Source organism: Eschscholzia californica, unplaced genomic scaffold (genome assembly GCF_041429995.1).
Source record: "Eschscholzia californica isolate CP2 unplaced genomic scaffold, dmEscCali1.0.p SCAF_1, whole genome shotgun sequence".
In the NCBI taxonomy this organism is placed as follows: domain Eukaryota; kingdom Viridiplantae; phylum Streptophyta; class Magnoliopsida; order Ranunculales; family Papaveraceae; genus Eschscholzia; species Eschscholzia californica.
In genome coordinates this window covers 22,297,745-22,368,639 of record NW_028238198.1, presented here as the reverse complement: position 1 = coordinate 22,368,639, position 70,895 = coordinate 22,297,745, and the positions used below count along the sequence as shown (strand labels likewise).

Below are 70,895 nucleotides of genomic sequence, written 5' to 3'. Positions count from 1 at the left end.
TTGGGGCGAAACGGGATACACAGGATTCATGGATAAGTAAGTAATCTCTCTCACTCTTTTTCTCACACCCACACATTGTAGTTCACCCTTGGCTTTTACATTTTGAATAATCTAGTGGCGAATCTTTTAAAGTTTGTGGACATCCAGCTTGGAGAGGACCTATATATATTATTGGTTACTAGAATACCCTTTTCCTATGTGGGACTATTCTACCCCCGACGTGGCATCCTTTGTGTCTAGCACGTGTAGCCTGTAGGTGATGTTGAGCATGTGTGGCAGCTGGGCGTATCACGTGTAGGCCTAGCTCTGGTACCATGTTAACTTTTTAGTCATCAAACTTAAAACCATAGTCGAGCATGTGTGGTCGTTGGGTCTATCACGCATGTGGCAGTAGAACTATTCTAACAAATTTGTGATTGTTCAAAAATTGTAGGTTGGGAGGAACAAATTTCAAGGTTATAGTGCAAAATGACAGTCAAGTAGAAATTTCTTTTACAAGGAACTGGGATTTCTCTCATATAGGGAAATACATGCCTGTGAATATAGACAAAAGGTTTATTCTTATATCATCTCTCCATTGTTAACTCACAAAGGTCCCAAGAATTACAGATTATTATAACTTATATGGATTAAATTACAGGTACATTATGTTGAGTGGTTCTTCTGGTTTCTATACTTACGCGATATTCGATCACTCAAAAGACTGGCCTGATTTTAGTATTGGTGAAGGAAGGATTGCTTTCAAGCTTAGTGGTGAGAAGTAAGTCAAACCTTCTTTTAACCGAACCGGCAATATTGAACTATTACTTCTATGTATAATAGTTAAAAAGTTGGACTCTGATATGAGATTGTAGTTCCTTTTCTGCTCCAACTATTAATCCTCTGCAATTTAAAATGGATAGGTTTCACCACATGTCCGTATGGGATAACAGACAAAGAATTATGCCAACTGCCGAAGATCGTGGAAGTGGTGAAACCTTGGCCTACAAAGAAGCAGTTCTATTAACCAATCCATCCAATCCAATTCTAAAAGGAGAGGTAAAACGATTCATAAAGTTGTTAGCTTTACAACTTCTTTCATCGTCTTATTTAGAAGATAAGAGCTCTCGTATTACTTCCATTCCACAGAGGCATTAACATTCCCTCTAAAAGATTACTTGCACAAATCAATCAAACAATACCACTTGCTTTTAAATAAGAAACTCACAGTTCCGTAAGAAAGTAACTTCTTCGTATTGATCATCTCCACATGCGATTCTTCAAACATTTCCATGTTCACCGCCAGATTCGTGTTAATGGAGCCTAAGAAGTAATGGTTGTTAAGCACTACAAGTAAAATATCGAGTGTTTGAAACAGTGGGATACAGTTTTTGAAGGTGAAAGACATTTAAGAATTTGTTAGCGGCTATCCTTAGTGTCCCGAGACACAAAAGCCGTTCCATGCTTTAGGCGAACCAAGGGTAATTTAAGAAATTAAAACGAAGAATTCTGATCTGGTAAGTCATTCTAATTTTGCTGCATAATGCAGGTGGACGACAAATACCAATATTCAATTGAGAATAAAGATAACGGGATACATGGGTGGATAAGCTTGAAACCGCGAGTCGGATTTTGGATGATTACACCAAGTGACGAGTTTCGTACTGGTGGGCCTCACAAACAGGACCTCACCTCCCATACGGGGCCTACAACCCTCGCCGTAAGTATTTTACTATTCAGAAAAAGTATTTGAGTCACCTGTAGGACCATAGAACAAACACTAAAAGGACTATATATGTTAATTAGAGAAAAACTAATAGCTACTACGAATACGAGTAATTCAGAAAAAATATTCATTTGTTAGAGCTTACTATATTATAGTGGAGATAGATAGATATGTAATTATCTTGTCAGGCTGAATTTTTCTTATTGCATTTGTTATGTATTCCTTTTCAGATGTTTATTAGTAGTCATTACAGTGGACGGGACCTGACACCAAAGTTCCAAAAGGAAGAGCCATGGAAAAAGGTCTTTGGTCCGTTTTTTGTCTATCTTAACTCGGTTTCAGACGAAGACCAGGATCCATATGACACACTCTGGAAGGATGCCAAATCTCAGGTAATACTAATTCCATTTCTTACACGAAGTATTTGATATCTCGCTACAACTTGAAGCAGAAACTTGTAGGAATGTACTCAATTATCAAGATAATAGAATGATATGTAGTCTGATATCTAATACCAACTAATTAGTTTTACACTCTGTCTTCCGATTGTTTAAAAGGTTTCCTTGTATGATTTTTCTTTGGGTTTCAATCCCCGGCACACGAGTGTTTGATGGATATACTTCCAAAGGACAGTCCACTTACTTGTAAGGCTGGAATTGAATCTGGTAGCCTCGTAATTTCATTTCGGTAAGAGCATTGTTTGCTCTAGTCAAGTATGTGGAGTTGTTAGTTTTCCTCCTAAAAGAACATAGTTGTTATGTGATATAAATATAGTTTGAAGTTAGGGTTCCAGTTCAGAAAAACTATTATAGTGTATGAAATCGTGTCTACAAAATAAGACTTTGATTCGTCATTTTTTCGGACGATTTGAAGCAAGGTCAATTAGGAAAAAAGCACATCTAGAAATCATTCTGTAGGTTTACTAAGATGGGTTCTCAGCGTATCTTAATACGTGTTAAGCAGTTTTAATGCTTGTTACATTGTTACAATCGATTCAGAATATTCCCATATCGGTAAGTTCTAGTTTGACTTATTTTTCTTGTCTAACCTCAATCATATATGCAGTTCACTAAGGAAGTCAAAAGTTGGCCATATAGTTTCCCAGCTTCAGATGACTTCCCTTCCTCAGATAAACGTGGAACAGTTACAGGCACATTATTAGTACGAGACAGGTATCTTCTTCGATTTTTTTTCTTCAAGAATTACTTGACTAAGTTCCATTAATTCACGAGAAATATTTTGTTAGGTACGTGAACCAAAAAGATATAGCAGCAAAATTTGCTTATGTTGGTTTGGCTCCCATAGGAGATGCCGGATCTTGGCAAACAGAATGCAAGGTTATATTCTTATTAGCTTCAACTTGTATAGCTATATTGCTATAATCATGGAATGTATAAGCAAAACTTTCATGTTATTTTCTTTCAGGGCTACCAGTTTTGGACCAAGGCCGACGAGAACGGATCATTTCTAATTTCTAATATCCGAGCTGGAGATTATAATCTTTTCGCATGGGTTCCTGGTTTTATTGGAGATTATAAATATGAAACTAATATTAAGATCACCCAAGGTTTAGTTTAACCGATGCGTTTTGTACTTGCCTTTGGATCGCCCCTTTCTTAGACCATATTAATTTTGGGGTGATATGTTCCATGCTGCAGGGTTCAATAGCAATCTGGGTGTACTTGTATATGAGCCTCCAAGAAGTGGACCTACCTTGTGGGAGATAGGGTTTGCGGATCGATCAGCTGCCGAATTTAATGTACCTCGACCCACTCAAAAATATATCAACAAACTCTATGTCGATCGAGAAGACTGGTAAGTCTTTGTTTAGTCCTATTAGTTTGTTAAAACATTTGTGGATCTTTTATTGAGATTTGAATTGAAACAGGATAAAGGAGAAAAGGAAAGAAATAGAGAATTGGGTTACGAAAAACAATTCTGAACTCTGAAATATAAAACCAAACAAGTTTTTTAGTTGCTTAGGGTCATCGGGTATATGCAAAATCACATAAATTTGTTATAAAGTTCTATCGGCATTCTACAGGTACCGACAATATGGATTATGGGAGAGGTACAGTGAAATGTACCCAACAGGAGATCTGAACTACACAATTGGAGTCAGCAACCACTCAACAGATTGGTTCTTTGCTCATGTAACAAGGTATATTCTTCGACGTCATCCTCGATTTTTTTTTTCTTGAAAGAAGTTCAGGGTTTAGGGTTTAGTGTGTCTCTCTCGACGTCATCCATTTGAGTACAAACAACATTCTTCACAAAGCAATAGTGCTAAAATACCTCATTCTTTACCAAAACCAATACTAAACAAAGTTATCGATCCACGGTTTGTCGGTTCATCTATATGATCGATTACCCAAATCAGAGCAATGAAGAACTAGAACCTTTATTAGAAGCTTTTAGTCTCTTAAAACTCGTGAAGTTTGAGTCGATATAAGAAAGTAATTCGTTGATGTTGGTTTTAATCATTACAGGAAGCTAGACAACAATGCATATGTACCAGCAACATGGAGAATTTTGTTCAATCTCAAATCTGTACAAACCGGAGTTTATAAGCTACGAATCGCTCTTGCATCCGCAACTTATGCCAAACTGCAGGTATATATATGACAAAACAAATACCTCAATAAAACCGAAGACGACTCCTCTAACGGATAAGATTTAATTATATTACTTTTGACAGGTTCGATTCAATGATGTAAAAGTGGCGGAACCCCATTTCACAACTACAAGAATAGGGAAGGATAATGCCATAGCAAGACATGGAATTCATGGATTGTACTGGTTATTTAGTATCGACGTACCAGGGAGTCTGCTTCATGAAGGTGAAAATAGCATCTTTCTCACTCAAACAGGAACCTCTAGCACATTCTATGGAGTAATGTACGATTACATTCGCTTAGAAGGCGTACCTTCTCCAGCTGTTTGATATTATTGAAATAAAGTGCTCAAGTGTTAAGGTTAAAATTTTGCAGTTATCAGTTCATTATCTTAATTTCATATTAGAAATCTCACAGATCTTAAAGGGTAAACAGTTCTTTGTTCTTCCACTTGATTCCTAGTTCCTTAAAAGGATGGAATTATTGGAAAGGACCTCTTGTATTTACTATAGAACTTTTGAGGAGGAGTAGAGTGCAATTTTATGGGTGAAAAGTCCTTGTCAATTTAATGCAAATAAGGTAGAGTTCATGTGAATGAGCTAGCACAGACCTATCAGCATTTAACATCATTAAACTCACCCCCATAACTCATATAATCTGCTCTTATCCAAAGAGATGTCATGTTTAAAAGAAGGTAATTAGGTATAGATGTCACTCATGTACCAAGTATTTACTCAACCCTGCACTTCCATCCTTTCAAAATCAAACTTATATTAAGATTTACACAATCAGAAGCTTTGTGGGTAAAATTACTAAAAGCTAAATATCTCAAAACCGATAATTTTTGGGATTATAAAGCAAAACCAGGTGCTACAGCTACGTGGAAAGGGATATTGGAGATGAGGAAATTTGTGAAGGAAGGGGCGTGTTTTTCGGTTGGGAATGGAAATTGTATTCGAATATGGGATGATCCATGGATACCAAATTTAAGGAGGTTCAAGCCGGGCAAGAAAGAAGAAGGTATTGACATTACCAATTTATTTCTTGTGAAGGACCTTATTGATGAGAATGGGGATTGGAAGAAGAGGGTTATAGAAGACAAATTTGATGAATTGTCGGCCAAGGCAATCTGTGAGATCCCACTTTCGAAAATAAATAAGGATGAGTTGATTTGGATACATACATTGAAAGGTGACTTTACTACAAAATCTTTATATACTTCCTTAGTAAAAGAGAAGCCTACATCGTCTAGAAGAGTTGAATTAGAAAATGGGTTATCATGGAGAAAATTATGGAAGAAGTTCAATGTGGCGCCGAGAGTTAAAATGTTTGTATGGAGATTACTTCAAAATACATTACCAACAAAGGTACGAATACTAAAATACAATAATGAAGTTTCTACCATATGTGCTATTTGTGAGGAGGAAGAAGAAGATGATGATCACCTATTCCGATTATGTAAGAAGGCAAGGGAAATGTGGATGAGCTATCCCTTAAATTTACGAGTTGAAGGGGAAGAAAATTTTAAACAATTAATCTGTCGTTGGATGGGAAACAATGAAGAAGAGGAAATAGCTATTGAGTATCGATTATATGTTATTTGGTGCTTATGGAAAGCAAGAAATGCTTGTGTCTTTAATGGAGTACAACCAGATGTGTACAAAATAATAAAGGAGGCTTCTACTATGCAAGCAGACTTCTCGGTTGGGAGAATAAATAGTGAAGAGCAGGTGAATATACAAGTGGAAAAAGAACTACAATACTGGAAACCACCGTCACCGGGTTGTCTAAAAATCAACTTCGACGGAGCGTTTTCAAATGATAAGGGAGGTGCAGCTGCTGTGTGCAGAAATGAGGAAGGTAAGTTCGTTATGGCTTTGATGAGGAAATTCAAATCTTCATCGGCAATGGAGACCGAAGCTATTGCAGCTCAGTTAGCAGTACAACTTGCCCTATCTATGCCAGAATATGAGTATATACTAGAAGGAGATGCATTGACAATCATAAAGGCTTGCTCGAAGGATAGAGAGATTATCCCATGGAAGATTAAACCAATTGTTATGGAAATTGTCGAGGGTCTTGCAAGGTTACAAAATACTTCGTTTAATTTTTGCTATCGTGAGGCAAATAAGGTAGCTCATATCTTAGCGAAATCTGCATATACGAATGTTTCAAATCAAAGTACGGAAATCTATGAGATTCCAAATTCTATTATAAGTCAGTTGGAGACAGATTGTTCCAACATGAATTCAAATTCAAGTACTTAATAAATTGAGGTATTAACCTCCTTTCATCAAAAAAAAAAAAAAGAGCATATCTCTCTCATCAAAAAAAAAAAAACTTAGAGCATATCTAAGGTGGAGCTCTTGACATCTTTTCTTATTGAGGATTATACTTTAGAGCTTCACTCAAAAGGTGAAGACATCATCTAACCTTCCAAACTCTTTTAATAAATTATTTTAGTCTTTTATTTAAGCCAAAAATTTAGGATTTTTGAGTGAAAGGTCTAATTTTTGGGGGGTAAAACCAAAAAAAATCCAACCTTCCCAAAAAATGAGTTTCCAGTCCAAATGTCAGGACAACTCATTGTTTCCTGATTTTTTTTATCCCCCTCTTGCCCTTGGACGGGACATTCTGACGTTTCCTGACAAAAAAAAACTGGATGGTAAATAAAATAATTTCCCGTACACAAAAAAAAATTCAAAAAATTCAAATTTTTTTGAAAATTCAAACGAAATTTCAAATTCCCGCCTAGCAAACCATCTCTTCTTGGTAAATAAAATAATTTTCCGTACACAAGAATATTCAAATTCCCGCCCAGCAAACCATCTCTTCCCGGTAAATAAAATAATTTCCCGTACACAAGAAAATTCAAATTTTCAAATTTTTTTGACGAAATTTCAAATTCCCGGTACAAAAGTGTCTAGTACAGAAGAAAATTTTCGGTAAATAAAATAATCTCGCGGTCACAAGAAAATTCCCAGTACAAAAGTGTCTAGTACAAAAGAAAATTTCCAGTAAATAAAATAATTTCCCGGTGCGTCAGACAATTTTTCAAAAAAAATTCGTTTCCCGGGAATTTTTCGGTGGCAATTCCGTAAATTTCTGAACAGTACAGATTCTGATGGACGGGTTGTCAGATTCTTTTTCAGAAAAAAAATCGTTTCCCGAGAAAATTTCGATGTCAATTTTGTAATTTTCGATGGCATGAACCGTAAATACTTTGTTTTCCAAGGGTCATTTCGTCATTTTTTTTCCAACCTGACTCTTTGGACCTGCCTTTCATTTTTTGGCTACCTAGGATGGGAAACCTATTTCTTCCCTCATTTTGGATGGTTAACCAATCCCTCAAAAATTTATTGTTACACATATACTATTATATTAACAAAACTTTTGTAACTATATTAGAAAACACAAATATATTGTATTAAATATATTATACTAAAAAGATTGCATAAAAATAGATTTGGACTTGGAATTTATTAAAAAAAATGAAGCAAGGTCGACCTGATTTGTCGCTGAGATGATCTCTTAATTTTCAAACGAAACATATACCGTTTCTCTCTCTAAAGAAACCCTGGGATTCAATTTCTTTAACATGAGAAAATCGTAAAGGATCTTCAAGCTTCAACAATGACCGCAACACATCTTTAATCTTCAAACGACAACAACATAAGGAATCAAACACTAATTTTTTTTCTCTTAAATTTGATACAACAGTTATTTCTTTCTAGACAGTTTGTCATGGGTTTGCAAAATGTGTCCTATGGTCTGCATAGTATTTGCAATAGTTCGTAATTCTTCGCAAACTATTTGCAGTGGTTTGCATTGTATTTGCAATTATTTTGCACAAGATTTGTAGGTGTTTGTAAAGAATTTGATGGTATTTGCAAAAAGTTTGTAGGTATTTGCAAAGAGTTTGCAGCAGCATGAGTGTCAAAGACGTCTCTTTTCCTCACAACTTTCCTTTTAGAATTGTTTTGCTAGCACCTTTAAAATTTACCTTTAAATTAGGTTTCTATTTCCTCAGTATGATTGTGTATATCTTAAGCCATCAATTTTTTCACTTTTTTTTAGTAAACTAAAGTGTAACTTTCTTTCCAGATTGTCCAAAATCCAAGAAATCTGACTAAAAAGAAAATATCTTAACTTATGTGTTTAGGCCACATATTAGGAAAAACCATATTGGTATTGCCACTAGTATGAGTCTTCGGCGTTAATGATATGTTACAAATTATTTCTATTTTTAACAAGCAAAATTTCAACCTTTAACACAAAATTCAATGTTTTAATATTTAAGAATCTACAAAATTTACTAATTTATCATGTGTTCTTGGTATACATGGTAAGAAAATCCATTATTATTCTATCACTATAATTTTTCACAACTACAACTTTTATTAGGTTTCCCGATCTCGGGAGCTCATTTGGTAACTCTAATCACATTTTTTCCAAACTCATCATAACCGAATCATATAGAAAGATACACTCTTAACCCTTTTCTGGAACTGACTAATACACGTAACTACATATAAACAAACGTAAAATGAAAGCGCCTAACTCATTTTCATGATCAAGGAAACGAGGCCAACCGTGGTAGTTTGATGGAATTACTAAAACATAGCGGACCGGCGTTTTGTGCTCTCATGTAAAAGATCTATCTCTATATAGAAACACATAATCTTTTCTTTTTTGACATTTATTTTGGTTAAGACAAAAATAGTTGACAGCAATCCATTTGAAATCTCCAATTAATGTGGGAAAATAATTAGATAACCATCACTAGGTGTCTCACTCAGCAATCTCCTCCACACTCTATATATATATATAGACATATAACACACACTTATACAAAAAAAAAACCTAAAAAGTTCTAAGGTTGAGACATAAACTTAAGAGAGTGAGAGAATGTCAAAATCTCCAGAGGAAGAGTTCCCACAGAAAGCTTTTGGATGGGCAGCAAATGATACTTCTGGTCATCTCTCCCCATTCAACTTCTCTAGAAGGTATCACTTTCAATTCCTTCATTTTGATGCATGGGTAGTAAAGAAGAAAACCCTAATTCCTGTATTACTACTTGTTCATAATAATATATCTTTTCTTATTATTGTTATTATTATTATTAATTTGTATGTTTTACCAGAATTTTTGTTTTTTCTCTTCATTTGTGTTTTAGATTTTGAATCTGAAAATGAAATCATTCTAAAACTTTTAGGTTTTACTATTATTATTATTTTTTATCTAGAGATTCAATATTTTAATTCCACCGAGTCCTAAATATAGATGATCTATATGGTGAGAAAATTATTTTATTACTTATTTGTGGGTTTTTTGTGAGCTAATTTGCTCATTTTTATATTGGGTAAATTTTGTAGATCTAGGACATTCTCATTTCCATCATAAAAGATTTTTGCACAAATTTCATGGACATGATTGAAAGAGAGATTTTTCTTACACACATCCATCTTGACAAGAATATATTTTCTATATATATATATCTTGGAAAATTTTCCCCATTAAAACTAGATGGATTTACACAATACGCATTTCTATTGTGATTATAGACTTTTCTTTACAGGTTAAAAGTTAGATCATGATAATTTTCATATGAAAATGATCTACAAAAAGAATATACCACTTTTATATCTTCTTAACGTTTTTGTGTAAGATCCACAATAATCGTGTGAAAGCTCCTGAGGACTCTCGCTCAGGATCGGCTTGGAATGGGTCAAGACCCAAACCTAGCCAATTGTAGTTATTAGGCCGAGTTACAATTTGCGCAGAAAACAAAAAAAAAATGAAGTTAAAGAATAAAAGAAATAAAAAAAGAAAAAGAGAATTATTTTACATTGTTCTAATTTCATTGTACTACATCAACAATGCTAAGTCTCGTTCATTATCCTTCAACAAAAAAAAAAGTCTCGTTCATTATATTATATCAACAATGCCAAGTCTCATTCATTATATTATAACATCAGCAATAAGTATAAGTCTTATTTCATGACCGAGTCTAGTTGAGTAACTCGCTCAACCCCTGGTGTGGGGTTTGACTAACGGTGTCTCAGGCTCTTCCCAAGTCGATATCCGTGTCATTAAGCCGAGTTGGACGGCTTAGAAAAGCATACTGAGGCCAATCAAATAATCGTGTTTTATTATGTTGATTTTTTTTTCATTATGTTGATTTTTTTTTTTTTTGTGAATAGGGCAACAGGAGAAGAAGATGTGACATTTAAGGTGCTTTATTGTGGGATCTGTCACTCAGACCTCCATAGCATTAAGAACGATTGGGGCTTCACCAGCTACCCATTGGTCCCCGGGTAATTATTGCTTATCATATCTTCTATTGATTTCTTTTTTTTCTGGTTGAAAAATCTTCTACTGATTTATGATTTGCTTATTAAGTTGACAAAATATTTGAAGTACCTAGACAATGTATATGATATATTGGATTATGACAACGTGATGATTACATGATTTAATCATTTGGTATATAATAAATCTAGAATTAAACTTAAGACATTCGGTTTGTATACGAGTGAGTAGGCACTCTCTTATAGGCGTCCGCTCTTCTCTTGGCATTCCTTGTGAGTTTTGACTGAGCAATCCGAGGGCCCTCGGACTAGCATGAGTTTGTGTTGTTCAAACTCAATAGAGATTAGGCCCAGTTCGAGTATCCGCGGGTTGTCCAGTCGTTGGGTGCGCTAAGAGAGAAGATGGGTCAAGAACAATTTGTCGGATCGCCTATAAATTAACCCTTCTTTCTTTTTCAAATTGGAAGGGTTGAAAGTATTAAATTTGGAATATCCACTCAAAACTAATTACCAGTAGGTTGAAACTAATTGCCCTAGAGATTATATTCATTTTTTTCCGTACGACTTCCATTTGTCCGTGGGACGCCTATTTCACCAAAAAGTTCCAAGCTTTAGAAATTTTCCGTTATCACTTCCTTTTCAATAGAGTAATATTACTATATTCAACAGATACTTACAGGTGGCAGAACTTATAATTTAAACATGATTTAACTCTAAACACTACTTACTATTGTGAGCTACTTTTATTTGCAGACATGAGATAGTAGGCGTAGTAACTGAGGTTGGCCCAAAGGTATCAAAATTCAAGGTGGGAGACAAAGTGGGTGTTGGTTGCCTAGTTGGGGCATGCCATTCTTGTGATAGTTGCACCCAAGACCTTGAAAATTACTGCCAAAAGTATATCTTCACCTATAATGGCACTTACCATGATGGATCAAAAACCTATGGAGGTTACTCAGATATCATGGTGGCTGATGAAAGGTACGTCATCCGAATGCCCGAGAACCTCCCACTTGATGCGAGCGCACCTCTACTTTGTGCGGGTATTACAGTGTATAGTCCGATGAAATATTACGGACTAAGCGAGCCTGGTTTACATTTGGGTGTGGTTGGACTTGGTGGGCTTGGTCATGTTGCTGTGAAGTTCGCTAAGGCATTCGGACTGAAGGTCACTGTGATCAGTACTTCACCTACTAAGGAGAAGGAAGCGACCGGACATCTTGGTGCTGATTCATTTCTAGTCAGCCGTGACCAAAAACAGATGCAGGTAATTTTAATAACTTTTCTAATTGGGTCATGATTAAGCTTACTATGTCGTTTATTTCTTGATGGTTCTTTGCAATGGTATTTTTGTAGGCTGCCATGGGGACACTGGACGGTATCATCGATACAGTCTCTGCCCAACACCCTCTCCTACCATTGCTAGGTCTGCTGAAACCTCATGGAAAGCTTGTTATGGTGGGTGCACCGGAAAAGCCGCTTGAGCTACCCGTATTTCCCTTGCTTGCTGGTATGTTATTGCAACCCAATAATTGTGACTGAAATCTAGCAAGTCGAGACACATACATTGATTCATTTAGTCATGTTCTTTTCATCTAAGTAGTTGAGCTTGGGGCTCAGGCCTGGCTTTTAATAATGTTTCCTTAGGCTCGTGCCACGGGGTCTAGCCTGAGACGACCAAGTTATGCCTAAGTCACTTGAACCCAAAAATTGTAATATATGATTTGCTTACAAAAGAAATTTTGATGGCACCACAGGGAGGAAGATAATAGCAGGGAGTTTGATTGGAGGACTAAAAGAGACACAAGAGATGATTGATTTTGCTGCCAAACACAATATAACTGCAGATATTGAGGTTATTTCCATGGATTATGTCAACACAGCAATGGAACGTCTTGCCAAAGCCGATGTTCGTTATCGTTTCGTCATCGATGTAGCAAACACCTTGAAGAAGACATCTGCATAATTAGTCCTTACATCATCTCTCTCTCTGATAAGAAGATTTACTATTATTGTTCTTTGAGGAATTATTTTGTTGGAAAATGCTAGGGTTTTCAATATGTATGAGACACATCAACTAGTTTGAAACTTTAAATTTTGCTTTGGTCAAAATTAAATATTATAATCTTAAACACAGTCAATTAAAAGTCAAGTGCTATTAGAAGAAGGTAGAGAAAAATACACAAAATAATAGGTCTAGAATTTTGGATAGGAAATGTAAGAGATAAAAGAATTATGTTCCTCTCTCCATTTGGCCCCTCTCCCAACCCACCAGCTGATGTGGCAAAGTCTAACTTTTTTTTTTTTTTTTTTTGTTGAGGTACAAACAGCAAACTAAAAGAACTGAGACAATTCCTGCGGAAGGTCTAATACAGAAAGCCAAACCCACGTTCCTTTGTTTCTTCTACTCCATTTAGCTAATAGATCTGCTTTTTGATTACCTTCTCTGGGGATATGAGTATATATAACCTGAGTGAAATTGGCCTCGAGCTGTTGAACGTTCTCTATTATATTCTGCGATTGCCAAGATATGTCATTCAATTCGTTGTTGAGAGTCTGAATTATATTAAGGTTGTCACTCTCAATATGCAGGTATTCAATCTTCTTTTTAAGTGCCCATTGTGTTGCTTTTAGAATAGCTTTACTTTCGCACTCTTCTGCATTCTGCCCTCGACAAGTGAAAGCTGCTGCTGCAAGGAACTGTGCCTTGTCATTATTCATGATACACCCTATTCCTGCCTCCTCCTGTACTGCTATAAAGGACGCATCTACATTAATTTTCACAAACGGAGAGATAGGTGGAACCCAATCATTTACTATGTCAATATGTTGATAAGTACTCTGAGAATGTTGCACTAGTGTACTACTAGTGATGTCATCAATAATCTTCAACGGGATCGGATCTTTAGATTCAAAACATTTTTCACATCGCGCTTTCCAAATATGCCATAAAATGATCGCGAACCGACTGCTAGTTTCATCGTCTAAATCTTTCCAAGAGATAATCCAATCTACTAGATTATTGATATTATTCGCAATAATGTTGAAATGCACCCAAATCACTTTAGCTAAATCACAGTGCAACAAGACATGATTAATAGTTTCTGAATTCTGACAGAAAGCACATTGATAGATGTGCCCGATATAGTTTCCAATTTTATCTCTCACCGGTAGACTGTTAGTACAACATTTCCAGAGGAATAGTTTGATTCTTGGTATAATTGGCAAGTACCAAATAAAAGCCCATTCTTTTGCTTCGTAATTATAGTGCTCAGTTCGTAAATAATTGTACATTGATTTGATAGTGAACTTACCCGATTTTGTGAGTGACCATCTTGCTATATCATCCTGCTGATCCTGTAAATTAATACTTAAAATAGCATTGCATATATCACGGTTAAAGCATTGTTGTAAAATATTAGTATCCCATTGATTATTATTAATAAGTTGATGAACTGTAGTTAGGTCACTATTGGTGCTATTGGTCAGAGGGGGAGGGTAATTGGGAATCCAGTAGTCCTGCCAAATATTAATATTCGTACCTCTATTAATATCCCAAAAGGTCAAAGTAGAAACTTTGTTCACATGTTTGGATATGGATTTCCAAAGCCAAGAATGATGGTTTTTGGCCTGCTTAGGTTTGAAGTCTCTATTAAAGTATTTGGCTTTAAGAATAGAGACCCAAGGAGAGTTAGGATTTTGAGTGAGACGCCACACGAGTTTACACAGAAACGCTTGGTTATCAAGGATCGGATAACGAAAACCAAGACCTCCCAATTTTTTCGGAAGGCAAATGGCAGACCAGTTAATGGTGTGAATAGATTTAAGTTTTCCCCACCAGAAAGCTCTTTGAATAGCTTCAATGCGATTGCTTATACCTTTAGGGATGGCAAAGCATTGCATTTGGTATCGGGGAACAGCCGCAGCGATTGTATTGATGACAATGGAGCGGCCAGCTTGGGAGAGGAGAGAGGTTTGCCATTTTGACAGCTTATTCTGAATTTGATGGACCAGAGAAGAAAAGGCTTTCTGTTTGTTGGCTCCTATAAAAAGATGAGTACCCAGATATTTGTCAAGATTAGAGGATTGGTGAACTTTCAAATTACGAGTAATGAGCCGTTTAAACTTTGGATGAGTGTTTTTCGAAAAGAAGATAGTGGATTTCTCAAAATTAATCATTTGGCCAGAAGAGGAGCAGAAAATATCAAGGATGTTCTGAAGAGCAGAGATATTATCCAGGGAATTGTGCCCAAAGATAATACAATCATCGGCAAAAAGAAGATGTTTGAGATTGATACTGGTTCGCGGGATAGGAAAACCACTAAAAGGAACAGCCAAGTCTTTAGTTTCAAGAAGTCGACTAAGGCCTTCCATGACCAGAGTGAACAAGAAGGGAGAGAGGGGATCTCCTTGTCGGATTCCCTTGCTGACATTAAACGTTGGACCAGGACGTCCGTTGATAAGGACCGCCATGGAGGAGGTAGAGATACAGGTATTAATGAGCTGGATCCAATGTGGAGAAAAACCTAACCGACTCATTATAGCCTCAATGAAATGCCACTCAATTCGATCGAAAACTTTGGACATATCAAGCTTTAGGGCGAAGAAACTTTTCGAGCCCTTAGTACGCTTAAAAGAATGAGTGATTTCTTGACTTATAATCACATTATCGGTAATTTGCCTACCTGGGACATAGGCCGCCTGAAATGGAGAGATGATATTCGGAAGGATAATTTTGAGACGATCAGCCAGAATTTTAGTAATGATTTTATAGGTAGTGTTCATGAGGCTAATAGGTCTATAGTCCGAAGTCGTCTGAGGAGCTTTGGTTTTGGGGATCAGACAAATATGGGTGTGGTTAACCTGCTCGGGAAGGGTAGCATGGATAAAAAAGTCAGACACTAAGACAATAAGATCCTCTTTAACCGTATCCCAATTTGTCTTATAGAAGTGAGGAGGGAAACCATCCGGCCCAGGAGCCGAATCCGCTTTAAGGGACTTGGCAGAGTTGTGAATTTCCACAGCTGTTGGTTTGCTAGTAAGAATGTTATTTTGATCATTGGTAATTTGACTAACAAAAAGGTCAAGAAGATCCTCAGAGATTCTAGCCCCACTGGAAGAGGATATAGATTGAAGATTTATAGTGAAGAGGTTAGCTATATCAGAGGCTTCTTGCAACCACGAACCATTATTGTCTTTAATGGTGGAAATTCTATTTTTCCTATTACGATGGATAGCTTTCTCATGAAAGAATTTCGTGTTTCGATCACCTAATTGAATGTTATCATTACGGGATTTTTCTTTCCAGAGGCTCTCCTGCTGATTATACGCTTCCTCAAGTTGATTATTAAGATCATGATAATAATCTGAATTATCAGTATTTTGGATAGCCTCAGTGAGAAATCGAATCCTGGTGTCGAGATGACCGAAAACCGTTTTATTCCATTTAGCCAGATTAACCGCAAGCTGGTTAAGCTTTGGTTGGATCGGAGTTGAGGTGTTGGGCCAGTGATCACGGATAAAGTTGCCACAGTCTGGGTGGGACATCCAAGTCCGAATAAATTTAAAAGGTCTCTTGCCCAAATTAGAAGTGGTATCCGTGGTCAGAAGGATGGGAGTGTGGTCTGACCCAACTCCCGGCAGATGAGTCACAAGGGTGGACGGGAAATCCATGAGCCAGTTATGATTAGTAAGGGCCCTATCTAGTCTCTCCTTAATGAGGCCGCCCCTAAAATGTTTGTTGGTCCAAGTAAAAGTGTTACCACGATATCCCGCGTCTCTGAGACCTAAGTGATTGATGGCTAGCTTGATTTTATTGACATAATGTGGCATCTCCTCTTTTCCCCCTTCCTTCTCCGAAGGGTGAAGGATGGTGTTCAAATCACCTATGAGCACCCAGGGGTTCGTACCCTCCGTGTTTTGATGGCTAAGGGTTTCCCAAGGTTCCATTCTGTTTTTGCTATAAGGGCTACCGTAGAAGCCCGTAAGGATAAAAGTGCTACTAGTACTATTATGGATACATTTAGCATGAATAATATGATCATCCTTATACATAATAGTAACAGTGTACGCATTGGTCCAATACAAGACAAGCCCACCCGCTTTGTTTTTGGGCTCAACAAGGCAATGGGTATAATTCGCATGCATAGGAAGAATTTTGTTAAGTTGAGTTTTATTACTCTTAGTTTCAGAGAGGAATATAAAGTCTGGTTTATGCAAGGTAGTAAGTCTGTAAAGGTGTTTACGATTCAAGAATTGCCCACAACCTCTAATATTCCAAGCTAAGATGGACAGATCTGGCCTCGGGGTGTCCATACTGAATCTAGAGGCACCACCTAATCAAAGGCTAAAGGTCACCACCGAAGTAAACAGACAGATTCTAAAGGCACCACAGAAACTAAGACTAATATCACTACAAATGGAAAGAAAGAACTATCACCAATTCAACAGCAAGACGGCAGTCGAACAGATAAGATAGAACAAACCACAATAAGAACCAGAAAATAAGAACAAGAAAATAATAAAACTAAACAGTAGATTAACAGAAGATAACGTACACCACAAGAGGTATAACCCTCAACTAAGCCCCTGTCTGGTACTAGTTGCCAACAAGCCAAAAGGGATCACCACTTCACAGCACAAGGCCGATGAAAAGGAGATCAAACACGCCTGAGGCAGAACTCCTTGGCGACTGGTACCAGAGAAGAAAAAAAGCACAATACAACTAGAACAAAAAGAGACTAAAACAGAAACAAAAGAAAAGCAAAGACAGACACAGAACAAGAAAAGGACTCGAACCAGGACCTAAGAAGTCTGGTCTGGTGGGTGAACCCCTTCCCCTTCATCCCCCTGCACCAAAATGTCCAAACTACGAGATAATAACATTGACTCCTCTAGGAGTAACTGGGTCTCCCGGTTATCTGCAAACATATCCTGAACTTGATTGTCTTCCTCTGAAAACTCAGTAGAGCTGATCGAATGGTGACTAGACTGCTCCCTAATCCTCTTACCAGAAGGATTGAATAACAAATGAGGAGGAATAGGTTGAGTTGAGGTAGGATGATGAACTGGAGAGGAAGGTGGGGCTAACAACAAAGGTTCCACTGGATCTGGAGAGATAATGATAGTGTCATCCAAGGTGTCATCCATTGGATCAGAGTCAGTTTGTTCATCTTCACCTGAGTAGTAATACTGGAGAGGAGAAGGACATCGATTTAAAGGGTGCTCAATGATGCGACAATGTTGACATATTGCACCAGGAAATTTAGTATAACTTATCTTGATTTCAGTCACAGTGTCTTGGAAGATAGGATTAATCACAGCTAATAAGGGAGATCGAACGTCATATAAAAAGTGAACTCTGATCACCGGATTGTTGATGCAGCCGAGATTTCTTGGTCTGATTTGTATTATCTTACCCATACTTTCGAAAATAGCATCAAGATCAACCTTGTTTTGTATTGCCTGTGGGATCTTGTAGAGAGTACACCACATTGGCTCATAATACAAGTCGTCTGTACTTTCATTCAAAGGGAAATCCACTTGCTTCAGGACCAACAACATACCTCTTAGAATCCAAGGTCTACCGAAGTTAAGAGCATTAAGAACAAAAAGACTCTTGGGTTTGATTAAAAAGGTATTGATAGGGCCTTGAGTGAACGCGTAGTCGCAGTCACGAAAAAAGCGAGAACGAGGATAAAGCAAGCTCTTGATGTAGTTAAGAGAAGCTTCGTAAGGATTACACCATCTCGCTACAAAACCCTGATTAATGGGTTGAAGTTCTGGACGAGTGGACGGTTTAGAAAACCTAATAGAAAGTCTACCACGAGAGGATAAGGTTGATTGTAGAGCCATGGGAGAACAGGGAAAGATTTGGAACTGATAGTGAAAATGGATGTGGGAGTAACACGAACCAAAGAAGGAGTATAAAAGGGGAAGATGGAACGAGGAAGACAAAACAAGAAGGACAAGAACCAGGAAACGCCAATAACTCATGATAAATTTGCATGCAAGGGGATTGGGGGAAGGTCACCACCAGCTCAGACTACTCTCGAGCTCCGGTGACGTCTGTTCCCATTCTAGAGAGAGAAGAAAGAAACCAAGAGAGAGAAGAGAAAAACAGAGACAGGGAGAAGAAGAGAAAGAAAAACCTAAATTAATGCTTGAGAGAGAAAGAAGGAGTTACCTTGTTGCGTGGTTTCGATGATGTGACTGTTGAGTGTTCAAAAAGAATTTTCTGCCTCTTCTTCTCGAGTACTACAACGTCTTAACTGTGATTTGAAAAACCCCCAATCCTCAAACGATATAGTCTCGGGAAAGATCAAAGTTGGCTTGTCTTTAAGATCCGTAATAATCTTCCCTTTTCGCCTGCCGAGATGAGTTCGAAGTCTGTGGTGGAAGGAATTAATTGAGGACAAAAAGAAGAATGTAATGATAGTCTTTTGTCTTCGTGCAAGTAATAGCTGCTTCCCGAGAGGAGATGCTCTCAGTACGCCGCCGATTTGTTAGGTTAAAGAGGATGAAAAGGAGGGAGATGAAAAAACCCTAAGTGACGTCACTCGGGAGACTCTCTCTCCTCAAAAAACCCTCCTCTTCCAGTTAGTTGGTTGGCAAAGTCTAACTTAAGCATATTTTGTCTCAATTGACTCCACGTTTTTTTGGTGTTGTCACATCTGTTGGAGGGTTGGGGAGAAAACAAATGGAGGAACAAAAATTCTCAAATGTAGAAAGAAATTTTAGAAAGGAGATAAAATATCGAAGAGACTTTGTAAAGGAAATTTGACTAGAAATCTAGAATAGAAAATAATAAGAAAAAAAGCAGTTGTTGCGGGGAAATAAAAAATAAAAGATTTTGTTCTCGAAAAAGACCTCAAAGCTCACATAGAGGCCTTTGAACTTGCTAAGCTCTAGCTGACAACTATAGTCAGACTCACAGCCGTCACAGCTATATGATTTGGTTGCCAATGCATTGGTGATACTAATATGGTTTTTATCTAATTCATACGTTTAACTTATGACGCCCCAAGTCCTAACAATTATCGATATTGTCCCCACTTTAACCACCTCACATAAGTACGAGTTTTGTTCTTGGCGAAAGCACTACGAGCCCCTCCAAAAGGCCTCGAAACTTGTCAAGCTTGAGCGTACACCTATAACCCAGGCTCTGGACACTCTCGTGAGCGATGTGGGACTATCACAATCCCCCCACCCTCAACGAAGAGCCGTCCTCGGCTTTCATGCCACTTGAAGCTCCTAGCCCTCTCCGCTTTGACCACCTCACACAGGTACGAGGTTTTGTTCTTGACGAAGGCTCCACGAGCCCTCCCAAAGGCTTCAACACTTCCCAAGCTTGAGCGTACACCTATAGCCTAGGCTCTAGACACTCTCGTGAACGATGTGAGACTATTACATAACTCGTCTTAGAATAATTTTAAATAGGGACAATCCCCCTGTCTCCGGATAGGGGTGGGAAACGGTCCGGACGGGCGGGAAACGGACACTAACTCAACCGGTCCGGGCGGAACGGGCACAATTCTTAAGTGTCCACTCGGGCATCTGGACAAAACGGGCGGACATTTCAGATTTTTCTCAACAAAGTGTCCGTTCGTGACCGTTTTGACAGTCGGGCAAACCGGATATCGGTCGGTCGGGCACCAGTCACTAATGATCAAATAAAGAATTTTTTATTCGAAACTAAAATTGTTTAGTAGCTAAATACAACTTTCTAAACTTCTACTTTACAATTCCAAAAAGTAAATGACTACAAAATTAATAATAATCATTGAGATTTCTCATGTATTAAGATCGGTTGTATTCTTCTTCTCATGGATTACGATCGGTGTATTATGGATTCTTGGGTTACTAATGAGATATTGAGATTTTTATGGAGAGAGAGACGAAGACAAAATTAAGAAAAGTGATTTCTAGGATTATATAATTTTATTCTTGAAATCTAACGATTGTAGCTAACCCTACAAATCTGAAGGCTTAAAATCAACCATATAGGCGGGCGGGTATAACGGGTAGGATAAACGGACGGGTATGGACGGGTTTGGTCGGACGGACTATGTAAGCGGACAGGTTCCGGTCGGAACACCGGGTAAGGACTTATGCCCGCGTCCGTCCGCTTAAACTCTTTCGGTCGGGCGGGTATGGACTGATTCGGGCATGGAACGGTCATGGACCTTTCGGACTCGGACGGTCGTAGGCGGGTTCCGGATTTTTGGGCCAAAATCCCACCCCTATCTCCGGACCAATAACTAGTCAAACAGAGACCACTTAGATTGGGACAAGTTAGAAATAAAAACCACCTTAGATTTTAGGTGAGTTATGAAGTAAATCAAGTGCTAGAAGAATGAGTTTTGATGTTCCCAATATTTTTAAAGATCTATCTTTTATGGTTAGTACATCAAGAAGATCAACAAGATCATTATAAAAATTGTGACTCTTTATGTAAAGATAATGAGATGAATCTTGTGAACAAATCCTAAAACAGATACTTATCTGTCATCCAAGAACAAACAATTTCTTTATTTTTTAGCAATTATAACCTTATCTTAGTGACACTAAAAATATAATATATCAAGATTAAATTTGGCTTATTGAAAAGTTAAAAAATCTAATCATACAAATAGACACGAAAAAAATTTGTAGTCATGCATGGATATCTTGTTCTTCATCTTGAGCACAGATTTTTCCATTTGAGGAAGATGATGATACAATCAACTGAATTTTCTCAAGGAATTTGTTCATGATCTCCAAGCTCTTCTCATCTAAGAAAGACATAAATATGAAAATTAATTATTAAAGTTTAAACAAGATAATGAAATAAATAAGAAATTAATTATGTAATTACCAAGTCTAGGTATTGTGTGGCCCCTTGGGTGATGAATGACAATAGGCTCAACAAATTCCTCCAATAGCTTTGTCCCATGTGGCTTTAGGAAATCTGTCTCACCTACATACAAAAACCATATCTTAAGTACATTTTTATAACATCATACTGTATTTTGGCATATATATTAAACCTTAGTGATTGAAGAATTTCCATTAAATCTTTTGTTATCATAATTTCATTTAGACATATTCTAATAGTTTCGAAAATGTCAAAGTTAATGGTTGGAACCTGGATGACCTCATGGACTAAAGAAGTAAGTCGAGCTAAGAAAGAAAACAACATGAAAATTTTGTAAGGACAACTACTCATGCTTACGGCGTCTTGACAGGACAAATTGAGCTTAGACAGGTATTATCGTAACACGATATGTTTCCGGAAAGTTAACTGAATTCAGTTTGTAACGTGACGGTCTACATTCAACTCACTCTTCTTTGGGGAGAGATATCGACAAAATTACTCCATATAAATTTAATATTTTTTATAAGATAAAAATACCCTTATTGAAGTAAGTTAATTATGAATTTACCTAAGAAATGCAGAGAGGGAATTTCAACAGGAGAAGAGTAAGCTTTTTCAGCTAATTCTGGTGATTTGAACTTTGCCCCTCCAATTATCACCAAAAACTTTATTTTTGGTACTTTGTTAAGTGCTAATCCCTAAACATTACAACAAACCCCCCATCAGAAATTATCAAGATGGTCCTCAAAGTTTTACAAAATTACAATTCAAGTATTTGATTAGTCAATTACCTTCGCTTGAAGTCCCGGCAAAGCAGCCGAAAGAATCGCCCCCTAAACCCCAGATAAACAACCAAATTAATATATTATCCCTGAACTTGTTTAAATTTCTTTATGAAGGTCCAAATATTTGACCAAAATTTGATAAAAGTACCTGTGAGAAACCAAGTAATCCATCAAAAGGTCCTTGCTTTACCATATAATCTTCAATATAATCAAGACATTCATCAAAATTCCTGTACTCTAGAAACTCCTGTAAACATAAAATTGATTAGAGAGAGATAGTTAGAGAGAGAGAGAAAATCAGAGAGAGAGAGAGATTGTGTTTATTGTACTTTGTCGAATTGAAACCATTCAAAATAAGGAGGATCAAAAATTCCATCAACATCAGATTTGCCTTGAGCTGGAAAAGGGGCATCAAGAAAAACAAGATCCATCTTGTTAACAACAGATTCCTGCCATTTCCCAACAACTTGTTTCTTGAGAATTTCAGCACTCGTTCTGAACCCATGGAGGCATAAGAATCTAGGTTTTCTGATTTCTTGGTTTACCATTTTGATCTTGATTTGGTTTTCTGTGGTTGTTGTTTTTGAGAATCCAATGAGTTTGGAAGGGAGATCTATAATAATTTTATTATATACGAACATTGAGGAGAACGTTGAAAACGTGATGGTGGATTGGTCATTGGGGGGTAGGTATGAAACCAATTGGAATTTTGACCTTTAACATTGTTGTGGTCTCATTTTTGGGCCCACTCACCTTGTTGGGAACTTTCTAGCCATGGGGTTCCGTCGAAGAGGTGGCCTATGTTTGGGGCAAACTAAGAAAATTTTTTGGAGATAAAAAATGTTGGGATAGGAAAATCAGATTTTCTTCCCAAACGTTCACCGTTCTTCCTCGCCACTACCTCTCATATTCATCTCTTTTTCTGACTCGGGGTGAGTGTCTCTATGCCGGAAAGCTTCGTGTGAATCTAGGGGTATCAGATCCAGAACTACAATAATGCTCGATTCAACATGTCTTGCAAGAGATAAATCAGGCAACGGACTACCTCTCGAGAATGCTACCCAATTCGAGAACCACTGATATGTCGTCGACAACATGACCCCAAGACTTACAAAAGATATTGAAGGATGATAAAAGGGGTGTAATTAGAATCCCACATTGTTAGACTTATTTTTGGTTGTTAGAAATTTTGTTTTCAGTCTTGCTTTTGTTATCTACTATTTTCTGCTTTAATTTAATGTGAAGGATAGGGTCCTACAATCGGTTAACAATTTCTCCCTCTCTCTCTCTCAAAACTAGAATACAAATTTGGCGCAAAAGAGACCTTCCGCTTTGCTTGAACAGAGATAATGGTGGTGGTGATAGGAGGTGGTGGGGGTAGAGGCAGAAGGAGAAGAAAATGTGAAATTGTTTTTTTTAAGAAAGGGCCTCTACAGAGTGGCCATGGGGGTGGGGGTAGAGGCAGAAGGAGAAGAAAATGTGACATTGTTTTTTTAAGGGCCTCCACAGAGTGGCCATGGGGGTTGGGCCAATAAAAGGGAAACAATCTTGGGAGATTTTAAAGGCAATGCCCTTTATTACAGCCTAACAGGCAATGTATTTTGCAAGTGACTTTGTCAATTCATCATGACCAAGTTTGGTTAAAGACAATGCTATATTTCGAATTTAAGTTCACCCACCCGGTAAAAAGTCTAAAAGAAATCAAAGACTAAGCGAACCTCTGAATAAATCAAAGCATGCTATCTCAATATCAAACATAAGACAATCCTGAATCAACTTGAATATAACTTATCCATTTAGTTATATTAGCTTATAATAAATGCCCTAGAGGCTTGATATTCTTTGAGGGATCTCTGTCACAAGTAGGGATGTCAATGGGGCGGGTTTGGGACGGTTCATCCCCTTCCCAACTCCGTCCCGTTAGCAAACGGGTTTTACCATTACCATCCCAATAATTAATCGGGGTGGATATTCAATTACCAAACCAGCCCCAATTAACCCCCCCCCCCCCCCAATATAACATGAGACGGGTCGAGTTTAAACAAAATATTTTGTGTTTTCTTTCACAAAAGTTATTTTAGTTTGAAGTAACATAACAATCGTTAACAAAATTTTATAAGACTTTGGTTGTATCAATCATAAACACTACAACTACTTAAATAATACAAAAAGTAACATAGTTAAATTGATAATATGAGATTAAAGTTTCAGAAACATAACCATAAATAAAACATATATTTAGTACATATCGTACTAATCGGTTCGGGGCGGAGTTTACTATCTAATACCAAACCCGCCCCGAACCCGATTATTTTAAAACTTCATACCAAACCCGAACCGTTTAATAAACGGGTCGGTAAAACCCATTCCATTAGGGGCGGGTTTGGAAAAAAAACGCCGGTTCGGACCAAATTGCCACCCCTATTCACAAGGGTAATATTTGTGTTGACATATATAAATTAAGGGTTAATTCTATTTTGGCCCCCTAAATATGATCAACTCACAAAATGGCCCCCTAAAGATGACCAGCTTCCAATATGGTCCCCTTTTGTATTTTTCTGTTAGTAAATTTCAGTCAACTTTAACAGTTGGTTAATTATTTCTTTTTTTACCCTTCTTTGAAGAAATTCTACGTCTTTTCTTTTTCTGTCGTCGGGGAAGGGTCGTCGGAGACGACCGGTACCACGCCGGCGACCATGACCGCCGGTATATATATAAAAAAAAACATTTGTTCTTCTTAGTTTTTTCTCTCTTAATCTCTTTATTTCTTTCTCTCTTTTATGGGATCTATCTCTTCCTCCCTCTCAAACCTCAGCAAATCCAAGAGTGGGGAACCATGATCTTTCTCTCTCTTTTGATTTTTCTGAAGGATGGAGGAACTGTAAATCCTTGATCATTCTCTCTCCTCTTTCGATTTTTTTGTTCATTGCTGCGTTCTTCAATCCATTTTTCTTGTGAGCTTCAATCTGGGTAAGATTATTTTGATAACGATTTTGGGGAGGATAGAAGACGATTTTTGGAGGATATGAATGTTCGTACAAATAAGAAGCATCGGTCCAAATAAGATTGAAAACAATTTTGAAATTTTTTGGAGGGATCCATTATGTCAAGTGAAAGTAATGGAACAGGTAGGAATGTTCTTATCATCAGTTCAATAAGGTTGAAAATAATGAAATTTATCACCAACAAGAGGAGTATTCAAAATCACACTTACCAACCCCATTATTGCTTTGCCCAAAACGAATCTCCTGTTTCTCTCTCTATATCCATCAATCAAATTCAAATTAACAAGAAATATAGATCGAGACACAAGATTTAAAAGTTTGAATATGTTAAAAAGATTTAGATCCATGAAAAAGGAAAATAGAAAACGAAATCTGAAATGGGTATTGATAAAAAAGTAAATAGAAAAGGAAATCTGAATATGTTAACAAGATTGAGATCCATGATGAACAAAATAATTCTACTTTTTTTTCTATTGTGAAAGCAGATTTTGGATCGAAAGACGTTGATAACAATCATCGGTTCCAACATCTCCGACCAGAAAATAGATATCGGATTCTGCAAAGTGATCCCTACCGTATTATTTGAGGTAGTCGATATCCTTCCATCTTTGAAGTTGAAGAGAGCAGCAAAATTGGTGAGAAATTATTAGGTTTCGAACATCTGAAAAAGTTAATAAATGAAAAATTGTAGAAAGGGAATATGAATACATGTGAGAGAAAAAGGGAGATCTAGAGAGAGAGGTGATTGTAGTTCCCGATTTCAAAATTGTTTCCTTTTTGTAGAAATCATTATTGGAGAAGAAGTAAAAAAAAAAAGTATTCAGGGGATGAGGTCGTGGGCGAACAATTGGCCGGTCGGCGCTGCCAACTTCATCCCGGTGAGGAAATAAAGAAATGACAGGAAGAAATGTTTTATACGTAGAATAAAGGGTAAAGAAGTAAAAAGCATGTTGACCGTAAAAGTTGACTAACAAAAAAAAAGAAAGGGGGCTAAAATAGAACCTGGTCATCTTTAGGAGTCCATTTTGGTGAGTTGGTCATCTTTAGGGGGTCAAAATAGAATTAACCATAAATTAACATCTCTGCCCACCCAACACCTAAACTTCACTTTTCCAATTTCTAAGTTGAGTTGAAGCCCGTTTATGTCACTTGGTAGATTTGTAAAGGCTAGCGCTTTGGGGAAAGCAAAATAGTTCCCGGGGTGTGAAGACTTGGTAAAATTGGTCAATTTTGTTTGACAATTTTATTTTGGGGAAAGCAAAATAGCTTCTCCACCTCACCTCTCTCTATCTCCACCTCACTTTTCTCTCTCCACCTCATCTTCTCTCCCCCCACCACTCTCTCTCTCTTTTCCGACAGGTCGCCGGCCGAAAAAGGTGAGATGAAGGGAGAGAGAGGTGAGGTGGAGAGAGAGTGAGGTGAGGTGGAGTTTTTTTTTTTCCTCTTAAAATTTATTTCTCCGGAAAATGTCTAAAATTCTACATATTCCCTTTAAAATTTCACACCCCGGAAAATATTTAGCTTTCCCCACAGCGATGGCCTTTGTAAAATTCGTAATTATGTGTAATCAAGGTAAGGTAAGATGAAGGTATCTCACGTTCTTTCATGCTATACGGGACTATCTCGCTTGCTATTTCTGTGACGCCTCATTTCTCTTTCTCTCTCAACACTTACAAATAGGGGCGGCCTAGGCCCAAAGCCACCAGAACGGTGGCTTTGGGCTCCCAACTAGGGATGAAAAACGAGGGCCCCAAGAGACTTGAATATATAGGAACTGAAGGTGAAATTCACCAAATGCATGCCTAGCTCAGTTGGCAAAGCTTAAAAGGTCATGAGTTCAATCCCTATTGTCAACATAATTTTGCTCATTTTCTATATCAACTCATTTATTTCATAAATCTCTAATTTAATTGCTTATTTTAATAAATTTTCTTGATCATGTTTTTTAGTTGAAATTTTGATCACCAATACAAATTGAATTTTACTTTTAGTAAGTAATTTTTGTTATATATATATGTTATTTTCTTTACATGTTATATTTTTATCAACATTGGCAAGTCATATTTTAAGTTTTTGTCATGTGCATCATTTCTGAACATTTTATGTGATCAAAATATTTGCAATGGTGATTCGTTGCATAATTGCTTATAAAGTTGTACAAATTTTGTAGTTATTTTATGTGAACCTTTTTTTGGTGAAAATTACATTTTATCGTATACATGATATTAACAAAATTAACTTTCTACGAATGAAATTTGTTCTTTTCAACCTAATTTTATCGTACACATGATATTAACATGATATCGAACTAAAGTAATGTAATGATCTCTCGTTTTTTTTTTTTAATTTGAAACAAAGTGGTAAGTAAGATATATAACTTTTACAAGTATTTGAAATTAATATGGATTTCATGTTAGTTAAACTTGACACCAAATTTATATTTTTATTAAACAAAACATTGTTTTTAAGTTGTTCAAAATTTTTTTACAAAAACTTTGTTTATAGATCCAAACAATATAACCTAAAAGTAAGTACACCTTAATGATAGGAATAAGGTAACAAAATTATATAAATTTTTTTTTATATTCTTTAAAGGGCCCCAATTTCAGAGTTCGCTTTAGGCCTACCACGACCTAGGCCGGCCCTGCTTAGAAATCCGTAGGTAATTATTCTGAGATTTGTTTCAACTTTGGATTCATATCAGTTTTACAGATTTATGGGGTCCTCCGGATCCCCTTCGCCGACAATAGAGAAAATAGATAGATGAGAGCAGGGACGGAACCAGGAGTAGTAGTCAAGGGGGCCGAACAAAAAAAAAGTGAAAAATCTAAGTCTACGAGTGCTCGAACCCAGGTGTCTCACGTCTAAAACTCAGACCTCTACCATCTCACCCACACTACATATATGTAATGAATATGACTCTAACTTTATATATACGAAAAACCAGAGACCAATCAGCATTTCTAAAACAATTTACGGCAAGTCAAGGGGGGCCATGGCCCCCTTTGGCCTGCATGTAGATCCGTCCCTGGATGAGAGGGAAGAAGAGAGATAATGAAAGAAAAAAAATTAGTCAAGGTCACCGATTGGTACCGCTAGGTCAAACTTCTGATGAGACATTGCCTCTTAAACACACATTGCCTTTAATCAAACTATGAATTGTCTTTACCGAAATCGCCTATAACAACTTTGTCCATTACCTATAAAATCTCCCAACAATTTTTTGTTCCATCCAAATTTGTGCACCGTGAATATATTTTGTTTTCTCAAAGGGGTGGTCTCTTTGTAAAAGTTCACTTCTTCCTAAAATTTGTAAAATGAACTTTAACCAATGGTCGACGATATTAGGGATTACTTGATGTAGACGCAGCGGAATTAAAAGAAAACAATAAAAGTAAACGAAGAACGATAAAATAACGATAAAGAACGATAAAAGAACGATGAAATAACTCTAAATAACTATAAACTTGATTAAACTTCAATAGTTTTTCTCTTCAATGTGTATAATAAAGACATACTGGACATCCTTTTATAGGATATTGGACTTTCCTAGATAGACTCAAACTGGACTTTCCTAAATAATAGAAATACTGAAATAATGCAACTTCCTAAACCTAGATTCATTATGAATCTTACTAAACTAGGACTCTTTCTAAACTAATCAATATGGCCGGTTGGCCTACGTGGCCGTTAGGTCCACGGTAAAAAGTGTCCACGCCGGGTGCCCCTGCATCAGCTTCCCCTTCTCCCACGAGGTTCGTCCCGAACCGTTTCGATGAAAAAAAACAATGTGAGCCGCTCGTATACGCTGAATTCCGCTATGGCGATTCGTAATTCCCACTTTGCACAAAAGGTGTATAAAAACCAAAAGACACCATCGTAGATTATATAATTAGTTTCAATCTCATATTGTAAGGAATCTCGGAAGATCGATTGTGGGAAATAATCTTTCAACAATTTTCTACATCTCCCGTCATCTAGTAATTCGATGAAGAGGATTATACTCAAAACCGTCGAAAAATCCAAGTCTACACTCATCTTCTTCGCAATAGCATATATTGTTGTAAGTCTTCCTGAACGACATAAATTACTAGCAACACAAAAGTAATGGTCTTTAGCCAACTCAACTGTGTGGTTTTCCTTCCTAGCCATGCAAACCGCTAAGCCCTTCTCGTCACAACCACCATGAATATAAGCAGAAAAAACTGTAGTAAAAGTAGAAACAACTCTCACAGACAATTCATCGAATACCTTCCGAGTTATGTCTTTTGTTAACTCGTTGGATACAAATTCCTCCGTATCTGAAACCAGTACCACATTCTCATCAGTCCTCATTGTGAATGAACCAGCACCTTCCACATTATCACGAACGAGTACCGGTGCCGGCCAGCCATACCCCATGGAGTTCACGTCATAAACAACCTTAACAAGTCCAAGATCCGTCATTGACCCTATGCCACTAACATTATCACTACTCGGCGAAATCACAACCATGGACATTCCACTACCAAAGCATGGTTCATCGTATCCATTGCTAGAGCTCCCATTGCTTCCCATTACACAATAAGAAGTTCCCATACGTATTATTCCACGAAGTATTGTGTGTTGGTTTTGATAAAACCATTGATTAAACTGGGTAATTCCTCGAATTATTATATTGTTAAGGTTCTGGTGAAGGTGAGTATACATATAACTTTGATGAATTTGAGGGTCTTGAGACAAGTGATAACTTTGTTGGTTTTGTACAGCTACTAACGGGTGAGCTTGTTCAAACGGTTGAACCATAGGATAACCTTGGAAACCACTCAAATTTCCATCGTAGAAGTGTGAACCGATAGCTTTTATCTCCTCTCTCTTTCGTAGTGGTTCTGCATCTTGAGTGTACTGTGATATCTTTGAAGCTCCTCCAATCAGCAATATGTTGCTTTTGAAAATGCTTTTAACGTCGTACCGATTCATGTCAAAGTTAGTTACTGCACCCAGTCCTATAAACTTTATTGCAGCCATATCAGGAGCTTTTGTTGCTTCATTTTTGGTACTGAATGTTCCCAATTGAGCTTCATATCTCCCGGTCCATCCATGCTTCGTTACGCCCTTATATATCGATGTTTGCTGCCCAGATGTATCGATAGCTCTCTTCTTTGCTTCTTCAATCGCATTAGTACCTGCACCAATACTAGTACTACCTTCACCATTAATATTGGAACCCTTACCAGAACCCATAGGCAATGTTAAGGACTGCAGATTTCCAATAGTTCCTTGAGATTTGTAGTTTTTGTGGTTGTCGATTTGCTCAACACCGAGAAAACCCGCAATCTTTGGTACTCCGTTGCTGCTTCCAGCGCCATGAGATGAGTTCATTAAATTCCAATATGTAAAGTCTTGGTTTTGGAAGAAATAATCCATGTTATCATTAACCAAACCAAGAGATGACTGATTAGGTTGATGAGATGGAAGAGGACCAGACGAAGAAGTATCAATCCGATCACCATTATCCAAGTATTGAAATGAGGGGTTCACCTGGTATGGCAGTAAACCGTTTGGATTATTTGTATCCAATTGTAGTGCATCAATTTCATGTTGATGGAGAGTACTCGATTCCAACGGTTGCTGAAAAAGTTGTTGTCCTGTATCCACATGTACTATCCCCTGATTAGTGGATAACAATTGACTCGTGAAATTTAGAGGACTCCCAACCAATTGATCCTGAGTGAGCTTGCCAGAGGAAGTAAATTGACACGGTTGATTTGATGTCATTATAGACGCTGGGTCTAGTTTGTCAATATAGGGTTTGGGTGAGGTTGAGAACTGAGTTTCAACTTTAGTAGAAGATTGGAATTTTTCGGGTAGAAGTGTTGGTGCTGTGGAATAGGAAAGAGAGGATGGTTGTGTTGGTGTTGGTGTTGGTGTTGGTGTTGGCGACGAATACGGTTGTATAAGAGGTGGTGAATACGGTGGTGGTGTATAATAAGAGTACGAAGGTGGTGGTGAAGACAGTGGTGAATATGGTGTATAATAAGAGTGAAGTGGTGGTGGTGGTGGTGGTTCGGTTGATGTCGGATAATAAGAAGATGGTGTTGGATAATAATAAAAAGATGAAGGTGATGTTGTATAACACACTGGTGGTGGTGGTTCAGTTGATGTCGAATAATAAGAAGATAGAGGTTGTGATGGATTTTCTCGTACGATTTCTCCCGGATTCCAATGATAATCGTACGAATCTCTATTCGCATGCAAACATGATACGCATAAACATCGATTCGTTATTCCTTCATGAGTATAATCTGATTGAATATATTCTTCCTGGCGAATAGAATACGATTGAAACTGATTTAACTGGTCTGGAAAAAAATTTCCAGAATCATTAGCCAAAAACTTTGGTGGCTCTGAATACCACATGATGTAGACGCAGCGGAATTAAAAGAAAACAATAAAAGTAAACGAAGATCGATAAAATAACGATAAAGAACGATAAAAGAACGATGAAATAACTCTAAATAACTATAAACTTGATTAAACTTCAATGGTTTTTCTCTTCAATGTGTATAATAAAGACATACTGGACATCCTTTTATAGGATATTGGACTTTCCTAGATAGACTCAAACTGGACTTTCCTAAATAATAGAAATACTGAAATAATGCAACTTCCTAAACCTAGATTCATTATGAATCTTACTAAACTAGGACTCTTTCTAAACTAATCAATATGGCCGGTTGGCCTACGTGGCCGTTAGGTCCACGGTAAAAAGTGTCCACGCCGGGTGCCCCTGCATCATTACTTTTTGCTATCTCTCAGTTTCATATATTAGGGACATTGGGTGCTGTCTTTATGGAAACCATTGAACAACCAGTTAGTTTAATCTACTCTTATGGATTTCCCAATAACACATTTCCCTGCCAGGACTTTCTAAGTTGCAAGAAGTAATCATATTCCATTCCCACGTACCAAACAAGTATAAAAATGAACCATTTGTTCTTATAACAAAATGAACTTATCAAAAAGAAAGAAGAGTTTTTTCGAGACACAGTAGGATTCATACTCTGGTCTACAATCTACACGGTAGAGAGGCACATAGGGCTTCACACCAAATCGGATGGATCATAAGTTACCTTACTCGCTTTGCGAGTCTTAGAGCCTAAAAAAGGTATTCCAAAACATCTAAAATACAAGACTATTAACATGAGCAGACCTGTGGTTGAGAGATTATCAAGTTCTTTGACTTCCATATCTTCATCTTGTTAATAACTGTCCTAGACCATTCACTAAAAAAAGTCTCATTATGCCCAATTAGACCATTCTTGTAGGCCGAAAAACATCGATGATCTTGTTCAATATAAGAACATGTGGCTTCTCCTTGTTCATCCCACCAAGCACCTTGGTGATTCATCCCTGAACTACCTGCTACCCAGTGGTGTGCATATTGACCTACCCCTGCATACTCAAACCATCCTTTTGGGAAAAATTCCATCACACTACCGTTTCTATCCATGAACACCATGTTTGTCATCTGTGCTCCGTGTGGTGACGCCAAAATATCGGTATTACTCATCACTCTTACCTGAAACAAATGAACAAACACAAGCTAAATACTTATTTGTTTCTATTGATATTTTGTTAATTCTAAGTTGTTTAGGTTTCGCACGATTACAATGTCTATGGATGTGATTGTGTAGATCGAATAATGTCAGGTTTGGCTGGTGCAGCCAGTTTAATTTACAGAGGAGATTCTACCAGACTAAGTCTCATCTGTGACGCAATCTCAAATCTAGAATATCTATGGGATACACTATGAATGGAATTGTTATGGGTACGTACTAGTAACCAAGAAGGTGGAAATACCAAATACCTGATCACAGAAGCTTTTGAGGTCTTCTGAATGAACTACTGTTAACTTGCAACCTTCTACCTCTGCACACTCTTTCTCGAATATACGAATCACAAGAGACTCGTTCTTGAACGATCTTGCACCCTTTCTCATCATCAATGTCAATCGAATAATGGGTACCGATTTTTCATTTACGTCTACTAGTCTATCCGTTACATTTACATTACAGTAAGCTCTAGCCTTGCATCTCAAAAGATCGAAAGTTTCAAGTTTCTTATCCCTTCCCATTCTTCCCAAGTTATGTCTCATGACAACTGCCTTCTCAAAACAAAATGGCCCATTTCCACTTTCAAACCCTTCTACTTTAAATTCCCCAAATATGGCTGTCATTAGTTTTTCAAGCCATGGTGCCATCTCTGTCCTAAGCTCTCCCCAATGGAAAAGTACCAATCTGGATAGTTGTTCGCACCCGTTTCTCTTATTCCACCCCACAAAAGGTGCCATGCTGGTCAACCCATGATACAGATTAGTATAATCGTAATACGTATCTGAGACGAAAGTCAAGCCTTCCATTAGAGTAGCATTAACAGGAAGACTATCTGGCCAGGCTAATGCATATGTGTTCTTCGCTCCGTCATGAGAATCACGCCCTGATAAGCAGAGTAGTCTTTCTTTGGATGCTTCTGATGGGAACTTAATATATTCTACTTCATCTTCTTCTATTGTATCTTCTATTGAACTCATAAACCAAGTGTGTCCTTCCATCGCCGTCTCACTAAACCTTGTATCCTTTAGAGGGATGAAAGTAACCGAATCACGAAGCTTCATTGTCATTTTTTCGAGCTCGTTTGAGTAATTAAAATGATTCATATCAAAGAAAACTTTCTGCCATTGCTTCAGAGACCATGACTTAAGGGAGGAAGAGGAGGAAGAAGAAGAAGAGAAAGGTTTTTGTAGAGATTGGATATCAAAAAGAATGAGAAGTAAAAGAAATGATAGAGAAAGAAACACTAAAAGCTTTGTTGAGTAACTATAGATGTTGAAACTCTTTGATTTGTAGAAGACATCTTTTTTTCTATCCATCTCTGAAAATCTTTTGTGCTAATTACATGATTTGTTCTTTTTGATGAAAACTACCCATAAAGAAGGAATCAAGCAAAAATGAGATTTGGATCTTGCTTGAAATTCAAGATTGAGGTTTTTCATATTTTATTTGACTTAGAAAATATAACCCATAAAAGATTAGTTTTAAGTTGTTAAAATTTGTTCATTGAGTAGTTTACTTTGCAGAAAACTAGAAAGAGAGAGAGAGGGAGTAATGAAGGTTATTATATTTTAATGAGTCCAAGGTTCAATGTGAGTTACTCAAGGAAATCAATAGCTTGATTGTTGTTTATTAACCATTGGATTGAAGATTTTTAATGTGGGGGTTTTGCATTCGGCTAAGGTTGCATTTATGAACTCTTTTAATGAGAATATAAATATACCTAGTGGAACCTAGATGCACGCCACCGACCCGGAAATGGTTCTCCATGTTGCAACTTCGCAACGATAGTCAAATTCTAGAGTCTAGAGAGAGCTTTCTAAGAATATCGGAAGAAGATACAAAAGAAAAGTTTACAAGAGTAAATTTAATCTTTTTTCATTTTTTGACTTTTTTTACATGAGACATATATCTGAATTCTTCGCATTATGATTTCAAATTTTTTTTTTTAAGTCATCTGCTAGTATGCGCCTTATTTTGTTTCGATTTCGATCCACTAGCCCTACTTGTTAACCACAAGTACATCTACTCGATTGAAGATTTTGCGATCTAATTCCAATGAGGGCTTCCGATTTCTTCATTTCTTGTTCTTGGTTTTTGTCTTTATTTTTCTTTACCTCATTGAGGACATTTGACGCCCATTCAGAGAAATATGTTGAATTGTAACCGATCTTTCCGCTCTTGTAGATTGTGAAACAACGGCGGTCATCTTCGGGAAACTCACAATGATAATCTAGATTAGGATTGGGATCTCTCCATGCGCCTTGATGTCTCATACCTGACCAACTTGCTAGCCAGTGATAGACATATTGTCCTGCACCAGCCAGTTTTAACCACCCTTTAGGGAAGAACTCCATAATGCTACTGTTTTTATCCATTAGAAACATATTTGTTAGTTGTGCCCCATGAGGAGATACCAGAATGTCTGTTGAACTCATTAATCTTACCTGTGCCCAATCAAAATTAGTTATCTTACTTGTTATGACGAAGAACAAGCAAACCAAAAAAAGCACTAATAGAATTAAACAATCACATAAATACTGGAAATCTACGTGGTTCAGTTGGTGAGACCTAATATCCGGTGTACAATGACGCGATAATTTTCACTATAAGTTAAGAACAAGATTACAGAGATTTTTCGAAGATTTTAGTATTCTGTATTTAACTAAACCCTAGCACTCAACCTCGTCTTAACCCTCTTCTCGAAAACCGAACTTGGGATATACTCTTTACATTGATAACAACCTCTTATAAGATAAGGGAAAACATAAGTAAACAGGTTGCGCTAAAATTTCGGGTCGACGGCCTTAAAACGGTTTTTGGGGTCGCAAATCAGGTTAGACGTGGACCCATATTCAAAGCACTTTCACACTCTAATCACCATTAACATAACCTGCATAATAAATCTTGGCTTTTGAAGTCTCTAGTTGCATTTTTCTCATACGACTTCCAAATTATGAAAATATAACATTGAGGATAGATAGTTTAGATCTAGTCCATTTAGAGTGTTACAAACCTTAATTGGTGTTGTATATCAAAAATTACATATCATAATTATGGTTTTAACTTTCAACTATATAAAATTCATGATTTAAATCAAATCAACTAACAAATTCACCCACATTTTTAACCTTCAAACTTAAATCATGATCTCTAGATCTAATTGACATTCTTCACATAAACAGGGCCATGTTAATTTTTTGTTAGACAATGAGCCAAATCAACAAATAGTCCAGAAAAGATATAGAAGAGTTAGAGAAAAATTAGTACTAATTAGTTAATTAATAAAGAACTAACCTGTTCACAGAAGGTGAGATTATTGGAGTAAGCAACTCTAAATTTGCAACCTTCAACCTTCTTACATTCTTTCTCAAAAATTTCATTAACAACACTTTCATTCTTGAAAGATCTTGCTCCTGTCCTCATAAACATTGTCAACCCAATCTCCCCAACCCTACCCTCTAAACTAACATTACAAAAAACCCTAGCTTTGCACCTTAACATATCATAAGTTTCAATCCTTCTCTCTCTAGACATCCCTCCTTCATTATGTCTCATAACCACAGCTTCTTCAAAACAAGTTGCTTCATTCCCTTTAAAAGTTTCAATATTTACACCCCTTTTACCAAAAGTAGCTTCCATTAAAGTTTCTAACCAAGGAGCCACATTACTTCTAATTTCACCCCAATGGTATAAAACCCACCTTGAAGGTATTTTACACTCTCCTTTTTTGCTCATGTGCCATGAAACAAAGGGATAAATGGCTGAAAGCCCATGCCATATATTTCCATAATTGTAGTGATTATTTGACACAAATGTTAGTCCACGTAAAAACGTCGCATTTTCTGGCAGAGCTTCCGGGTAGGCTAAGGCGTACGAGTTCCACGATCCGTCATGAGTATCATGCCCCATAATGCATAGTAATCTTCCCTTTGAGGTGTTAGATGGGAAGTGTTGGTATTGAGCTTCACCTTCTTCATGTGTATCATACATGGAACTCATGAACCATGTGTGACCTTGCATGGGTATATCGGCATATCGTAAATCCTTTAAGGGTAGAAATGTAACGGAGTTACGAAGTTTAGACACCATTGACTTGAGTTCTAATGAACAATTTAGGTTGAGATTATTGTTAACAAGTTTGTTTAGGTTTTGTAAGAAAGAATATGATGAAGAAGTACTTCCACTACTTGGTAAGAATTGGGTTTGGAAAATAATGAAGATAACAACACAAACTGTGAGGAGTAAGATTGAGAATTTTGTCGAGCAACAAGAACTAATGAATGTTGAAGAAAAACTGTTACTACTTTTTTTTGAGGAAGAAGATGAAGATGATGGTAGTGAGATCTTCTGTGGGGTTTCTTCAAACTCTAGAACAACTACCTTATCCTTCATGGTGACTTTGGTGGTGGTGGTGGTGATTATGTTGGTGAGGAAGGAAGAAGAATGGAGATATGTGGTTTAATGGTGTTGGGTGCCAGGGTGGTTTTAAATCCCCAAAGATTTCTAAAATGGTAAGAAAATAAATATAAATTAAGGAAATTATAATAAGGTAATTTCTCAAAAGCCCCTAATTTATGACTAGTAGTTTTCTTTAGCTCCTACTTTAACCCATGGACCTTTAACCTCCAAACTAGGTAACATTCCGTCGTTGATCTGTAAAGTATTTTTTCCTCTATTTGTCACTATATGCTTCTTTCTCTTATCTCTCAAGCTCAATGGTGTTGGTTTCCAACTTCTTAAGTACCAAAAGCATCTTTACTACGAATGTAATTTTTTTTAACATCACTACAACCATCATAGTCATAACAACTTCAATGCCATAAATACGGAATTGAAGAATAGTTGTAACAAGTCATAACTCTTCTTCACCATATCAGATACTATGAATGAGGGGAAGATAGAATCATAGAACTCTTCTTTTACGTCCTTCATAGAAATATTAAGAGAAGGTGAGACTCTCCTTTGCTAAACCTATACTTTTATAATCTCCCTTAATTGAAAGTTGAAACTATTAAGGTCAAAAACAATGCCTTACTTTTTTAAGAGTTCATAGAATCACAAGGCAAAGAGAACACAACTGAACGATAAAGTTGGAGGAAGTAGGAAGTACAAAATGGTCAAATGATTTGTTTAAGGGATTAAAAGATCATTTGGACACATTAAGGGATCAGAAGTTCCATGCGTCATACATTAGGGGGCTTTCAAGAATTAATTAAATAATATTATTCATTATTCAATGACCTCAAGATTAGCGTGGGGAACATCCCATGGTTAAAAAATACGAGCTCAGAAACTTATAACGTAAATTTCACTTCTAAAACGTTAATATCCTCGGTAGTTCTTTACTTAAGTAGGTGAACAATACTCAAATATAAATTCAAAGATACCATATCTTTTTTCTTTTTTATTGTGGCAACATTTTATCACATTTCCTTCGTAAAAAAAAAAACATTGTATCACATTGATACAATAATGTCTTAGGTTAAATGAACACTAGGGTATAGACTGTGTCCAAGGCACATGTTTTTTTTAAAGACATGTTAATCATACAATTTGGTCGTTTGGAGATTTTTAAGTAGTAAAAAATACATTGAAAATGATAATTGCAAATTCTAAAAGAATAACTGTGGATATTTTATTGAGTGGTTTGAAGAGAGAGAAGATGAAAGGAAAACAGAATTGTGTGAAAACTTTAAATGGAAAGATTTAAGATTGTCAAATTATGACAGAAAACCTATGTCCTTTGTTATATACATTAGTCATAACCCGTGCCTACAACATGACGTCTTAGTTGAGCACTTTATGCATTCACACGTTATATGTATATATGGTAGCTAGTCTATAGTCCGCGATTTTTGAAAAAACATAACAATAAAGATATAACAACAACATTTAACAGTTTGTGAAATAAACATTTATAATATGTGTAATAGTTTTCACAAAGTAAAAATTGTAATTTCTAATAAGATATTGACAAAAAAAGATTAATTAAGTACTCATATTTAGTAAATTGATAAGGGGAAGCGAACGGTTTATGTGAAAATAGATTTAATGAGAGAGAAAGATTAAACAGACCAAACTAAATATAACTTAAACACAAAAACAATGAAGAAAATAAAATTGAAATAAACTAAAAAAAACCTGTAATTAGTTCAACAAATCATGAAAAATATACAATTTTGTCAAGTAGTTAACATGAACAAAATCAAACTATGATCAAATAACCAAAATTAACCGAAACACTAACACCACACTGAAAATTAAAACAAATAAAAAATATATAAAAGTCTTTGCATAATTAGTTTGAAGGGAAAATCGCAGAAAGTCACGGCTAAAGCAGCAAAATAACAAAATATTAAATTATGAAAATTGAAGCCAAAAAATTAGAATAGTTGAATCAGTAAGCAAAGAAGAATAAAAATCAGTGAAGATGAATAAAGTAATAAAAAGAATTTATGTTTACAAAGACGTAATTAAACATCAACAAAGAAACGAAAAAATATGAGTAACATTAACATTTAGGCTAATATATACGGAAAGAAAACAGTTATTGAGGGTGCAAATAACTACGATGGTGAACTGTAGAAAACAAAATATGCGAGCATAAAATAATAAAAAATTTGGGGTAAGTCATAGGTGGATGAACCAAGACGAATCAGTTACAAAAAGTTAAAATTGATAAATAAAGTTCATCATGAAAACCAATAACTTGCAATTACAAAGAAGTAACAAAATTGGATTGGTTCATAAATTTTTAAGAGAAATTACTTACCATAACAGACAATGATTTTCATTTATCTCCACTGTTTTTACCTATTTTTTGTGTTAAAATATGAAGAAAATCTACAAAATACTGATATGAAGAAAATCTACAAAATATTGAAGTCGAAAAGATTGTTTATCGAGTTATGAAGGTTGAGAGGTGCCTTACAATTGAGGCAAACTCGTTTTATAACGTTCCTACTTGAATGTTTGTTTGCATACTTTCATGGATTCCTAAAAAATCAAAAATTAGAGTAACTGAAAACTAAACCATGAAATAAGGGAGTGAGTGTAGGGGTGGGAATCGGACCGGACGGGCAGTCCGCGGACAACTACTCTCTCGGTCCGGGCGGAACGGACACATGCTATCATTGACCGCTCGGACATTCGGACTAAACGGTCGGACTAAACGGAAATTACTTGGTGAAAAAGCCCGTCCATGACCGTTTTTATTGCCGGACTTTCCGGACATCGGTCGGACGGGACCGGGTATAAAGCCCAAAACAGAACAAAAATATCAATATATTAATATTCTTCTTCAGTTTAAACTATTAGAGATTTAACCTACTACTTACATTTAAATACAAATAAGCAATGAACAAGAAACTAGGATGTAAAATTCATAGAATTATCACTTGGTCGATATTTGTAAAGACTTGGACATATTATGTCGATACTTTGATTTGAAGTCTTGACTCGCCATTATTTATACAACTGTCACATCTAAAACAAAAGATTACACATTAAACTGTTTCATATCCATAATTCCACACGCAAAACATAAAGTATAGCATCATCAAGATTCAAGTAGCAGCATTGAGCAGCATCAAGGAGCAGCATTACAACACCACATCATCAGGCAACAAGTCGACAACAACAAAGAGCAACACTCTAGTTGGCAGTTGCAAGAGCAACACATCATCATTTGGTAAGAAATCCCATAGGCCATGTTGCGGACTCCAAATCAACCATCATAAACAGGAAGCGACTCAACTTACCAAATATCGGCAAGGAATCATATCGCGTTACGAGGCTAATTCTAGAGCCCACCATCACAAGTCTAAACTAGATTTCTATTTACCATCAGATTTTAATTCAACTAACCATCACAAACATGAATTATTTATCATCATTTAGTAAGAAATCCTATAGACCATGTTGCGGATTCCGAATCGACCATCATAAACAGAAGCGACTCAATTACCATATCGCGTTATGAGGTTAATTCTAGAGCCCACCTTCACAAGTCTAAGCTAGATTTCATTTCACCATCAGAAATTAACAAACATCACATAATCATGCATCATACCATAAACTCATGCATCTGATTCATCCAAAAAGAAGAATAAACATAATGTGATACTTATAGAGATGCTTGTGATGTAAAAGATGAAGTGATGAACCCAATAAAACTATAAGTACTTAAGTAAGAATGTGATACTGTGAGTTAGGATTTAAGAACTCAAGATCTGTATGTTGTTCTGCAAAAAAATAGACAATTAGCAAGTCAGTAGAAGATACAAAAACTAAAGAAAAAAATGATACAACATAGAAAACAGAGAATTAGATAAAAACTAAAACAAATCGAAGATTAAGAGAAACAAAAAAATAAAATAAAACAGACTTACATAGTTAGACATTTGAAGTGTTGAAGATACTCCCCTGAAGATGAAGTTGAAGAATAGATTTAGCAAATAATCGAAGATGAAAATGAAAAAACGAAACAAAAGTACTAGGGTTAGAGAAGATACTTACAAAGATTTAAAGTTCAAGGGGTTCGAAACCTCGAAAAGAAAAAGATAATCAATCGACGAACAGTCGAGAACAAGATCTAGGGTTTTAGGAAATAGTTATTTAGTCGAGATTCGAGAACAAGAACAAAGATTCAGTCGATTAGAATGAAAATAATAATAAAAGAAGAGTAATAGACTAAGAAGAATAATAAGATACTTACAGAGATTAAAAGATGAAAGGGCTCGAAATCTCGAAGAGAACATGTCCGTGAAGATCTTCGACTAAGAGATTCGGTCGGTCAATTAGAATGAGATGTTTAGGCTTTAGGAACTGAAGATCTTCGAACGATTAGGGTTTAGGAACTGAAGAAGAAGAAGATCTGAGGAGGAAACAAAAAGAGGCAGCAGAGATAGAGAGAGGTTCGGTCGATTAGAATGGGTTATTGGGTTAGAAGTTTCAATACTCATTTATATATGTTGACCTATTTATTAATCTAACGGTCTATATCACAACCCTAGTTAATCTAAGGGACGAAACACATCCGGACAGGCGGACGGTCTTTCGGTCGGGCGGACGCGGGCGGACTGCCGGGTAAGGGTTGTTGCCCGCGTCCGTCCACTTAACTCTTCCCGGTCGGTCGGGTTATGTCCGAGCCGGTTACCGGGCGTCCACGGACCGTGGCGGACCCGGACGTCCGTGGGCGGATCCGGGCCTCGGACTAAAATCCCACCCCTAAGTGAGTGTGAGAATTTACAGATAAAAAATATATATATATATATATATATATATATATATATATAAGAATAAGAATCAACAACATAGGAAGAGATGGCGTTGAAATAGATTTTTTTAATTTCGATTACAATTAAGAATGAACGAAAGAAAGAAGAAAGCTAAATTAGTAGGAACTGAGAGAGTTTTTCTTGTATGATAAATGATTTTGATTTAGCTACAAATACAAATCAATAATTTAAGAAATACTAAATATGAATGAAACCAATTGAAAGACATGCCTGTTGAGAAAGAAAATGACTATTGACATTGATACGTTGTTAATGTGTAGTTATAAAGATTACAGTAATGAAATTAAAAGGGGAGAAAAGTAGAAAAATGTGACATTGAAGGTCGGGATTCAAAGAAGGTAAACTCCGATCAATACTATAATCCAAATACTTATTTTGTCCCCGTCATTGAGCATTCATTTTGTCCGAGTCAGCAATCCAAGTCCTGTTTTGTTATATAGACTAAAGATAGCCCGTGCCTCCGGCACAGTGCAAGTCCAAATGTCAATAGATTAAAAAAATAATCTTCGATCGTTTCAAGTTTCACTCATATCCTTTACCGTTCGACCGTAAAAACAGATGAGCGAAATAGTAAATTACAAAACTTTTAAGAAAACTAGTCCAACAAATTGATTCCATGAGTTACGAAAGTTAATGATATTTGTTTCACGTCATTAAGTTTATTAAATTCCATTGAAGTATAAGAAAATCATACATAAATATTGAAAATCAATCACATTGTGCTTATAATTTGCTCACCATCTTTGCTAATCATTTTCACAAGCAAAATTGAAAAATAAACCCACTTCGACAAATTATGGAGTCAATGTTGTACTGCTGTGAGGAAGGTTAGATAGGATAACATAATGAGGTTACTAATTAATAGGGTAACTGAAGAATTGAATATGGAGATGGGGGCATTTGGGTTGGCCTTGGGTGAATGAAGAAAATTAGTGTAATGCATCTTCTAATCAAGAAACCAATTTAATGAACGGAGATTTACGTGAATTTGTTGTTGGAGGGGAGAGATAGAAGTTGAGAGGACTCCGAATACTAAGTTGGGTTGCCTACTCAGCTTTTAGAAATCTAAATAGGTGGGTTGTCCTAGTCAGCTTAACTCAGCTTGTCCTAGTCACAACTTTTGTGTTTTGTTATATAGATAATTGTAAAATTGTTACTTGTCTATGAAAGCTATACAAATATCTTAAAGGCGAAATAGATACTCCCCCTGTAGTTATAACTAAAAATCATCTAGAACAATTTATTTTGTGTAAACGATAGATAAATTAAATAGTTAAATAGTTCAAGAGGGTGAATACCCATCTCCAAACTAGAAAATGATTGATTTTGGAATAAGTATTCAACCAACAAATGTGCAATTGTGTATATCCGCTAGCGTGTTACATATCTTAGCGGTTGGATTTTTGAAGATTACAATACCCATACGGAGTGGGCATGTAAACTTGGTGACTGAGGTCACAAACAAAATACGTGATGTGATGTCCATCAATTTTTTGTTAAATTCACTTTCTTTGTCAAGAGTAATTACATCATTACATGACTTGAATACATTATGAATGAAGTGAGCTTTATAATTACTACCAATCAGAAAAACATATTGAGTCCTAAAAACCACACAAAAACAGTTAAGATCACTCTAATCAATCTCATAAAAAAAAGATCATTCTAACTAGCTTGATAGACTAATTATTTCTATCTCTACTTATTTATATCCCAATTAAATAAATTATAGATTTCTAATTCTATTAGAATCGAACTTCAGACCTCTAGAATGTAGAGGGGGTGTTCAACCAGTATAAGTGGTGAAGTAGAATGTCCATCCATTAAAAGATTGGGAGTGTGAGTTAAACGATTAAAGATCCATATAATTTTTCTAAAAAGGGAATTACTAAATGGCCCCCATATATGACCAACTCATTATTTGACACTCAACATATTTGTTGTGTTTTTTTAGCCCCATCAAACAATTATATCGAAGTTAATTTTACATTTTTTTTTTCAAATTTACCCTTAATTATTTCTAATCTATGTGGTTGGTCACGGTCCGAACGAAGGTCGAGATCGATCAGAGGCCGAGTCAGGCTGAGAAACTCAATCGAAACATTAACTGTACTTTCCTGCAACGATTTTCTCTAGTAGAATCACCTTCATTTACTTTGAGCATTGAATGTTCTTGTGTTCTTCACTTCTTCTTAGTTCTATATCTTAGTTTGTACTACTTTCTCTGACTTTATAAACATTTTGCATTCCTAATCTAGTAGAACTTTCAAAGTTTTTATAAGGTAAAAGACCTAGAATATTTATACTATATTATTGCTAATTATCTTAGATTGATTGAGAACATAATTAGTTAATAAGGTAATAAATAATTAAGATCTAATTTTTTGAGATTGTAATTAATATGCAATTAGGATTTAAAGTTTATAAAAAAAAAGTCCAAAAAGTTTGAAGATGTTGTTCGGCCGAGCCAAGTAGGTTCATCTTGGTTTTGATCTGAATCGACCGAGATAGACGAGAAACTCGGCCAAACCTAACTCGGTGTTTCGGTCGAGTCTGGTCTCAGGAGAGGCCGATCCATTTCAAGTACAGGATCATGGAAGAATGAGTGATGAACTTAAAATATTAAATAAAGTGGGAAGAAAAGTTATGGTGGAGAAAGAGAATGTTATTCAAAGTTTAGAATTGTTATCTTACAAGATTACAAGGTTACAAGGTTACAAGGTTACAAGGTTACAAGGTGCTTCTACAAATAAACTAAGTCTCCTTATATAGATGGAGCACTTACAAAACAACAAAACAAAATACATAAGCAATGACGTATTACAATTGCTTTTAGTAAAGTAAAGGAATCGCATCATTGCTGGTAACAGTAAAGGAATCGCATTATTGCTGGTAATAGTAACCCCGGGTGCTCATTGGGCCCCATCGCCAGGTTATTAGCACTGCTAAAGCACGATTCTCTACAAAAGATAACTGGCATTTTATGCCGACACCTTAAAGTGTGAATATAATAATATTCTTCTTTAGACAAAATGCTTCACTTTAATAAAAGCGATCATGATTGAGATTTAGACTCTTATGCAAATGGGTCCTGAGAATCTTGCATAGAGTCATCATCTTCAGTTTCTTCATCTTCATCAGATGAGTTGTTTAGAATTTCTTTCAACTGCTTCTTTAGGTCTGACTTTGATGATGAAGCGAGCAGTTCCTTCAGAAGATCCGAGACATCCTTTTTAGGAGCCTTTGGTGGAGGTGCTGGTTCAAATGAAATAATTCCCTTCGCAGAAAATATTGAATCCTTAAAGAATTCAAATTTATCCCACCATTTGATAAGAATTCTTCTTCCCAAATAAGGGACATGAGAGACTGTTATTTCAAATTTTTTAATAGGACAATTTGCAATAACAACGTCCCATCTAACTATCCATGGAACCTGATAATGAGCTGCAAAGATAAGCTCGGGATTTTTTAGTGATGGGTTAGATTTAATAAAATCATCAAATATATTTCTAACTTTGTCCGGGAAAATTATGGGGTGTGATCCCCAAGTGTAAAACCATTTAATAAACCACTGTGGAAGATTAGTGGTGTTGAAATCACGAAATTGGAGGAACCAACTGTGTTTCTTTAGTCTGTTCTCATAACAGAAGGCCCCTTCCCAGGCTTTTATGTAGTCGAAGTAGTTAAACCAATATTTATCCAACTCTCTTCTTCCAGCTCTGGGTATTTCATGATATTTAAATAAATCACCCTGCCAAATTTCAGGGGTAACAACTTTCTTAATAAAGGCTTTAGAATAAGCCCATTCTGCGCCTGACCTTATGACAGAATCAAATTCCACTGATTGAGTTACTTGCAGGATTGCGCAGTAAAAATTGTATTCCTTAGGATAAAGGAATGGGTCCGCTGATTCCCTAAGATAAAAGGAAGAAGCTTCTACCGGAGAAAGATGAGCGTATTTTAGCTCAATAGGAGCTATCCATATAGTAGTGTAAGGAATATATGGATAGATATATTCATTAGTCTGATTAGACTGAATTGCTGCTAAATAAGCATCTTCTCTTAATTTTAACTCCTTAGGAGTTGCCTTTAAGGCTTCAGCTTTAAGCTGTTCCGTTGTTTTAACAATCATAGTCTTATAAGACTGAGAACCCGCGCTTGAGGGAGAAACTGCAAATTTAGCTTTCCCTTTGCCATTATCAGGCTTTTTACTCATGACTCTGCAAAAATTCACGAGTTAAGAAATCAGGTAGTGAATTACTACTTCCTTTGATAAATTCAATGTCAAAATCAAACACAGACAATATGCCTTGCCATCTGGCAAAAATTTGTTTTGATGCTATATTTTTAACATCTTTTTCTAAAACATCTTTGGCTGACTTACAATCAACCCTAACCAAAAATTTTTGGTTTAATAAATCACTTTCGAATTTCTGTATACACAGAACTATAGAAAGGATTTCTTTTTTAATTGTGGAATAATTTTTCCTTGGCCCTTGCCATATCCCAGAAGTAAATCTTACTAGGGTTTCTTTGTTATTAATCCTTTGTTTAAGGATTCCACCATAGCCTAATTCAGAAGCATCAGTTTCAACAATTTTAAAAGCTTCTGGATTAGCAATGGCAAGACAAGGGATTTCCTTAATCTTTAATTTTATCTTCTGGACTGCTTCTGTATGAACATTAGTCCAATCAGGAGGATTTTTCTTAAGCCTGTCAAATAAAGGCTTAGCATCAATTGCTAAGTTTTTATAGAAGTCAGAAATATAATTAAGACTTCCTAAAAACCTTTGTAATTGAGTTTTTTCTTTGATTTCATCTGGAAATTTATCTGCAAAAGTAATAGCTCTATCAATAGGGAAAATAGTCCCTTCTTTGATGGTATGGCCAAGAAATCTTATCTCTGTTTGAAATAATTTGATCTTTTTTGCTGACACAACTAAACCAGCATGTTTGACGGCATTAATAAATGCTTGAAGATGTTTAAAGTGTTTATCTATATTTTCAGAAAACACTAGAACATCATCGATATAAACAATACAGAATGACGTATAAGGACTGAAAATGTCATTCATTATATTTTGAAATTCTGAGGGGGCATTCTTAAGCCCAAAAGGCATTACGTTCCACTCATAGTGGCCAAATGGAACTGTAAATGCAGTCTTGTATCTATCTTTTTCATCTATCTGAATTTGCCAAAACCCAGATTTCATATCAAATTTGGACATAACTTTGGCTGAAAACAGCCGATTTAATAAGTCCCTTTTATTAGGGATTGGATACCTTATCCATCTAAGAGCTTTGTTCAGAGGTTTGTAATTAATTACAAGCCTAGGAACACCTCTTTCAAGTTCAGCAGCATTTTCAACATAAAATGCAGGACAACTCCAAGGGCTGTATGATTTTCTAATTAAACCTTTGAGTAATAACTCATCAATCTCTTTTTTGCAAATTTCCAAATGGCGAGGTCCCATAGCAATAGGTCTAGCCTTAGTGGGAATTTGCCTTTCATTGAAGTCTGGCTCATAAGGCAGACTAACAATATGTTTCTTTCTTTCCCAGAAGGCATTGGGGATTTCAGAACATATTGTTTTGACAATAAGATCATGAAGATCATTTATTTTCCTTTGAATTAAAGGATGTTTGATTTTTTCAGTAATTTTCATGTAACTGATCTCCTGAGATAAGGAGTTAAGAAAATTTTCTTTTCTTTGAATTTTCTTTTGTAACAAATCAATCTCGTGATAACGAGGTTCAGTAACGAAATTAAATGTAATTTCTTGAGAATTAATGGAACTTGTTATACCCTTCTCATTAATGTTTTTAATGGGATATAACATGTGAAGAAAAGGATTTCCCAAAATAACATCATGAGAAAGATTCTTTACCATTATAAATGGCATTTCTAAACAAATTCCATTATTGCAAACTGCAGTATTTTGTAGCTTGTAATTTACAAGCATTTTTCTACCATCTGCAGCATTTAAAATTTCAGTAGTTTTTGAAAAATATCTGGAGGGTATCAATCCTTCATTGATACAGTTTAAGTCCGCTCCAGAGTCTACCATGGCAATTGCAGAGAGAGTATATTCTCTATGAACAATGATTTTAATTTTAATATGCCATTTATGGGTAATAACCCTGTCTAACATATTAACATATGTTAAAGATTCATCCTTCAAAGATCCTTCGTCTTTTGCAGATTTATCTTTAACAGATGTTAAAGTATTTAATTTTTCCTTTAAGGAATTCCATTCTTCTTCATTTGACTCATGATCAGAATCAGACTCAGAAGGAATAGATTTATCCTTTTTAATTTCAAGAGAAGTTACTCTAGATTTAAGAGTATTAATTTCTCTTTTGAGAACTTTGACTTCATATAGTAATTCATTAATGCGAGAAGATTCTCCAGGAGTTTCTTCTTTTGATGTTGAAGCCTTAGCTCTTTGTAAAATTTCTTTTAGACTATAAGTCTCTGGTTCTTCAAATTTTAACCTTTTGTCACCTTTCTTTCCATTGTAATCTTCTAAATACTTTTGAAGCATTTGTCTTTTAGCAATGGGATCAGAAAGTTGATCAATAAGGTCAAGGATGAAATTATCCTCTTTTGTTAAAGGAAATAGACCATTTGCCTGACATAAGGCTTTGTAGTAATCACAATTTCCTTCGCAAGAGTCATCCTCAGATTCTTCTGTTTGATCAACAGATCCCTCTGACGATGATTCCTCCTCAGAATTGTCTTCCGCAATAGCGGCTACTTTAAAATTTTTTCCTTCTTCATTAAGAAGTAATTTTTCAAGTGACCTCTTAAGGCCTTCATCAATATTCATGCTATTGATTTTCTTTTTCATTCTACACTTATTAGCGTAGTGGCCAGGTTTCTGGCATTTCCAGCAGACCGGGATAGTCTTTTGCCGAGAATTATTCTCAGATTCAGACTTCCTTTTCTTTCCTCTAAAAATTTTTTTCTTTTTCTGTTGAGGAAAATACTTCTGCTTGGCATAGACCTTATTAGTCTTTCTCCCTCTATTTTCGATAGAGGTTCCAATAGGTGGTAAGCCAATTTGCTCACAAAAGTCCCCAATAATTCTTTTGCCAAGGACTTTCTCTTTTTGGATTTGTCTATGTAATTTTATTTCATTGCATAAATTAATGCCTTCAGCAACCACTTCTGAGGATAAATCCCCATAAGTGTATTCGGAATAAGGAATAATTCCATTGTGTCTTTGCTTAATACGATTGCGTATTTTTTCCGCAAAGAAATGAGGTAGTCCTGATAAGAACTTCTCTTTCCAAAAATCATTTTGACTATCATGTCTGGTGAAGACTTTTGAAAAGAATACGTCTTTATACCATTTGAACTGAGATAAGTTCTGACATTTTAAATTCATTAGTTGCTCTTGAGATCTATCAATAAGCAATGATGTAGTGCCAATAAAATGTTTTGCTATTGTATACAGAAGTGTATTGACACAATCTGTAACTTGTACAGGCTGATTATCTCTAACTTCTGTTTTAATAGCCTGTGAAATATGTATTTTGGCTTCTTCAGGAAGGTAGAAATCCCACCATCCTTTCAATTGACCAGTAAATCCTTGAGTTAAGGCTTTGGCAATATTTTGATCAGAATTACCATGTGTTTTACAAGCAGTTGCATACATAGTCATGTAGTGCAAAACTGTTTGTATCTGGTATTCTGACATGCCATCTATATTCCATTCATTAATGGATTTTCCATCAAATTGAACAGTCATGAATTCATCATGTTGTTCTAATTGAAGATCTACAGGTGTAGGCCTATGATAATAGGGCTTTGCAGGAATATTATAAGCCATTTTCTTCTTGTAGGAAGATGCAAGCTTATTTACTTGAAATTTATTTTCATTATTTTTTTGTTCTGATAAGAACATATTCTCCAGAAGATTGATCTTATCTTCTGTCCTTGAAGAATTTTCTGCTTCATCATAAGAAGCATCAGAATTATAATCTGATTCATGTGTCTCTAGAGGAGCACATTCATTGTCTTTAATTCCAAGATTTTTTAATCTTTTCATAATCTCATCAACCATTTCGGAATTCTGAGGATCCATCTTGAAATCAAAGTTTTCAGAACTCATTGGTTTGAATAAAACCTTTTCTTCAAAAGTAGTTTCTGAATTTTTAGAAACATTTGAAGCCTTTTCTTGTTTTTCAAAATCAATATTTTTCTCAATTCTATTTAATTGATCTCCCATTGTTCTGAGAGTTAAATTTGTAAAATTGTTTTGTTCAACAACAGCTTCAATGTTGTCGCTTTTCCTGTAAGGAGTTGCTACAACTTCTTCGTTGTTGATTCTTATTGCTAATTGGGTTTCCGGAGGATGAACACTCCTAAAAACTTTTCCATTTTTAGCAATAAAATTCTTATAAGAAGCTTCAAGAGAAAATATGAAATCTTGATCCTCGAAGTCAGGAAATTTTTCATAACATTGTTCCATAAAAATGAAGAAATCAATAACTTCTCCTTTTTTTATTAAAAATCTTTTATAGCGAGAAAACCATTTTTCATGACTCTTAGAGTCTTTAGCAAGGAAAAACCATGTTCTCTTAAATTTGTTTTCTTTGGAATAAAATAATTCTTTTGGAAGTCCCCTAAAAGGAAATTTAAATTTGAATTTTTCTTCTTCATGGATCGTTATAGGCGAAAGGCTATAATAACCCATATCAGAAGGAGTGGGGGATGTTCTTTCACTATTAATTTCAGAAGTGGGTAAATTAACCCTATATTCAGGTTGGTTTACTCCGTCAGAGGTAAATTTTGTTCCAGAAATTTTTTCAAAATTAGTTGTTGGAACTGACGAAGTAGAACTTCTACCTGGAATAACTTTGTTGTTTAGGCTTTCCAATTTTAGCCTTGCAATTCTCTGATTAGAGAAGACAATTTCAACATCACCGTCAGGGAACTCTTTGATTTCTTCGAGTTCACGGTTATCTTTTTTAACAGGCTCATTAGCCTTTTCAAGTATCCAGTTTTCAGGTAAATTAACCTGATCCCATGTGATCGTTTTTGGGACCTTTAAATTACTTTTTTCTAAATTGGTTATAAACAAAGTAGTAGACCCCTTTTGATCTTGTATAATATTTTTCATCTTGGGTACTACGGTGTTCATAACTTTATACTGAATCCTGTAAATAAGGATTATGTTTTCAGCTCCTTGCATCATATTAAATCCATCAGATTTAATGTCAAGGCAAAGAGAGTGCATAATTGTGGGGTCGTTTAACGACAGAGTAAAATTTGGAAAACACGAAAAGAATATGGGTCCGTCACAAAGACTAGACTCCACTATTCCAAGCAATGAATCATGAAATTTGTTGTGTCTTTTGTCACGTACACAAATAATTGCGGACGTGTTTAAACCCAAACGGGTAGCAGGTTTCAAACCTACTTGGATTAACCCAATATGCAAGAATTTATATTGTTGTTGTCTATGTTTATCAATTAAATTTTTTGACAACAATTGGAATGAGTTGTAACCCTCAGTTAAGGGTATAGCCTCTTCTACCGTCTTTACGATATAGTCAGAGGTAAATTCAAAAGTTCCTTTCTGTTTATAAACAGAACTTTGAACTGGTAAATTCCAGTTTTGTAAGGATTTTTCCAAATTTTCTTTTATCAAAATTTCTTTATTATAGCTACTATTAGCCTTATCTTGTCTTTTAGACATAGCTCTAGTTAGCCCAAGCATATTTGCCTGATCACTGTCAACGCTTTAATGCCAATCCCTTAAAATGCCCTCACCGGCTACACGGGACTTCCAGGCGACGCGACTTAGGGTGAAAACCCGGGTTTCACAGGACAAAAATGCTTTAGTTCACCAAAGTTACTCTTTAAGACTTAATAAGTATAATAGTATTTAAAGAAATTTAACTTAAACACTTAAAATAAAGAACAAAACATAAATGAAACTAAAAGAAATTAAAGATTAAAATAAAACATAAACTGAAAGAAAATGAAACTAAAAGAAATTAAAGATTAAAATAAAACATAAACTAAAAGAAATTAATATACTACATACCTCCCTACGCACTTGGCTCTGATACCATTTAGGATCATGGAAGAATGAGTGATGAACTTAAAATATTAAATAAAGTGGGAAGAAAAGTTATGGTGGAGAAAGAGAATGTTATTCAAAGTTTAGAATTGTTATCTTACAAGATTACAAGGTGCTTCTACAAATAAACTAAGTCTCCTTATATAGATGGAGCACTTACAAAACAACAAAACAAAATACATAAGCAATGACGTATTACAATTGCTTTTAGTAAAGTAAAGGAATCGCATCATTGCTGGTAACAGTAAAGGAATCGCATTATTGCGGGTAATAGTAACCCCGGGTGCTCATTGGGCCCCATCGCCAGGTTATTAGCACTGCTAAAGCACGATTCTCTACAAAAGATAACTGGCATTTTATGCCGACACCTTAAAGTGTGAATATAATAATATTCTTCTTTAGACAAAATGCTTCACTTTAATAAAAGCGATCATGATTGAGATTTAGACTCTTATGCAAATGGGTCCTGAGAATCTTGCATAGAGTCATCATCTTCAGTTTCTTCATCTTCATCAGATGAGTTGTTTAGAATTTCTTTCAACTGCTTCTTTAGGTCTGACTTTGATGATGAAGCGAGCAGTTCCTTCAGAAGATCCGAGACATCCTTTTTAGGAGCCTTTGGTGGAGGTGCTGGTTCAAATGAAATAATTCCCTTCGCAGAAAATATTGAATCCTTAAAGAATTCAAATTTATCCCACCATTTGATAAGAATTCTTCTTCCCAAATAAGGGACATGAGAGACTGTTATTTCAAATTTTTTAATAGGACAATTTGCAATAACAACGTCCCATCTAACTATCCATGGAACCTGATAATGAGCTGCAAAGATAAGCTCGGGATTTTTTAGTGATGGGTTAGATTTAATAAAATCATCAAATATATTTCTAACTTTGTCCGGGAAAATTATGGGGTGTGATCCCCAAGTGTAAAACCATTTAATAAACCACTGTGGAAGATTAGTGGTGTTGAAATCACGAAATTGGAGGAACCAACTGTGTTTCTTTAGTCTGTTCTCATAACAGAAGGCCCCTTCCCAGGCTTTTATGTAGTCGAAGTAGTTAAACCAATATTTATCCAACTCTCTTCTTCCAGCTCTGGGTATTTCATGATATTTAAATAAATCACCCTGCCAAATTTCAGGGGTAACAACTTTCTTAATAAAGGCTTTAGAATAAGCCCATTCTGCGCCTGACCTTATGACAGAATCAAATTCCACTGATTGAGTTACTTGCAGGATTGCGCAGTAAAAATTGTATTCCTTAGGATAAAGGAATGGGTCCGCTGATTCCCTAAGATAAAAGGAAGAAGCTTCTACCGGAGAAAGATGAGCGTATTTTAGCTCAATAGGAGCTATCCATATAGTAGTGTAAGGAATATATGGATAGATATATTCATTAGTCTGATTAGACTGAATTGCTGCTAAATAAGCATCTTCTCTTAATTTTAACTCCTTAGGAGTTGCCTTTAAGGCTTCAGCTTTAAGCTGTTCCGTTGTTTTAACAATCATAGTCTTATAAGACTGAGAACCCGCGCTTGAGGGAGAAACTGCAAATTTAGCTTTCCCTTTGCCATTATCAGGCTTTTTACTCATGACTCTGCAAAAATTCACGAGTTAAGAAATCAGGTAGTGAATTACTACTTCCTTTGATAAATTCAATGTCAAAATCAAACACAGACAATATGCCTTGCCATCTGGCAAAAATTTGTTTTGATGCTATATTTTTAACATCTTTTTCTAAAACATCTTTGGCTGACTTACAATCAACCCTAACCAAAAATTTTTGGTTTAGTAAATCACTTTCGAATTTCTGTATACACAGAACTATAGAAAGGATTTCTTTTTTAATTGTGGAATAATTTTTCCTTGGCCCTTGCCATATCCCAGAAGTAAATCTTACTAGGGTTTCTTTGTTATTAATCCTTTGTTTAAGGATTCCACCATAGCCTAATTCAGAAGCATCAGTTTCAACAATTTTAAAAGCTTCTGGATTAGCAATGGCAAGACAAGGGATTTCCTTAATCTTTAATTTTATCTTCTGGACTGCTTCTGTATGAACATTAGTCCAATCAGGAGGATTTTTCTTAAGCCTGTCAAATAAAGGCTTAGCATCAATTGCTAAGTTTTTATAGAAGTCAGAAATATAATTAAGACTTCCTAAAAACCTTTGTAATTGAGTTTTTTCTTTGATTTCATCTGGAAATTTATCTGCAAAAGTAATAGCTCTATCAATAGGGAAAATAGTCCCTTCTTTGATGGTATGGCCAAGAAATCTTATCTCTGTTTGAAATAATTTGATCTTTTTTGCTGACACAACTAAACCAGCATGTTTGACGGCATTAATAAATGCTTGAAGATGTTTAAAGTGTTTATCTATATTTTCAGAAAACACTAGAACATCATCGATATAAACAATACAGAATGACGTATAAGGACTGAAAATGTCATTCATTATATTTTGAAATTCTGAGGGGGCATTCTTAAGCCCAAAAGGCATTACGTTCCACTCATAGTGGCCAAATGGAACTGTAAATGCAGTCTTGTATCTATCTTTTTCATCTATCTGAATTTGCCAAAACCCAGATTTCATATCAAATTTGGACATAACTTTGGCTGAAAACAGCCGATTTAATAAGTCCCTTTTATTAGGGATTGGATACCTTATCCATCTAAGAGCTTTGTTCAAAGGTTTGTAATTAATTACAAGTCTAGGAACACCTCTTTCAAGTTCAGCAGCATTTTCAACATAAAATGCAGGACAACTCCAAGGGCTGTATGATTTTCTAATTAAACCTTTGAGTAATAACTCATCAATCTCTTTTTTGCAAATTTCCAAATGGCGAGGTCCCATAGCAATAGGTCTAGCCTTAGTGGGAATTTGCCTTTCATTGAAGTCTGGCTCATAAGGCAGACTAACAATATGTTTCTTTCTTTCCCAGAAGGCATTGGGGATTTCAGAACATATTGTTTTGACAATAAGATCATGAAGATCATTTATTTTCCTTTGAATTAAAGGATGTTTGATTTTTTCAGTAATTTTCATGTAACTGATCTCCTGAGATAAGGAGTTAAGAAAATTTTCTTTTCTTTGAATTTTCTTTTGTAACAAATCAATCTCGTGATAACGAGGTTCAGTAACGAAATTAAATGTAATTTCTTGAGAATTAATGGAACTTGTTATACCCTTCTCATTAATGTTTTTAATGGGATATAACATGTGAAGAAAAGGATTTCCCAAAATAACATCATGAGAAAGATTCTTTACCATTATAAATGGCATTTCTAAACAAATTCCATTATTGCAAACTGCAGTATTTTGTAGCTTGTAATTTACAAGCATTTTTCTACCATCTGCAGCATTTAAAATTTCAGTAGTTTTTGAAAAATATCTGGAGGGTATCAGTCCTTCATTGATACAGTTTAAATCTGCTCCAGAGTCTACCATGGCAATTGCAGAGAGAGTATATTCTCTATGAACAATGATTTTAATTTTAATATGCCATTTATGGGTAATAACCCTGTCTAACATATTAACATATGTTAAAGATTCATCCTTCAAAGATCCTTCGTCTTTTGCAGATTTATCTTTAACAGATGTTAAAGTATTTAATTTTTCCTTTAAGGAATTCCATTCTTCTTCATCTGACTCATGATCAGAATCAGGCTCAGAAAGAATAGATTTATCCCTTTTAATTTCAAGAGAAGTTACTCTGGATTTAAGAGTATTAATTTCTTTTTTAAGAATTTTGACTTCATGCAGTAATTCATTAATGCGAGAAGATTCTCCAGGAGTTTCTTCTTTTGAAGCCTTAGCTCTTTGTAAAATTTCTTTTAGACTATAAGTCTCTGGCTCTTCAAATTTTAACCTTCTGTCACCTTTCTTTCCATTGTAATCTTCCAAATACTTTTGAAGCATTTGTCTTTTAACAATGGGATCAGAAAGTTGATCAATAAGGTCAAGGATGAAATTATCCTCTTTTGTTAAAGGAAATAGACCATTTGCCTGACATAAGGCTTTGTAGTAATCACAATTTCCTTCGCAAGAGTCTTCCTCAGATTCTTCTATTTGATCAACAGATTCCTCTGAAGATGATTCTTCCTCAGAATTGTCTTCCGCAATAACGGCTACTTTAAAATTTTTTCCTTCTTCATTAAGAAGTAATTTTTCAAGTGACCTCTTAAGGCCTTCATCAATATTCATGCTATTGATTTTCTTTTTCATTCTACACTTATTAGCGTAGTGGCCAGGTTTCTGGCATTTCCAGCAGACCGGGATAGTCTTTTGCCGAGAATTATTCTCAGATTCAGACTTCCTTTTCTTTCCTCTAAAATTTTTTTTCTTTTTCTGTTGAGGAAAATACTTCTGCTTGGCATAGACCTTATTAGTCTTTCTCCCTCTATTTTCGATAGAGGTTCCAATAGGTGGTAAGCCAATTTGCTCACAAAAGTCCCCTATAATTCTTTTGCCAAGGACTTTCTCCTTTTGGATTTGTCTATGTAATTTTATTTCATTGCATAAATTAATGCCTTCAGCAACCACTTCTGAGGATAAATCCCCATAAGTGTATTCGGAATAAGGAATAATTCCATTGTGTCTTTGCTTAATACGATTGCGTATTTTTTCCGCAAAGAAATGAGGTAGTCCTGATAAGAACTTCTCTTTCCAAAAATCATTTTGACTATCATGTCTGGTGAAGACTTTTGAAAAGAATACGTCTTTATACCATTTGAACTGAGATAAGTTCTGACATTTTAAATTCATTAGTTGCTCTTGAGATCTATCAATAAGCAATGATGTAGTGCCAATAAAATGTTTTGCTATTGTATACAGAAGTGTATTGACACAATCTGTAACTTGTACAGGCTGATTATCTCTAACTTCTGTTTTAATAGCCTGTGAAATATGTATTTTGGCTTCTTCAGGAAGGTAGAAATCCCACCATCCTTTCAATTGACCAGTAAATCCTTGAGTTAAGGCTTTGGCAATATTTTGATCAGAATTACCATGTGTTTTACAAGCAGTTGCATACATAGTCATGTAGTGCAAAACTGTTTGTATCTGGTATTCTGACATGCCATCTATATTCCATTCATTAATGGATTTTCCATCAAATTGAACAGTCATGAATTCATCATGTTGTTCTAATTGAAGATCTACAGGTGTAGGCCTATGATAATAGGGCTTTGCAGGAATATTATAAGCCATTTTCTTCTTGTAGGAAGATGCAAGCTTATTTACTTGAAATTTATTTTCATTATTTTTTTGTTCTGATAAGAACATATTCTCCAGAAGATTGATCTTATCTTCTGTCCTTGAAGAATTTTCTGCTTCATCATAAGAAGCATCAGAATTATAATCTGATTCATGTGTCTCTAGAGGAGCACATTCATTGTCTTTAATTCCAAGATTTTTTAATCTTTTCATAATCTCATCAACCATTTCGGAATTCTGAGGATCCATCTTGAAATCAAAGTTTTCAGAACTCATTGGTTTGAATAAAACCTTTTCTTCAAAAGTAGTTTCTGAATTTTTAGAAACATTTGAAGCCTTTTCTTGTTTTTCAAAATCAATATTTTTCTCAATTCTATTTAATTGATCTCCCATTGTTCTGAGAGTTAAATTTGTAAAATTGTTTTGTTCAACAACAGCTTCAATGTTGTCGCTTTTCCTGTAAGGAGTTGCTACAACTTCTTCGTTGTTGATTCTTATTGCTAATTGGGTTTCCGGAGGATGAACACTCCTAAAAACTTTTCCATTTTTAGCAATAAAATTCTTATAAGAAGCTTCAAGAGAAAATATGAAATCTTGATCCTCGAAGTCAGGAAATTTTTCATAACATTGTTCCATAAAAATGAAGAAATCAATAACTTCTCCTTTTTTTATTAAAAATCTTTTATAGCGAGAAAACCATTTTTCATGACTCTTAGAGTCTTTAGCAAGGAAAAACCATGTTCTCTTAAATTTGTTTTCTTTGGAATAAAATAATTCTTTTGGAAGTCCCCTAAAAGGAAATTTAAATTTGAATTTTTCTTCTTCATGGATCGTTATAGGCGAAAGGCTATAATAACCCATATCAGAAGGAGTGGGGGATGTTCTTAATAGTAATGAATGTATGAGTGGTGTAAAGCAAGTGTATAGGAAGTGTAAATGTAATTTGGTCGGGTTATGTTTAGAGTAGAATAGAGTCGGTTATACTGTATCATGACTTCACAACTGACTAACCGACTCTAACAACTTCTCTAACAAACCCTAACAAACTCTATGTCTCTATATAAGTTGTAATCTCTCACTTGATGAATAAAAAGCTTTTCATTAGTTCTAATATGGTATCAGAGCTCTCAAGCTCATACGAGTAAAAACGATCCTTCTCTCTTTTCTTTCTTTCTCGTTTAGTTTCTCTCTCTAGGTTTTTAATCGCTATCTTCATCTTCTTCATCTGCAACTTTCTCTCACTACAAATTAAGCTTCAAATCATGGAAAATCCTAAAATTAGTTCTGTTCCAGTGAATTCAATGGCAAACGCGATTCCTATCAAGCTTCAAGGAGATAACTACATCGCCTGGAAATCTCTATTCCTTCCTATACTTAAGAAGTATAAAGTCCTTGATATAATCGAAGGTAAAAGAACTTGTCCTTCTCAATTTAATGATGATAATGTTGAATTAGTAAATCAATCATATCTTGATTGGATTGAAGAGGATCAATCTCTTCTAATCTGGTTAAATTCTACACTTTCGGATTCTATTATTCCATATGTTGTTGGTATAAATTCCTCTCGAGATTTATGGCTAACTCTTGAAGAAAATTTTGCTGCATCTTCTACTTCTCATATTCTTCAATTACAAAACAAATTAAGAGAGATAACGAAAGGAAATCAGTCTGTTCAAGAATATTTAGGTCAAATAAAGAAGATAACTGATAGTTTAGCTGCAGCTGGTTCACCTTGTTCCAAAAATGAGGTTATTATCACCATGTTAAGAGGTCTTCCATCTGAATATGATGCATTTTCAGCAGCAATTAGAGTTCGTCATCCTCCAGTAACCATTAATGAACTTCATAACCTCCTGGTTAGTGAAGAAATCACAGTTTCTGATAAGGTTAAACAAACATCCTCAATTGTTACTCAAGCATTTCTTGCTCCTCGAAATACCTCAAATAGGGGTAATTATGACACCAAAAGGTCTTATGGAAGAGGAGGTGGTCGTTCCTCATATCAATCATCTTCTAATCATCAATCTCGACAAATTCAATCAAATTCTAATCAGTACAAGAATCAGCCTAATTCAGGTAATTCAGTACATTCTTTCTCAGACAGACCACCAACTAGATGTCAAATTTGTAACAAATTAGGTCACAGTGCCTATGAATGTTACCATCGAATGAATTTCTCCATTCAAGGAAAGAATCCTCCTAGGAACTTATCAGCTATGCTTGCCTCTGCTAATATAAATGGGTTTAACCCTTGGTTTGCTGATACTGGGGCTTCTGAGCATATTACTCCTGATTTGTCTAATGTTGCTTCTACTTCATCATATAATGGCAATGCCACAGTGAACACTGCTAGTGGTCAAGGTATGTACATTTCTCACATTGGTAATTCTACATTTCAAGTAAATAAGCACAACTTCAATTTAAAAGGTATACTTCATGTTCCACAAGCATCACACAATTTACTCTCCATTTATAGATTCACAAAGGATAATAATGTTTCTGTGACATTTGACCCTACTAAATTTCTTGTAAAGGATCTTCATTCACAGAAGATGCTCTTCCAAGGACCAGTTGAGGATGGTCTCTACCCAATTCCCATCAAAATATCCCAATCTCCTGTTGTCTCAGCACTTAACACTACTGCTGCTTCTTCTACTTTGTGGCACAAGAGACTTGGCCATCCATCCTTCCAGTCTATGCAAAGAATAAAACATGTTTTACCTTTCTCTGATGCTTGTAATAAACCCATGTTTTGTGGTGATTGTCAATTAGGAAGAAGTACTAAACTTCCTTTTTCTATTTCAAATTCTTCTTCTTCTAGAGCTTTTCAATTACTACACATGGATGTATGGGGTCCTACTAATGAACCTTCAATTTCTGGTTACAAATACTATGTCAATGTGATTGATGATTGGAGTAAATTTTGTTGGGTGTTTCCTCTTACCACTAAGTCTGAGTTTAGACATGTTTTTCTTCAATTCAAAGCAAGAATTGAAAACCACTTTAAGTGTACTATAGATACTATTAGAACAGACAATGGGGGTGAGTTTCTTCATGGTGAACTACAGTTTTTGTTAGCTTCTCATGGTATTCTTCATCAAACCTCCTGTCCCCATACACCTGAACAAAATGGTGTGGCTGAGGTTAAACACAAACATCTAATTAATGTTACAAGAACTCTCCTTATTCAAGCTTCTCTTCCAACTTCTTTTTGGTGTGAAGCCCTTCTTACAGCTAACTACCTAATAAACAGACTTCCTACCAAGTCTATTTCCTTTCTAAGTCCTTTAGAGAAATTATATGGTGTTCCTCCTGATTACTCTATGCTTAGAAATTTTGGTTGTGCCTGTTATCCATGGCTGAAACCTTATGCTCCTCATAAGTTAGCTCCAAGAAGTGCTCAATGTGTCTTCTTAGGGTACTGTCCATCACAAAAGGGATATAAGTGTTGGGATCCTAAAACTAATAGGATGTATACTTCTAGACATGTTGTGTTTGATGAAACTCATTATCCTATGGCCAATTCTACTCAATCTATATCTAAGTCCAATGAATTGCCTATCAATACTGTTCCACTACCCACAATTCCTATTTTTCGACATTCTTCTCCTGTTACTTCACCTCAGTCATCAACACCTATTATTCAAACACCCATTACAGAACCTATAACCCAAATAGAACCCACTTCTCCTATTACCCAAACAGAACCCACTTCTCCTATTACTCAAACAGAACCCTCTTCTCAAATTCACCAATTACCCATATCTAATATCATCTCTCCTAATCCCACAGACCCTTCTTCTGTTTCATCCACACCTATTATTCCTTCTCCACCTCCTGAGACAACTCTCAATGCTCATCCCATGGTTACCAGATCAAAAGCTGGTATTTTCAAACCCAAAATACTACAAGCTAGCAAACATCCTATTCCTCTAGCATTATTATCTACTTCCTTACCACCTACACCTACTTGTTTTACACAAGCTAATAAGGTTCCTCATTGGAAAGAGGCTATGCAAGCTGAGTTTAATGCTCTTCAACAAGCTGGTACATGGACTCTTGTACCTCCAAATGATTCTCAAAATTTGGTAGGTTGTAAGTGGGTTTTCAAGATTAAACAACACTCAGATGGTTCAATTGAGAGATATAAGGCTAGACTTGTAGCCAAGGGGTTTCATCAAAAGGAAGGTGTAGACTTCACTGAAACATTCAGTCCAGTAGCTAAACCAACAACAATTAGGGTGATTCTTTCTCTTGCAGTTCAAAATGATTGGCCAATTAGGCAATTGGATGTTAGTAATGCCTTCCTACATGGTAATCTCAAAGAAGAGGTATATATGGTTCAACCATCTGGTTTTCAAGATCCTATTCATCCTTCTTATGTGTGTAAGCTTCACAAGTCCTTATATGGTCTTAAACAAGCTCCTAGAGCTTGGTATGAAGCTCTAATGGATGCTTTGTTGGGTCTTGGCTTCACTACATCTCAGTCAGACTCATCTTTGTTTGTCAGCTACTCTCAAGGTATAATCACCATTGTTCTCATTTATGTTGATGATATACTTGTCACTGGTTCATCTCCTGCTGCTTGTAGAACTCTTATTGATCAACTCAGTACTTCATTCTCCATGAAAGATCTTGGGGATTTACATTACTTTCTAGGATTAGAAGTGAAGAGAAATGGTTCAACTTTAAGTCTTACTCAAACCAAATACACTTTGGACTTGTTGAAGAAAAGTGATATGCTAGGAGCTAAACCATGTAATTCTCCTGCTGCTGTTGGTTCTAAACTTACCTCTAAAGATAGTCCTCTCCTTTCAGATCCTACATCATATAGGTCTTTAGTAGGAGCTCTACAATATTTAACTTGGACTAGGCCTGATATATGCTATGCTGTGAGTCAAGTTTGTCAGCATATGCATGCTCCAACTGAACTCCATCTAGCTGCTGTCAAGAGAATACTAAGATATCTCAAAGGCACTTTACATCATGGATTAAGCTTTAGCAAAGGCTCAACTTCTCTGTCTGGTTTTTCAGATGCTGAGTGGGCTGGGGATCTTTCCACAAGTAAATCAACTGGTGGCTATATTTTGTATCTTGGTTCCAATCCTGTGGCTTGGTCAGCTAAGAAGCAATCGAGTGTTTCTAGGTCCTCAACTGAGGCTGAATATCGAAGCCTAGCCCAATGTGCTGCTGAGTCTGTCTGGTTATGCACTCTTCTTCATGAACTTCATGTGTTTCTTAAGGAACCACCTACTCTTTGGTGTGACAATATTTCAGCTATCTCTCTTGCTTCTAATCCTATTTTTCACTCCAAGATGAAGCATCTTGCTATTGACTATCATTTTATTCGAGAATTAGTGTCCAATGGTCGACTCAAAGTTCACTACATCACTTCACTTGATCAACCAGCTGATGTGTTTACCAAGTCTTTAGCCTCTCCAAGATTTCAATGTTTAAAAGGCAAGCTGAAAGTGTGTCAATCTCCCTTTCATCTTGAGGGGGGGTAATAGTAATGAATGTATGAGTGGTGTAAAGCAAGTGTATAGGAAGTGTAAATGTAATTTGGTCGGGTTATGTTTAGAGTAGAATAGAGTCGGTTATACTGTATCATGACTTCACAACTGACTAACCGACTCTAACAACTTCTCTAACAAACCCTAACAAACTCTATGTCTCTATATAAGTTGTAATCTCTCACTTGATGAATAAAAAGCTTTTCATTAGTTCTAATAGTTCTTTCACTATTAATTTCAGAAGTGGGTAAATTAACCCTATATTCAGGTTGGTTTACTCCGTCAGAGGTAAATTTTGTTCCAGAAATTTTTTCAAAATTAGTTGTTGGAACTGACGAAGTAGAACTTCTACCTGGAATAACTTTGTTGTTTAGGCTTTCCAATTTTAGCCTTGCAATTCTCTGATTAGAGAAGACAATTTCAACATCACCGTCAGGGAACTCTTTGATTTCTTCGAGTTCACGGTTATCTTTTTTAACAGGCTCATTAGCCTTTTCAAGTATCCAGTTTTCAGGTAAATTAACCTGATCCCATGTGATCGTTTTTGGGACCTTTAAATTACTTTTTTCTAAATTGGTTATAAACAAAGTAGTAGACCCCTTTTGATCTTGTATAATATTTTTCATCTTGGGTACTACGGTGTTCATAACTTTATACTGAATCCTGTAAATAAGGATTATGTTTTCAGCTCCTTGCATCATATTAAATCCATCAGATTTAATGTCAAGGCAAAGAGAGTGCATAATTGTGGGGTCGTTTAACGACAGAGTAAAATTTGGAAAACACGAAAAGAATATGGGTCCGTCACAAAGACTAGACTCCACTATTCCAAGCAATGAATCATGAAATTTGTTGTGTCTTTTGTCACGTACACAAATAATTGTGGACGTGTTTAAACCCAAACGGGTAGCAGGTTTCAAACCTACTTGGATTAACCCAATATGCAAGAATTTATATTGTTGTTGTCTATGTTTATCAATTAAATTTTTTGACAACAATTGGAATGAGTTGTAACCCTCAGTTAAGGGTATAGCCTCTTCTACCGTCTTTACGATATAGTCAGAGGTAAATTCAAAAGTTCCTTTCTGTTTATAAACAGAACTTTGAACTGGTAAATTCCAGTTTTGTAAGGATTTTTCCAAATTTTCTTTTATCAAAATTTCTTTATTATAGCTACTATTAGCCTTATCTTGTCTTTTAGACATAGCTCTAGTTAGCCCAAGCATATTTGCCTGATCACTGTCAACGCTTTAATGCCAATCCCTTAAAATGCCCTCACCGGCTACACGGGACTTCCAGGCGACGCGACTTAGGGTGAAAACCCGGGTTTCACAGGACAAAAATGCTTTAGTTCACCAAAGTTACTCTTTAAGACTTAATAAGTATAATAGTATTTAAAGAAATTTAACTTAAACACTTAAAATAAAGAACAAAACATAAATGAAACTAAAAGAAATTAAAGATTAAAATAAAACATAAACTAAAAGAAAATGAAACTAAAAGAAATTAAAGATTAAAATAAAACATAAACTAAAAGAAATTAATATACTACATACCTCCCTACGCACTTGGCTCTGATACCATTTAGGATCATGGAAGAATGAGTGATGAACTTAAAATATTAAATAAAGTGGGAAGAAAAGTTATGGTGGAGAAAGAGAATGTTATTCAAAGTTTAGAATTGTTATCTTACAAGATTACAAGGTGCTTCTACAAATAAACTAAGTCTCCTTATATAGATGGAGCACTTACAAAACAACAAAACAAAATACATAAGCAATGACGTCATTAAGTTTATTAAATTCCATTGAAGTATAAGAAAATCATACATAAATATTGAAAATCAATCACATTGTGCTTATAATTTGCTCACCATCTTTGCTAATCATTTTCACAAGCAAAATTGAAAAATAAACCCACTTCGACAAATTATGGAGTCAATGTTGTACTGCTGTGAGGAAGGTTAGATAGGATAACATAATGAGGTTACTAATTAATAGGGTAACTGAAGAATTGAATATGGAGATGGGGGCATTTGGGTTGGCCTTGGGTGAATGAAGAAAATTAGTGTAATGCATCTTCTAATCAAGAAACCAATTTAATGAACGGAGATTTACGTGAATTTGTTGTTGGAGGGGAGAGATAGAAGTTGAGAGGACTCCGAATACTAAGTTGGGTTGCCTACTCAGCTTTTAGAAATCTAAATAGGTGGGTTGTCCTAGTCAGCTTAACTCAGCTTGTCCTAGTCACAACTTTTGTGTTTTGTTATATAGATAATTGTAAAATTGTTACTTGTCTATGAAAGCTATACAAATATCTTAAAGGCGAAATAGATACTCCCCCTGTAGTTATAACTAAAAATCATCTAGAACAATTTATTTTGTGTAAACGATAGATAAATTAAATAGTTAAATAGTTCAAGAGGGTGAATACCCATCTCCAAACTAGAAAATGATTGATTTTGGAATAAGTATTCAACCAACAAATGTGCAATTGTGTATATCCGCTAGCGTGTTACATATCTTAGCGGTTGGATTTTTGAAGATTACAATACCCATACGGAGTGGGCATGTAAACTTGGTGACTGAGGTCACAAACAAAATACGTGATGTGATGTCCATCAATTTTTTGTTAAATTCACTTTCTTTGTCAAGAGTAATTACATCATTACATGACTTGAATACATTATGAATGAAGTGAGCTTTATAATTACTACCAATCAGAAAAACATATTGAGTCCTAAAAACCACACAAAAACAGTTAAGATCACTCTAATCAATCTCATAAAAAAAAGATCATTCTAACTAGCTTGATAGACTAATTATTTCTATCTCTACTTATTTATATCCCAATTAAATAAATTATAGATTTCTAATTCTATTAGAATCGAACTTCAGACCTCTAGAATGTAGAGGGGGTGTTCAACCAGTATAAGTGGTGAAGTAGAATGTCCATCCATTAAAAGATTGGGAGTGTGAGTTAAACGATTAAAGATCCATATAATTTTTCTAAAAAGGGAATTACTAAATGGCCCCCATATATGACCAACTCATTATTTGACACTCAACATATTTGTTGTGTTTTTTTAGCCCCATCAAACAATTATATCGAAGTTAATTTTACATTTTTTTTTTCAAATTTACCCTTAATTATTTCTAATCTATGTGGTTGGTCACGGTCCGAACGAAGGTCGAGATCGATCAGAGGCCGAGTCAGGCTGAGAAACTCAATCGAAACATTAACTGTACTTTCCTGCAACGATTTTCTCTAGTAGAATCACCTTCATTTACTTTGAGCATTGAATGTTCTTGTGTTCTTCACTTCTTCTTAGTTCTATATCTTAGTTTGTACTACTTTCTCTGACTTTATAAACATTTTGCATTCCTAATCTAGTAGAACTTTCAAAGTTTTTATAAGGTAAAAGACCTAGAATATTTATACTATATTATTGCTAATTATCTTAGATTGATTGAGAACATAATTAGTTAATAAGGTAATAAATAATTAAGATCTAATTTTTTTAGATTGTAATTAATATGCAATTAGGATTTAAAGTTTATAAAAAAAAAGTCCAAAAAGTTTGAAGATGTTGTTCGGCCGAGCCAAGTAGGTTCATCTTGGTTTTGATCTGAATCGACCGAGATAGACGAGAAACTCGGCCAAACCTAACTCGGTGTTTCGGTCGAGTCTGGTCTCAGGAGAGGCCGATCCATTTCAAGTACGTTGAAGGAGGCACCTCTGAACACTCAAAGGGGCGGCTTTACAACTCCCCCTCCAGGTATTTTGATGTCATCCGTTAACAAACCGCTCATGGTTTGGTTAGTGATTTCTTAAACCATTACCAAACCACTCATGATTTGGTTTGGTTACCAACCAAACCGTCAATGAGCGATTTAGATACTACTAGATCCATCCATAAAAACAGTTTGTTCTCCATGAAAATCGACGAATCGAGTTACTTTCTTCATACATTGACGTATACAATCACGACAATACTCCTTAAAACTTGAAGAGACAATAAAACTAACATAATACGTCGAAAACCATTATAAACATTAAAGAAATGGCAAGCCATCGACCAGTCAATTATATAGTATCTAATAACATTAATGATACATGTTTCAACAAAAAAACATTAATTATACATTAATCATTTTAATCTAATACTACCTAATAACATTATATTGTAGTAGTGTTGTTGTTTTTAAAGGGGTTAATTCTGTTTTGGCCCCAAATTTATGACCAACTGGCCTTTTTGGCCCCTATATGAGTTCGACAGTTCGTTTTGTCCCCAAATTGAGTGTGACAGTTCGTTTTGGCCCCCAATTTTTGCTAGACATATCATTTTTGCCCTTGTGGCATTTCTGTTAATTCCTATTTTTCATAAGTTCTACTTTCTCCGGTCTTTGATTTATTCACTCTTTATTTTATTTCATTCTCTTCTCTCTCGTTTGTCTCTCTATACTCTCTCCCGTCTTTATCTTCTCGTCAGCGACATAATACTCTCATAACACAAATTCGAGTAGAAGCAGTAGGAGAACAATTATTGAAATCTAACTTGAGTTTGAGAAACACAAATCCGAGTAGATCTTTTAGGCAAAAAACTTATTTCCCCATGTTTCCTTCTTCCTCTATCTCTAATAATTCCTGCTCCCATACTTAGTTTTTCTCTCCTCTTTGTAATCAAAAATCAAAATTTCTACCCAAACTAAATCCTCTGGGTTTCAATATGTTTTTCTTTCTCCCTAACAGTTCCGCTTTCCTCTCCTCCTATGGCTTTCACTCCTCTCATGGATTTCAATCCTATTTGTCTCTCTAAAATAATCCAAAAACTAGATTTCAGAATTGAAATTAAAAGTACCTTCTTTCAAGACTGCTCCCCTCTTGATTTATATCTCTTTGAACTCTAAAAAGTTCAGTAAGATGCACAAAATGAAAATTAGGGCTAAAAATATTCTTAATGGGTTTGGAAAAGATGTTAGAGTTACCAAATAAAAGATTTGACTAGTTGACAAAAAATTGTGATGGATTGTCTTATCTAAAAATAAAAGGGGATTCTAGAGTTACATATGATTTTGTTCAGATCTTTCCCACGAAGTCTTCTTCTTCTTCTTCGTTGCTAGAGAGAGAAACAAACTTTGGCCAAACAAATCCTTCATCTCCTCCTTCTGGTTCTGCTAAGATCTCCCTATTATCCTAAATACTTAACAATGATCCTCTTGTTGTGTAGCATCTATCTTCCTTTTTTGATGAACATGCTGAGCTTTTCGATTCTCACTTACCGCATTTGATCTAATGGCAGTAGAACTTGAATTCCTAAAAAAACCCAAATCACAAAGTAAGCAACTTTGGGTAAAAAAGTTGTTCTAGTGAAGAACCCATGATGAATTTGATTTTTATATCCAAAGATTTTGATGAACTTACTTATTGATGAAGCTATTTGGGGAAATCAAAGGAGGGGTTTCTTTGACGATCGATCCCTCGGGAAGAGAGAGAAAGAGAAATTAAAGAGATAAGGAACTAGAAAACAAAAATAAAAATTTACATAAATGCTACAAGGGTAAATTTGGTATGTCTAACAAAAATTGGGGGACAAAACGAACTGCCGGACGTATATGGCGGCCAAAATGATCAGTGGGTCACAAATTGGGGGCCACAACGCAATTAACCCTTTTTTTTTGAAACCAAGTGAAACTATTTCATTTCATAAGTGATAAAATCACAATGTAACATGGATATGATTGTTATTTCTCTCCTCTGAAAACTTCATGAGAGTTACATACCTTTAAATGTAAAGTGCCTCACGAAGAGAAAGAAATTGACTCGAACTGACTCAAATAAAAGACCCTAAAGGCCGACAAAAGATCCTAAAGATCGAGGATGAAAAGACCCTAAAGGTCGACAAAAATACTGTACTAATACTAAAAGAACCACCAAAGCCATCACCGGAAAGCCGTTCCATCGCCGGAAATCCGCCACTATCGCCGGAAAACCGTCGTCGTCATCGAAAAACCGCCGCCACTGCGAGCACCAGACCGGCTGAATTGCACAACTCCACCACTGAAATACAACTCCACTACCATCACCATTAAAACATATCCATCTTCTTTATACCTCCACACTACCACCGCCACCACCACCAAATCATGAAATCCGCCACCCAACACCACGAACACACCACAAGATCAAACACCAACACCAACCCTAAACACGCCCAAACAACCAGATCTAACCATTAAATCCGTCTCCTTAATATAAGGTGTAAACCCTAGATTGTGTGCAAATTCAAACTCCACCACCATTAACTCCCTGTGCGAAGACAATTAACCCTTATAATAGTTATTCCTGTTTGTGGCAAGAACTTGATGAAAGATATGCATCTGTATGAAAATATAAAGATATGATAGATATATTTTAGAAAAAGTTATTTATATATAATTATATATATTAACTGAATTTGATTGGTTCAGTTCAATGGTTCCTAAATATTAAATCCACTTACCAACCAAATCAGTTGGTTTCTAAAAATCTACCATCGTACTAAACCACTCGTTGTTTGGTTCGGTTTAAAAATCGTCTGGACTAGTTTGGTTTGATTTGACTGGTTTGGTATATTTTTGCACACCCCTTAGTTTCGCCTTCCTTAACAAAAAAAAACAAAAAAAACAACCTTAGTTTCGCCCATTAACCTTTTTTTTGTTGCAATTTCGCCCATTAACCTGCTCAAAATGGATTGAGAACCCCATTCGCTGTAATTAACAACGTTCCAAGCAAAACCCTAAACCCCAAACGAGTTACCATTGCTTTTGCTCCAAGAAACCCAAAACCAGAACTCCATTTTTGACTATCATTTGAACATTCAATTCTTTAATTGAATACCTTCCCAGCTCACCCCAAAAGAAATTCGAGCTCTTTCTTTTGGAGTTCAAATCAATTCGGATGAGTCTCTGCTTCCATTTCTTTTAGATTTTTTTTTTTTCACAAATGAGAAGATTTGGTTGGTTAGGGTTTGCTCAACAATCTATATCCAATGTTACCAAGGTAGTATTTACTTACAGAGGAGTTTTCCTCATAAAAGTAATTCACTTTGTTTTGATCTCATTTTAGACTTTCAATTCTTCATTTTGTTTTGCAGCTTCATCGCAATCAAATTCTATCTCCGGTAGCTAATCGCGAGCTTCTTTCGGATCATTTGCGTAACGGTACAAAAACAAAATGTTGATAAGAATTCTTTTGAGTTATAATTTCTTTGTATCGAGAAAGATGATGATTTATTGATAATGATTCCAAATTAACAAGGACTAGTTGTGTTCTTTTTAGAAGCAATAGCTATTACCTGGTATCTCGAATTAGAAACTTATATAGACTAAACACACATTATATGTATATATAATTGATAAGGAGTTAAGGGTATTGGGTATCAGATTTGTATTTCATTAGGTTTAAAAATTCGGGCCTGTTCGTGCTGTATCATAATATATGTAAGTATGAGTAGTGGTTCCAGTTGAATTCCGTTGACGATATCTTGTTTTTTAGTGTCAGGTATATATACTTACAATCACGGTTTTAGTGGGACCAATGAAATCTTAGCCAGAGTCTTGAAAACGCGGTCATTTCATGCAACAGGTATTCTGCATTTTACTCATTTTCACTTACCTCACATACTTTTTTGAGCTTGAGAGATCTCAACTGGTCATTTACCTACACAATACTTGGTTTATGTTCCAGGGTTACGCGAACGAGATTTCTATGAAATTCTAGGTGTTCCGAAAGATGCTAGTCGAGATGATATCAAAAAGGCCTTTCATTTGGTGGGTGTATGTTGTGTATCATGTCCACTTTGGGAATGATTTGTATCTGCTTTTAATTAGACAATGGATGCCTAATGGTTGGAATGATGCTTTAGAT

At 35.6% G+C, this 70,895-nt stretch overlaps 7 protein-coding genes across 13 annotated transcripts in view; 3 read left to right on the top strand and 4 right to left on the bottom strand.

Moving 5' to 3' along the window:
* The window catches only part of LOC147565189 (uncharacterized), a 7,112-nt gene extending 2,360 nt beyond the window's left edge, over positions 1–4,752 (top strand). For all 3 annotated transcript variants that reach the window (XM_086651686.1, XM_086651689.1, XM_086651688.1), the window contains 13 exons: positions 1–36; positions 434–553; positions 641–760; positions 903–1,038; positions 1,529–1,699; positions 1,936–2,097; positions 2,771–2,877; positions 2,952–3,042; positions 3,131–3,272; positions 3,364–3,520; positions 3,750–3,866; positions 4,195–4,318; positions 4,404–4,752. The exon at positions 1–36 is cut by the window's left edge and continues 15 nt beyond it. In XM_086651686.1, coding sequence (XP_086507812.1) covers positions 1–36; positions 434–553; positions 641–760; positions 903–1,038; positions 1,529–1,699; positions 1,936–2,097; positions 2,771–2,877; positions 2,952–3,042; positions 3,131–3,272; positions 3,364–3,520; positions 3,750–3,866; positions 4,195–4,318; positions 4,404–4,649 — 1,729 coding nt within the window. In that variant the 3' untranslated portion in view covers positions 4,650–4,752. The remainder of the gene's footprint in view (positions 37–433; positions 554–640; positions 761–902; positions 1,039–1,528; positions 1,700–1,935; positions 2,098–2,770; positions 2,878–2,951; positions 3,043–3,130; positions 3,273–3,363; positions 3,521–3,749; positions 3,867–4,194; positions 4,319–4,403) is intronic.
* Positions 4,753–8,881: 4,129 nt separating this feature from the next.
* Positions 8,882–12,743, top strand: LOC147565188 (8-hydroxygeraniol dehydrogenase-like). The gene is made up of 5 exons (XM_086651685.1): positions 8,882–9,326; positions 10,524–10,637; positions 11,385–11,898; positions 11,988–12,141; positions 12,389–12,743. Exons 1-5 carry the CDS (start codon positions 9,229–9,231, stop codon positions 12,595–12,597), a joined length of 1,089 nt encoding a protein of 362 aa, XP_086507811.1. The 5' UTR covers positions 8,882–9,228; the 3' UTR covers positions 12,598–12,743.
* Positions 12,744–21,135: 8,392 nt separating this feature from the next.
* On the bottom strand, positions 21,136–23,082 carry LOC147565187 (uncharacterized). Its single transcript, XM_086651684.1, has 6 exons — positions 22,601–23,082; positions 22,420–22,518; positions 22,278–22,319; positions 22,055–22,184; positions 21,487–21,588; positions 21,136–21,403 (listed from the first exon to the last, which is right to left on the bottom strand). The coding sequence occupies exons 1-6, from the start codon at positions 22,910–22,912 to the stop codon at positions 21,285–21,287; spliced, it is 804 nt and encodes a 267-aa protein (XP_086507810.1). The 5' UTR covers positions 22,913–23,082; the 3' UTR covers positions 21,136–21,284.
* A 5,346-nt stretch (positions 23,083–28,428) lies between these two features.
* On the bottom strand, positions 28,429–31,033 carry LOC147565186 (AP2-like ethylene-responsive transcription factor PLT2). Its single transcript, XM_086648369.1, has 2 exons — positions 29,084–31,033; positions 28,429–28,476 (listed from the first exon to the last, which is right to left on the bottom strand). Exons 1-2 carry the CDS (start codon positions 31,031–31,033, stop codon positions 28,429–28,431), a joined length of 1,998 nt encoding a protein of 665 aa, XP_086504495.1.
* A 1,201-nt stretch (positions 31,034–32,234) lies between these two features.
* Positions 32,235–34,376, bottom strand: LOC147565185 (uncharacterized). The gene is made up of 2 exons (XM_086651683.1): positions 33,126–34,376; positions 32,235–32,837 (listed from the first exon to the last, which is right to left on the bottom strand). Exons 1-2 carry the CDS (start codon positions 34,185–34,187, stop codon positions 32,454–32,456), a joined length of 1,446 nt encoding a protein of 481 aa, XP_086507809.1. The 5' UTR covers positions 34,188–34,376; the 3' UTR covers positions 32,235–32,453.
* Positions 34,377–34,720: 344 nt separating this feature from the next.
* LOC147565184 (uncharacterized) lies at positions 34,721–37,090 on the bottom strand. Its single transcript, XM_086651682.1, has 2 exons — positions 36,166–37,090; positions 34,721–35,315 (listed from the first exon to the last, which is right to left on the bottom strand). The coding sequence occupies exons 1-2, from the start codon at positions 36,958–36,960 to the stop codon at positions 34,878–34,880; spliced, it is 1,233 nt and encodes a 410-aa protein (XP_086507808.1). The 5' UTR covers positions 36,961–37,090; the 3' UTR covers positions 34,721–34,877.
* A 32,360-nt stretch (positions 37,091–69,450) lies between these two features.
* Positions 69,451–70,895, top strand: part of ATJ1 (DNAJ heat shock family protein) — a 7,387-nt gene continuing 5,942 nt past the window's right edge. For 2 of the 5 annotated variants that reach the window (XM_086651679.1, XM_086651681.1), the window contains exons 1-4: positions 69,587–70,028; positions 70,123–70,189; positions 70,530–70,613; positions 70,716–70,798. In XM_086651679.1, the coding sequence (XP_086507805.1) occupies positions 69,972–70,028; positions 70,123–70,189; positions 70,530–70,613; positions 70,716–70,798 (291 nt within the window). In that variant the 5' untranslated portion in view covers positions 69,587–69,971. Of the gene's footprint in view, positions 70,029–70,122; positions 70,190–70,523; positions 70,614–70,715; positions 70,799–70,895 lie in introns of all 5 variants that reach the window. The other 3 variants (XM_086651678.1, XM_086651677.1, XM_086651680.1) reach the window with 3 other exon arrangements.

Coding starts and splice junctions, on each gene's coding strand:
- LOC147565188 (XM_086651685.1), top strand. CDS start 9,229: ATGTCAAAATCTCCAGAGGAAGAGTTCCCACAGAAAGCTTTTGGATGG. Junction 10,638..11,384: donor AGCTACCCATTGGTCCCCGG/GTAATTATTGCT, acceptor TTTTATTTGCAG/ACATGAGATAGTAGGCGTAG. Junction 12,142..12,388: donor CGTATTTCCCTTGCTTGCTG/GTATGTTATTGC, acceptor ATGGCACCACAG/GGAGGAAGATAATAGCAGGG.
- LOC147565187 (XM_086651684.1), bottom strand. CDS start 22,912: ATGTTCGTATATAATAAAATTATTATAGATCTCCCTTCCAAACTCATT. Junction 22,519..22,600: donor AATGGTTTCAATTCGACAAA/GTACAATAAACA, acceptor TTATGTTTACAG/GAGTTTCTAGAGTACAGGAA. Junction 21,404..21,486: donor CCACACAATACCTAGACTTG/GTAATTACATAA, acceptor TGTCTTTCTTAG/ATGAGAAGAGCTTGGAGATC.
- LOC147565186 (XM_086648369.1), bottom strand. CDS start 31,033: ATGACATCAAATCAACCGTGTCAATTTACTTCCTCTGGCAAGCTCACT. Junction 28,477..29,083: donor TCGCCATAGCGGAATTCAGC/GTATACGAGCGG, acceptor GAGATTTTATAG/GTAATGGACAAAGTTGTTAT.
- LOC147565185 (XM_086651683.1), bottom strand. CDS start 34,187: ATGGATAGAAAAAAAGATGTCTTCTACAAATCAAAGAGTTTCAACATC. Junction 32,838..33,125: donor TCAAAAGCTTCTGTGATCAG/GTATTTGGTATT, acceptor CATTTGTTTCAG/GTAAGAGTGATGAGTAATAC.
- LOC147565184 (XM_086651682.1), bottom strand. CDS start 36,960: ATGGTGTCTAAACTTCGTAACTCCGTTACATTTCTACCCTTAAAGGAT. Junction 35,316..36,165: donor ATCTCACCTTCTGTGAACAG/GTTAGTTCTTTA, acceptor GATTGGGCACAG/GTAAGATTAATGAGTTCAAC.